At 39.7% G+C, this 72,089-nt stretch overlaps 1 protein-coding gene across 1 annotated transcript; it reads left to right on the top strand.

Moving 5' to 3' along the window:
- Positions 1-30,123: 30,123 nt before the first annotated feature.
- On the top strand, positions 30,124-30,790 carry LOC138892708 (uncharacterized). Its single transcript, XM_070176444.1, has 2 exons — positions 30,124-30,500; positions 30,604-30,790. Exons 1-2 carry the CDS (start codon positions 30,124-30,126, stop codon positions 30,788-30,790), a joined length of 564 nt encoding a protein of 187 aa, XP_070032545.1.
- Positions 30,791-72,089: the final 41,299 nt, after the last annotated feature.

Here is a 72,089-nt window from a genome sequence, read left to right as displayed (position 1 = left end):
GAGATTAAGGACATGGATGTACTACACAAGTTTTGTCACGACCCAAAATCCTAACCTGTTGTGATGGAGCCTATCGTGGTACTAGTCAAGCCGACATTTATGAAATAACTCAAACACTTAACATAGAAACAGATTTAAATAGTTTAAATAATAATAACTTCTCATAAACAGGATATAAAATCCAAAGAAAAACACAATGCGGAAATTCCCAACATCGGGGTGTCACTGAGTACATGAGCATCTATATATCACAAGTCTGGAAAACACTGTCTAATACAGTCTGAAACTAAATACAATAAGATGAAATATAGGGAAGGAGAGACAAGGTCTGCAAAATGCCGACAACTACCTCGAAATCTTCAGAAGATCAATTGCGCACGAAAATCAACACCCATTGTGTCCCGAATTACCTGGATCTGCACACGAAGTGCAGGGTGTAGCGTGAGTACAACCAACTTAGTAAGTAATAGACTAAATAAAGAACTGAAAGTATTGACGAGCTTCACAGTCATAGTTCAATTACAATGATTTTTACATAGGAAGGTAGGCATGCTTTCAAGTTTTACAATTAAGGCCAAAACAGTAAATTCATGTCAAGTTCAACTGAAACTGAGTGTAATATCTTTCAGAAATTTCAAGACAGTGATACATGGCAGCTAAGTGAAATAATAATGAAATCAAATACATTCTCTAATGGCCACAGTCACTCAGCCCTCCCATTCGCTCAGCACTCGACACTCGCACTCAGTAGGTACATGCGCTCACTGGGGGTGTGTGCAGACTCCGGAGGGGCTCCTTCAACCCAAGCGCTATAATCTGTACGGACAATTCACGTGCTGCACGGACAAATCACGTGCTATAGTATAATATATGGACTCGCACGGACAACTCACATGCTATAGTGTAATATCTGGATCCGCACGGACAACTCATGCGGTGCACGGATAACTCGCATGCTATAGTATAACTATCTCACAATCAGTCCCTGGGCCTCACTCAGTCTTTAATCTCTCCAGTCTCTCGGGCTCTCAGCAATCATGAAAGTCAGCCCCAACAGAAAAGATATAATATATCTATAAGGAATAATAGAGACTGAGATATAATAACAAGTAAAACTGCGACTAAGTATAAAATAGCAATTTAGCAGATAATTCAGCATGTACACGACCTCTATGGGTCCCTACAGTGCCAACACATAGTCTAAACATGATTTCTAACATGATTTGTAGTTTAATTTCTCTACTACATGGAGAATGTACAGATAACAATAAATTTTTCAACTACACGGTTCCACAGAATTTGACCAAATTACAATTTCTACGGTGCACGCCTACACGTCCGTCTCCTAGCATGTGCGTCACCTTAAAATCAAATACATGACACGTAATACGGGGTTTCGTACCCTCAGAACCAAATTTAGAAATGTTACTACCTTAGTCCGAGCAAATCTCTACTCCAACACACCCTTGCCTCGCGAAACGGTCTCCAAATCACAATCCAGACATGCTCCTAAGTCCAAAATCACCCAACGGAGCTAACTGAACCATTAAAACTCCCTTCTGGAGTCGTTTACTCATAGATCAAGATCCGGTCAATCATTTCAACTTAAGATTTCAACCTAGAGACTAAATGTCTCATTTTATTCTAAAATCTCACTGGACCCGAACCGACTACCCCGATAAGTCACATAACAACTATAAAGTACAAATGAGCAGTAAATGGGGGAACGAGGCTACAACTCTCAAAACGACCGTCCGGGTCGTTACATCCTCCCCCTCTTAAAAAAATATTCGTCCTCGAACGTGTCTAGAAACGTACCTAGAGTCTTTAATAGGTGTGGATATCTACTCCATATCTCCCGCTCAGTTTCCCAAGTAGCCTCCTCAACTGGCTGACCTCTCAACTACACCTTCACTGAAGCTATGTATTTTGACCTCAACTTTCGAACCTGCTGATCCAAAATGGCCACCGGCTCCACATAATAAGTCAGATCGCCATCCAAGTGAACGGTGTTGAAATCCAAAACATGAGACAGATCGCCGACATATTTTCGGAGCATAGAAACATGAAATACTGGATTCATACTCGACAAACTAGGTGGAAAGGCAAGTTTGTAAGCCACCTCCCCAATCCTCTGAAGTACCTCAAATGACCCAATATTCCGAGGGCTCAACTTGCCCTTCTTTCCAAACCTCATAACACCCTTCATGGGTGAAACCTTGAGCATTACCTTCTCTCCGACCATGTAAGCAAAATCACGGACCTTCTTGTCGTCATAACTCTAATGTCTACATTGCGTCGTGCAAAGCCGCTCATGAATCATCTTAACCTTGTCCAAAGCATCCCGGACCAAGTCAATAGCCAATAGCCTAGACTTACCAGGCTCAAACCAACCCATCGGAGATCTACACCATCTCCCATACAAAGCCTCATACAGAGCCATCTAAATGCTCGATTGGTAGCTGTTGTTGTAGGAAAACTCTGTGGGAGGTAGAAACTGATCCCAAGAACCCCCAAAATCAATGACACAAGCACGTAGCATATCCTCCAATATCTGAATAGTGCGTTCAAACTGTCCGTCCGTCTGAGGGTGAAATGATGTGCTCAACTCAACCTGGGTACCCAACTCTCGCTCCACGACTCTCCAAAACTATGATGTGAACTGCGTGCCCCGATTTGAAATGATAGATACTGGCACACCATGGAGACGAACAATATCTCAGATGTAAATCTCAACCAACCGCTTCGAAGTATAAGTAGTCCCAACTGGAATGAAGTGAGCGGACTTGGTCAGTCGATCCACAATCACCCAAATAGCATCGAACTTCCTCGAAGTTCGTGGGAGCCCGACTACAAAATCCATGGTGATCCGCTCCCATTTTCACTCTGGAATCTCTAACCTCTGAAGCAATTAGCCCGGTCTCTGATGCTCATACTTTACCTGCTGACAGTTGAGGCAACGAGCTACAAACCCCACTATATCCTTCTTCATTATTCTCTACTAATAATGCTGCCTCAAGTCCTGGTACATCTTCGCAGCACCCGGATGAATGGAATACCGTGAACTGTGGGCCTCCTCAAGAATCAACTCGCGTAGCCTATCAACATTAGGCACACAAATCCGACCCTCCATCCGCAATACTCCATCAACCCCAATAGTAACATCTCTGGCATCACCGTGCTGAACCATGTCCTTAAGGACAAGCAAATAAGGGTCATCAAATTGATGATCTCTGATGCGATCATATAAAGAAGACCGAGAAACCACACAAGCAAAAACTCTGCTCGGCTCAGAAATATCCAATCTGACAAACTGGTTGGCCAAGGCCTGAACATCTAAGGCTAAAGGCCTCTCTGCTACAGGTAGATATGATAAACTCCCCAAACTCTCTGCCTTGTTACTCAATGCATCGACCACGACATTGGCCTTTCCGGGATGATAGAGGATGGTGATATCATAATCCTTAAGCAGCTTCAACCATCTCCACTGCCGCAAGTTAAGATCCTTCTGTTTAAAAAAATGCCGTAGACTCCGGTGATCGGTGAAAACCTCACAAGGGACACCATACAAATAGTGCCACCAGATCTTCAAGGCATGAATAATCGCTGCTAACTCGAGGTCGTGGACATGCTAGTTCTTCTCATGCACCTTCAGTTGTCTAGACGCATAGGCAATCACCCTACCGTCCAGCATCAACACCGTACCGAGACCAATGCGGGAGGCATAACAATATACCATATAGGACCCTGAACCAGTAGGCAACACCAACACTGGGGATGTAGTCAAAGCAGTCTTGAACTTTTGAAATATCTCCTCACAATCCTCTGTCCACCTGAACGGAGCACCCTTCTGGGTCAATCTGGTCATAGGTTCTGCAACAGAATAGAAACCCTACAAATCGACAGTATTACCCCGCCAAGCCAAGAAAACTCTGGATTTCTGTAGATGAGGATGGTCTGGGCCAACTCTGCACTGCTTGAATCTTCTTTGGATCTACCTTGATCCCCTCACTCGATACCACATGGCCCAAAAAGCCACTGAATCTAGGCAAAATTCACACTTCAAAAATTGTGCATACCACTTCTCTTCTCTTAAGGTCTGGAGCACAGTCCTCAGGTTCTGCTCATGATCCTCCTGGCTCCGAGAGTACACAAGAGTGTCTTCAATAAATACATTGTTCATCAAGTGCATGAATCTGCTAGGGCGTTGGTCATCCCAAAAGACATCACAAGGAACTCGTAATGACCATACCGAGTCTTGAAAGTAGTCTTCGGGATAGTTGGCTCCCGAATCTTCAACTGATGATAGCTTGAATGCAAGTCAATCTTAAAGAACACCCTGGCACCCTGGAGCTGATCAAATAGGTCATCAATACGTGGCAATGGATACATGTTCTTCACTGTAACCTTGTTCAACTGGCGATAATCAATACACATTCTCTTCTCTCAAGCTCTAGAGCACAGTCCTCATGTTCTGCTCATGATCCTCCCGGCTCCGGGAGTACACCAAAATGTCTTCAATAAATACATTATTCATCAAGTGCATGAATACTGCTAGGGCATAGGTCAGCCCAAAAGAATCACAAGGAACTCATAATGACCATACCGAGTCTTGAAAGTGGTCTTCGGGATATTTGGCTCCAGAATCTTCAACTGATGATAGCCTGAATGCAAGTCAATATTAGGGAACACCCTGGCACCTTAGAGCTGATCAAATAGGTCATCAATTCGTGGCAATGGATATATGTTCTTCACTGTAACCTTGTTCAACTGGTAATAATCAATACACATTCGCATAGAACCATCCTACTTCTTTACAAACAAGACAGGAGCACCCCAAGGCGACACACTAGGACTAATAAACCCCTTATCAAGGAGTTCCTGAAGCTGCTCCTTCAATTCCTTCAACTCAGCCGGTGCCATACGATATGGTGGAATAGAAATGGGCTGAGTGCCCGGCGCCAAGTGAATACCAAAATCAATATCCCTGTCGGGCGGCATGCCCGACAGGTCTATAGGAAAGACATCAGGAAAATCTCGCATTACCGGAACAGAATCAATAGCAGGAGTATCAGCTCCAACATCCCTCACAAAGGACAAATAAGATAAACAACCCTTATTAACCATCCACTGGGCCTTCAAATATGAAATGACTCTGCTAGGAACATAGTCTAGAGAACCTCTCCACTCATCCTTGGCAACCCCGGCATCGCCAACATCACGGTCTTAGCGTGACAATCCAAAACAGCATGACATGGAGATAACCAATCCATACCCAAGATCACATCGAAGTCCACCATACTAAGTAATAAGAGATCAGCTCTAGTCTCCAATCTCCCAATAGCCACTACACACAACCAATATACACGGTCCATAAAAATAGTATCGCCCACTGACGTAGATACATGAACAGATGAAGCTAAAGACTCACGAGGCATATCCAGATAATGAGAAAAATATGATGATACATACGAATAAGTGGAACTATTGTAAAATAATGTAGAGGCATCCCTGTGGCATACTGAGACAATACCTGTGATCACTGTATCGAAGGCAACAATATCTGGTCTGGTAGGGATAGCATAAAATCGGGCCTGACCGCCCCCCGATTGGCCTTCCCCTCTAGGGATACCAAAGAAAAACATAATGCGAAAATTCCCAACATCAGGGTGTCACTGAGTATATGAGCATCTATACATCACAAGTCTGGAAAACACTATCTAATATAGTCTGAAACTAAATACAATAAGTGGAAAGATAGGGAAAGAGAGACAAGGTCTGCGAAAAACCGACAGCTACCTCAAAATTTCCAGAAAATCAACTGTGCCCGGAAATCAATACCCTCCATGTCCGGAAACACCTGGATCTCCACACAAAGTAAGGGTGTAGCATGAGTACAACCAACTTAGTAAGTAACAAAATAAAGAATTGAAAGTAGTGATGAGCTTCAGAATCATAGTTCAATTACAGTGATTTATACATAGGAAGGTAGGCATGCTTTCAAGTTCGACAATTAAGGCCAAAACAGTAATTTCATGTCAAGTTTAACTGAAACAGAGTGTAATATATTTCAGAAATTTCAAGACACTGATACATGGCAGCTAAGTGCAACAATAATGAAATCAAATGCATCCTCTCAGGGCCACAGTCACTCAGCCCTCCTATTCACTCAGCACTCGGCACTCGCACTCAGTAGGTACCTGCGCTCACCGGGGGTATGTGCAGACTCCACTATAATCCGTACAGATAACTCACGTGCTGCACGGAAAACTCACGTGCTATAGTATAATATTTAGACCCGCACGGACAACTCATGTGCTGCACGGACAACTCACGTGCTATAGTATAACTATCTCACAATCAGGCCCTCGGCCTCACTCAGTCATCAATCTCTCTAGTCTCTCGGGCTCTCAGTAATCATGAAAGTTAGCCCAACAGAAATGATATAATGTATCAATAAGGAATAATAGTGACTGAGATATTATAACAAGTAAAACTGCGACTGAGTACAAAACAACAATTTAGAAGAATTCAGCATATACACGACCTTTGTGGGTCCCTACAGTGCTAACACATAGTCTAAACATGATTTCTAACATGATTTGTGGTTTAATTTCTCTACTACATGGAGAATGTACAGATAACAAACACATGTATGTGAGGATCTCAACTGATCATGGGACAAACCAACTTAATTATGCACCAATCACCGGTTGGCTTTATCCAAACAAGATCATAACTACACCATGAGAAGGAAGATAGCTTATCCTTAACAGAATGTATATACAACAAAGATTCATGAGAAGAAGACAATCTGATGCAAATAAGATAATTTCCTACAAATGTAAAGAACATTTGAGTATTATCATGAGAAGGTCATAGTGACAACACGAAAATTACCCTCAGAGTTAGTAGATACAGATATAGAGAAGAAGAGCATCTAAACACTTAGATTCTTTCAACTTAGTTAAATGATATGGACTTATTGAACTTTCAGGAGTATATCAGTTAAGATTACCAAATAATGAACTCGGTCATAAAATAAATAGGCTGCAGAGAATAAAATGTAGAAGTGAAGATCACAACAGTATCATTAGTGAAGGGAAAACATGAACAAGATTTAGTTTAACAATGATAATAACTAAACAAAGTAAAAACTATAGTGGTAACTCTGAAACAGTTTAACATACACAAGCGAAGAGGAAAGTACTTTTTTTGTTGCTCAAAATCCCAGAACCCTCAAGTTTAACCAGTGATATTACTCAGCACAAGAAAAGGAAAACAGTAAAAAAGCTAAGCCTAGAAACCCTAAATTTCTCAGTGTCTTTGCATGCTTAGTGTGTTCGTATTTGTATGTGTGTATTAGGTGAGAGCATTGAATACCTCTTTTATAGTGGCATGCAATGCCTCTAGGGTTCAACAAGATTCAAAATCACAGTGGAAGATGACTATGAGCTGATGATATGAGCAAGATTAGGGAAAATCTAAAGAAACATAGGGAGAAATTATGAAACTTTACCTGAGAGAGAGGAGGACTGCCCGTTGAGAGCAAAATCCGCTTGGTAAAGGCCCAATGTCCATAGGTCTCTGCGATTGACATCTGGACCAAGAATAATGATAATCAATGATGCGAGAAGGCCGTGCATGCCACTAATTTTGACAGAGCATAATGGATTATGAGGATTTGACCTTGCATTGATTAGTCTAGGGTTTTAGATTAGGATTTTAAAATCCAATATGTTAGAAAAATGAAATAAAGCCTCAAACTTCATAGACTAGGGACGAAGCAATTCGATTCTGCTAGTTGGATTTGAGAAGCAAAACGAAAATTGTGCTTTGATTTTCCTGGTCATTTGTATCAACGGTCCAGATGTAGTGTGTTTCTTGTATGAGTGTTTGAGAGAGATGACGTGGCACACTATAATTGGTTCAAACATGATGACATGGATTGCCATGGTGGAAAGATAGGGGTGGACTTGGGCTGGGTATTTCCAGATTGGGCTGTATATTTGGGCTAAAATAATTTAAGAAATGACCATCTTGTGTTTAATGAGGAATTGCAATTGTAGCCTCTTTGCCTTTCTACCCTTTAGAGATTTATTTAAATAACTTAATTATTTTTAATAAAATGTAGTAGAAATTATAATTATTAAATACAACAAATTATTGTGATTAATTATTTGTAAAAATACTTTGTTTCTAAATTGTACTAATTTCGAATTTTCATATAGTAATCTAATTAATTAGAAATTAAAGGGTAATTTAGTAAATTAATTATGGAACCTATGTATGGAAATTATTTTAATAATCCAAAAATTGCAAATATATTAGTAATTACAGAATCTCAATACTATGTGATTAATTTTAAAACTAATGCTTGGTTAATTTGTGAAAAATAGATATTCATTATTGAAAAATACTTTAAGAACATTTATTATAAATTATTAAGTATAAATAAATTAACTTCAAAGGGGAGGGTCAAAATTGGCCGTCAAAAGCTGCCTTTCTTTGACCGGAGACAATGAAAGAATTTTCGGGCAAAGAAATTAAACCAAAGCCAATTTTGTCCTGGCTTTAGGCATTCATTGCAAGAATGATATGAAAATTATGAGTTACAGAATTGAGTTGAGGAAGAATCTAGGAAAGTTTGGGAATATTGGGCCGAATTCTGGTTTTGAATTGCTTACATACATCGGGCTTAACGAGGATTAGGCCTCATGTAGTTCTGGAGTAGGAATTTTGGTAAAACGGTACTTGCAGGAATTGCCCCAGTATCGTACTGTGGTATTACGGCGAGGCGGAAGAATGGTCACTCATGATAGCTTGAAGTTTGCGGCCTGATTTGAATGATTCAAAATTTTGAGCTCGCTGATCATCTTGAGCTGGGATCTTGGGCCCGCTACTAGGTTGGCTGTCCCTATTGCGTTGTAGTTCGGTCTGCTGCTAAGAAACAATTCCACGTGACGGTATTTGTTCCTGCAAAACAAAATGAAATAAACACATACTAATATATTGTAATGCAGAATATATTAAGATGCGATGAAAATGATGCATGAATGATGATGTCTTTCTGCCAGCGAGCCGTTATGTAGGATTGGGATGATGGGATACTTGATCCTGACTCAATTTGTTAGCAGGGCTGTGTATCGTTCTGCAGCTGTCGGAGCATTTGAAAATTGTCTCCGCTTGTTGGGAGAGCTTGATTGGTAAAGTACGTCTCCGTTTGCTGGGAGAGCTTTGCACTGAGAGATGTCCCCATTTGTTGGGAGAGCTTGATTTGTAGAGTGCGTCTCCGCTTCTTGGGAGAGCTTTGTATTGAAATTAAAGTATTCTCCGCTTGGGGGTGATTGATTAAAATCATAATCATGCCTAAAGTTGCACGAACAAAATGTTAAAACATTCAAAGTAATAGCGAAATGAAATATAAGCATGCCCAAGAGATACTCTTGACTGCGAAGCTAGGTTGCGGCCATTAATGGCAGAACGTTGGTGATGAGGTTTGCGATTGTCTATTCCGGCATCCGTGATTGATGAAGCGGTGCTGCAAATTGCCTTTTGTTGGCGATGTTTCAAGTTTGCTATATATAAGGCTCCAATTGGCAAAGCCGATATTCGATTTGTACAAGGCGCTCCGATTGACTGAGCTGGCGGTTTGCTATATACAGGACTTCGATTGGTAAAGTCGATGTGCGATTTGTATAGGGTGCTCCGATTGGTTGAGCCAACCTTTTTCTATTTACAAAACTTCGATCGGTGAAGACGACACGCGATTTGTATAGGGTGCTCCGATTGATTGAGCAGGCAGTTTTCTATATACAGATTTCTGTTGTCGAAGCTGACATGTGATTTGTACAGGTTGCTCCGATTGATTGAGCAGACCGTTTGCCATATACAGATTTCTGTGTCAGCTGTCTGATTCCGAAGCACTACAAAGGATTCAAGAGTTAGCCTTAGCTATACTAGAAAATTTAATGTAAAACGAGGAGAGATAATCTTAGGCAAGTGGCGGGTCCGTCATTTGCCCCAGTGTGGTCCCAAATGGAAATTAAAACATATGCAAAATGATGATATTAAGAAACTAAAATGTCCGAGTTTAACTCAGACAGCTTACGTATCCAAATGGAATCAGACTAAAACATAGTTCAATTACAAAAGACGAGTGAATCCTAGGAGGATTGCCTACGTATTCCTTTATGAGGAAATCAATTCGGCATAGTTCCTAAACAATATACAAAAATGATATTTGGTTTTTATATTATAAAAGAAAGGGAGAGAGACACTGATCCCTATGTGGGTTGCCTACGTATCCCTCCGTGGGAAGTCAGGTTGAACGTAGTTCTGCTACATCAAAAACACTAATTTTGTCTGTCTTCAGGCGTAATATCTCTTGATTGCGTCCGAGTTGATTGGCTTCGTGCTGACTCTTCCATTCATTTATGCTAAGATTAGAGCTCCACCAGACAACTCTCTATGGACTACATAAGGACCTTGCCAGTTTGGTGCAAACTTCCATTTAACTTCTTCTTGATGGGGAAAGATTTTCTTCAAAACCAACTTCCCCGGTGTGAATTGGCGAGGCTTCACTCTTTTGTTAAATGCACTGGCCATCCTGTTCTGGTATAACTGGCCATGACATACTGCATCCATTCTTTTCTCATCAATGAGCATGAGCTATTCTTGCCTGTCCCGTATCCACTCTGCATCTTCCAATTTTTCTTCTTGAATGACTCTTTAGGACGGTATTTCGACTTTTGCAGGTATCACTGATTCGGTGCCATATACCAACATGTACGGCGTTGCCCCAACAGATGCTCTCATGATAGTCCGGTAACCTAATATAGCAAAAGGTAACTTCCTAAGCCATTGTCTGTGATTGTCCACTATCTTTCACAGAATCCTCTTGATATTCTTGTTAGCAGCCTCGACTGCTCTATTCATTTGTGGTCTGTAGGCTGTGGAATTATGGTGGACAATTCTGAACTTCTCACAGATTTCTCTCATGAGGTCACTATTGAGGTTAGCGACATTGTTAGTGTTGATAGATTCTGGTATCCCAAATCTGCAAACAATGTTGTTCCAGACAAAATTGCCACCACATGCTTTGTGACGACCTTGTAAGTAGATGCTTCAACCCATTTGGTGAAATAGTCGATGGCTACCAGAATGAAACGATGTCCATTTGATGCTGCAGGCTCTATGGTCCTCTCACATCTATGCCCCAAGCGGCGAAAGGCCAGGGTGAACCCATTACATTTAATTCATTTGGTGGAACCCTGATAAAATTCTGTGAATCAGGCACTGGTGACACTTATGCACATAGCGGATACTGTCACTTTCCATAGTCATCCAAAAGTATCCAGCTCTCAAAATTTTCTTGGCTAGCGTGAACCCGTTCATGTGGGGTCCGCACGTCTCTGTGTGCATTTCTTCTAATAGTCTAGTTGCTTTGGCGGCGTCTACACACCTTAGTAAACCTAAGTCTGGTGTATTTCCGTACAAGACTTCCCCGTTGAGAAAAATATTGTTTGCTAACCTCCCGAGGGCTAGCTTTTGACCATTAGTAGCATTTTCTAAGTACTCATGGGTCGCAAGGAACTTCTTGATGTCGTGATACCAAGGTTTACTATCTGGTTCTTCATTCACATGGATGCAATAAGCATGTTGATCCTTGATTTCTATCTTGATGGGATCGATGTAGTTCTTGTCTAGATGCTGAATCATAGATGAAAAGGTCGCAAGGGCGTCTGCGAACTCGTTATGAATTTTGGGGACATGCCTGAACTCTATCTTCGTGAACCTTTTGCATAGTTATTTCACGCAGTGCAAGTACGACAGTATCTTGACATTCTTAGTTGACCATTCTCCTTGGACTTGATGGATCAGCAAATTGGAATCTCCTATGACCAAAATTTCTTTGATGTTCATGTCGACTGCCATTCTGATTCCAAGGATGCATGCCTCATACTCTGCCATATTATTGGTATAAGAAAATCTTATCTTTGTCGATGCTGGATAGTGTTGTCCAGATTCCGAAAACAGAACTGCCCCAATCCCGACTCCTTTGAAGTTTCCTGCTCCATCGAAAAACATCCTCCATCTAGGGTATAATTCTGCAATATCTTCCCTGACAAATAGTACTTCTTCATTAGGGAAATATGTGGTAAGCGGTTTGTAATCCCCATCCACTGGATTTTCAGCGACGTGGTCGGCTAAAACATGTCCTTTGATAGCCCTTTGAGTTATGTACAGAATGTCAAATTCGCTGAGGAGATTTTTCCATTTAGCTAGCTTCTCGGTAGGCATTGGCTTCTTAAAAATGTACTTGAGTGGGTCGAGCTGAGATATCAAATGCGTAGTGTATGCCAATATGTAATGCCTTAGCTTCTGAGTAATCAAAGTCAGAGCACAACAAGTGCGCTCTATCAAAGTATACTTGGCCTCGCATGGTGTGAACTTCTTGCTTAAGTAGTACATGGCCTGCTCCTTTCTCCCAGTTTCGTCATACTGCCCCTAATACACAGCCGAAGGCATTATCCGAGATTGACAAATAGAGAAACAATGGTTTCCCTGGTTCAGGGGGAACCAGCACTGGCAGGTTTGAAAGATACTCTTTGATTCTGTGGAAAGCTTTCTGGCACTCCTCCGTCCATTTCTTGGCAGCATCCTTCTTTAGCAGCTTAAAAATGGGTTCGCAGATTACCGTGGACTGGGCTATGAAACGACTGATATGATTCAATCTTCCCAATAAACTTATGACATCTTTCTTGCTCTTTGGTGGCAATAATTCCTAGATGGCCTTGATTTTTGATGGTCAAGTTTTATCCCTTTCCTGCTTATGATAAAACCCAATAGTTTTCCAGCGAGGACTCCGAACATGCACTTTACGAGGTTAAACTTCAAATTGTACCTTCGTAGGCTTTCAAAAAAATTTCTCAAGTCATCCTAGTGCTCTGAACTCTTTCGAGAGTTTAGGATGACATCATCCATATACACTTAGATCTCCTTATGAATCATGTCATGAAAGAGGGTCATCATGGCCCTCATGTAGGTGGCGCCGGCGTTCTTGAGACCGAATGACATAACCCTATAATAGTAGACTCCCTAAGGTGTGGTAAAACAATCCACAAATGCCTGCAGTTCATGCTTCGCACAACTGTCGATGAGAATGTGGATATTTGGCAAGGGGAAATCGTCTTTTGGACTAGCTTTGTTGAGATCTCGGTAATCCACACATATTCTGATCTTCCCGTCCTTCTTGGGCATTAGGACGATGTTTGCCAACCAGCTTGGGTAGTTGGTGACCCTTACCACATTTGCTTCTATTTGTTTGGTCACCTCTTCTTTTATCCTCAGACTTAAATCAGGTTTGAACTTCCTGGGCTTCTGCTTGACCGGCGGTCTGGTAGGGCCAATGGGGTGTCAATGCGAGACAATGTCAGTGCTTAATCCTGGCATGTCATCATAGGACCAGCGAACACGTTGACGTATTGTTGGAGGAGCTCAATTATGTTTTCCTTTTGCTCGACTTCTAGGTGAATGTTGATTCTGGTTTCTTTTACGTCTTCTTCGCTTCCAAGATTGACTACTTTCGTTTCTTCAAAGTTGGGCTTCTTTTGACTCTCCAGCTGTTCGATCACATGTGGGAGATTGTCTGGCATCATACTCTCATCATATTACTCGTAATCCGGGTAGTTGTGCTCAGTGGTTTCGTTACATGTTGTAATTACGGAACACAATTTTTTATCGATTTGATTACTGAAAAGAAAGGCTAGGTATAAATAAAGCAATACAATAGAGTTTCGATATTTAGGAAAATGATTCTTTTTATTTCATAAAAAGGGAACGTCTTAAGCGTTCACAAGAGGCAAATGATAAAAAGGTACCGACACGGTACATGCCTCAATTGACCGTGCTATTTCAAAACAAAACTTTTACAGTTCCATACTACCAAGACTCCCGGCGAACCAAAGATGGACTGGCTATCATATTCTACAGCTATTCCCCTTGTTCGGCATCAGTGATAGTTGATATCTTGATGTCAGTTCTTTCACAACATTCTTTAATTATATTCACGGACACCTTTCCCATCCCATCGATGATGTCATCCTTGGGTGTTGAACTCTGTCCCGGACTTGCAACATGCTATGGCATAATTATTTTTTTCTCGGAGCTAATGGTGCGAGTTTTCCCTTCTAGAAGCTGATATCCTATGCCAGCCCTTCCTTTCTGCCCGTTGTGTTCAATTAGCTCTATGATTCCATCTGATTTGGCTCCCAACCATATTCCTGGCCTGTATCTGTATTTAATCATCTCCTTAATGGCCATCTTGGATGGTGGTGAGTGGTTGTTTGGGGAATAAGAGGTGCTTCCATGAGATGGGTTCGTTTGGTAGTAGGGGACGACTGATGAGACATCTTCTTTCTTTTTCTTCCGCTACCGATTGATCTTGACTGGATGGATTTGCTGTCTGCTTGCAATGCTTCTATAGATTGCACCTTACTAGATTTTATGCCCTATTCTAAGAAATCTCCCATCTTAACCAGCTCGGGGAACTTTTGACCCATCATCGCCATCATCTTTTCAAAGTATATTCCTTCTTGGGCTCAGATGAAGTACTTGGTTAGTTCACTGTCATCCAACGGCGGTTGTGCCCTGGCAGCCTCTGTCCACCACCGTCATGCATATTCTTGAAATGACTCAGATGGTTTTTTCTGCAGGTTCACCAACGCGAACCGATCAGGAGTGATCTCTGTATTGAATCAAAAACGGTTCATAAAGTCCTCCTCCATATCTTGCCAAGTTCTTCAATTTCGCGGGTCCTGTCAGGTATACCAGGTGAGTGCTTCTCCGGTCAGACTCCTTATATACAATTTTATCCTTAGTTTCTCATTCCTTCCTACTCCAACCAACTTGTCAACATAAGCCCTTAAATGTGTATGAGGGTCCCCTGTCCCATCGAAGACATCGAACTTTGGAGGTTTGTACCCTACTGGCATATCTACATCTGCGTGAATGCACAGGTCCTCATAGTCCAGGATTTCACTTCTTCGGGCAACTTGGAGACACTTCACTTGCCTTCTCAACATTTGCAACTACTCAGATACCAACTTTTCTTCCTTACGCCTGGCCTCTCTCTCCATCTTGACGTACTGATCGATCTCACATGGCACGCTGACCGTAATGGGTACTGTAAAGGTAGGTTTGATAACGACATATATAGAGGGAACGTACCGCTCATGAGTAGCGGCATGTTCCAAAGATATGTGCTGGTTGGTGGTGAAAGTGACTCCGTCATGAGGAGAGGTAGTTGCATTAGCGGTAATAGGCGGGTTCTGTGATGTCTGAGAGTATTGTGGTGCATAGGGAGTGTGAATAGGGGGATTTGGTGGGTTAGCGGGGGGTACTACAGGTATGACTTGAGTGGTGGGGGTTGAGGTTGGAATGTTGTTATTTTCGCGTGATGTTGAAGGAAAATGATTTGGGAGTGAATCCAAAGAAGGCAATGTGGGTGGTTGAGGAAGTGTTGTCATGGCTAGGTGCACCAATTATCTTATATGTTGTACCTCCTCTCTTAAGGACTCCATTTCATGAGCCATTCTAGCCACATGTCCATTATTCTTAGTACTGTCCTTTCCCCCGATCACTCCGGGTTGTCGGCTATGACCAGAGCATGTTTAGTTGGGTCTTCTGCGGCTGACATCTTTTCCTTAGACCTTAGATTGTATTGTGGCTCCGCCAGTTTTAGTCGAAGCAAACCAACCTTCTTTTCTTTTTGAGGGGTAATAATAAAGCAAAAGAAAAATAGAAGAAATAAAAAAAAAAAGAGAAAGAGTCAGTTTCTTCATTTATGGGAGCAGGAAATCACGTAGAGTAGATAATCCGTGCATTACCGCTAACGCTTTCATAAAATTTGCAGGGATCTCTCAATGCCGGAGGTAGGCCTAATTCTCGGATGTTTGACAGACATTTAGACTTGACACATTTAGATTTGAAGCAATTCTGTTTTCATTGATAATTTGGACTGATACAAGTGGTAACAAGGGTTACATCATAAAGTTTCATGGTCTTAGACAGTTTTCCCTTTTGGAAAGTAAAAGAGAGAACTAGGGATAAAGGTACAAAGTAGGTAAAGGAGGGGAAATCAATCAATTCTAATAACCATCCCCTGAGTCACTTCATGTACCCTTCTTTTCTTCTAGATCCTCTTCCGGATCCTCCTCCGGGTCTTCCTAAAACTCTTCCTTATCATCGTTGAATTCAGACTCCTCCTTCGAATGTTCTTCTAGTTTCGTGCTTGACTCTATCTGGATGCATTCCACTACCCGATCATCCTCTTCAGCCGGTGGTAACATATGGTCAATGGATCCTGGGACCACCTGACGATGCATTGATGTGGTCACAAGATAATGAGGCAGGATCTCATGGTAAATCTACAAAGCAACCACCACGTCCTCTAACCAGGATATACCCTCTATGTTTGGGCGGGCTAGTTATGCTTCTTCGTTAATCCAAACGTAGTACTCGGGAGTGCACTATGATATTTGAACCATATGCATTGTTACCAGGTCATTCCACTCTTCTTGCAGTCTCTTTATCATTAGAATTGGAATCTAGCCATTGTAGTCATCCTCGTATAATGCCGTCCTTGTCAACAACGGTACATCTTGGATCATCCCAAATTTTCTGAGGACCCGCAAAGGTGAGTATTGTTGAATGCCTTCTAATCCGATCAACTCAATGAATTACTTTTGGGGAGTCCTCAAGATTTCGCTTCCACCTAACCAAGAGAGTTTCCAGTTGATCCATTCTCCCGTCAGTTTGGTCAGTGTTTCCCTCCATTCTTCTTGCCCATGTGGGGAAAACCAATGTCTCGTTCTTTGATTATGGCTGCGGATTATACTGCTGACACCCACAAAGTAGTCGATAGTTGCCTCCCGTTGGAAGAAGTGTTCAGTAGCCCAAATCAGAAGTAGCAAGTTGCATCCTTTGAATAAATTGTATCCTCGTGCACATGTGGATAAAGTTCTTAGCATCTCGTCTAACACCATCAGCATCAAAGTAGCTTGAAGATTGCCGCCGAAGGTTGCCAAGACCATTGGTAACAGGTTGATGTTGATACGACCTTTCGTTGTCGGAAGACCAATAATCCTAACAATGCCATTGTGAAAGTGATAGGCTAGAGACTTTTCCACGTCGCTTGGTCACATTGAAACTCCCTTGAATACCATTCGTAACTTTCACGGTGCCCAAACCTGTCGAACATTTGGTCAAGGCTCACCCATCCATCCTCGATACTGCTGAGACTTCTGTTATTGGTAAGACCTAGAGCATCCAAGAACCGATAACCAAGCATAGTAACTGGTAGCACTGGCTTTCTTCTTTTGAATGTCAGCTTCATAAAACTTGTGACTTCCTCCAATGTCGGTACCAGCTCACAGCCGACAAATTTGAACACCACTTTAGCTGGGTCTCAAAATTCTATCAACAGGCGAGTGAGCACCTCGTCTGCTCGGATGTTTATCAGTGGAATTAATGCCCATAGGTGCGTCCAAACTTCGTCTCCATATTCCTGGCCAATATTCTTCCACCACTGTTTCAGCTTATGTGGTGCTCCCATTACCATGCTAATTTCGGGGATGTTCTGGTTGATTTACATTTTCTGAGGTGGGTAGAAGAAAAATATTTGGGTAAGTATTTGCTTCGGATCTGTAAGTGCCTTGTCATGTTTGTTTGTCTTTCCACATAAATTATGCCGTTGGGTGCATGACCCGTTGACACTAGGATGGCTTCCCTAATTGTGTGTTGGTTCCAGGGACCAACTCACCTAAGGTTTATGCAGTATGGCCTATTTTACTAGAGTAGAGTGTTTCCTACTTTTGAATTGGACTGAGAACTGCGAGAAGTTATGTCAGTTGACCTGACAAAGCCATTTGCTGAAACTTGAGAGTTTTGAGAAGAAGGTTCAGAGGAGTGTAAAAGACAATCCTCGCATGCCATTGTGTGTGATAGTGTACGACCAAGACTCGATTGTAGGAGATATGATGACAATATATATAAAGTAGTAACCAACAAGGGTATAGTAGCAATACGCAGGGTGGTCATATTGTAAGGAGAAAATAAGGCGTGTAAGCATGTGATTGCAATTTCGGATATAATCAAAGCAAAGTACAAATAAATCCAAAATCCAAATTGGTCTAAATCTTCTAAGGTCAGAAACTAAGTGTGTATCCCCAGCAGAGTCGCCATATTATTGCACCCTCTTTTGCACTAGTTAAGATATGATTCAACTTGGGGTTCTCTATTGTTGAGGAAAGAGAGTCGCCACCTAATAGTTTAAGGTATACTATGGTACCTATTTAATTACTAAGTCATATTCTTCATTAGTCTACTAACCGCCGAGATTATGGGTAAGGTTTCTTGTTCTTCTAAGGAGAAGGTGTTAGACACCCCTTAAAATCTACCCGAGGTAGCTCCATGGGACTTAGACTAAGCTTGGCATCAATTATTTGTACTATTCTTAATTACTATTAAAGAGTATGTCTTACTATATATCGAAGAGAGAGTATAAAAAGGGTGTGAGACTTAAGAGGAGTGTGAGTTTGTAAAGGGGTTTAAAGATATGTTGAGAGAGTTTTGAAATATATATATATAAGTGGTCCATTTTAAAATAGAGCTGTTGTTTTGCTAAGTGTTTTGTGACCTTGCACTGATTTGTGCAAGGTTCCATGACTGCTGTTGCTCGAAGAGGTGAGAGAAAAGAGAGGGTGTTGGGAAAGTGGGCGGCTGGTCTTGTGCGAGAATGATTAGGGCTGGGGTTGTCTCCGGGTTTAAAACGGGAGATGGAAGAGGAGCCGTTCGATCAATTGTGATCAACGGCTCCAATATTTCGAAGATAAAATATTTATTGGAAAAAAGGCGACCGTTGGATCTCTTTTAATCCAACGACACAGATAAATCACTACTGGAAAATTAGTTTAATTGTGAACCGTTGATCATTTGTATCAACGGTCCAGATGTAATGTGTTTCTTGTGTGAGTGTTTGAGAGTGATGATGTGGCACACTGTAACTGGTTCAAACATGATGGCATGGATTGCCATGGTGGAAAGAGAGGGGTGGACTTGGGCTGGGTATTTCCGGATTAAGCTGTATATTTGGGCTAAAATAATTTAAGAAATGACCATCTTGTGTTTAATTGAGGAATTTCAATTGTAGCCTCTTTGTCTTTTTACCTTTTGGAGATTAATTTAAATAACTTAATTATTTTCAATAAAACGTAGTAGAAATTATAATTGTTAAATACTACTAATTATTGTGATTAATTATTTGTAAAAATACTTTGTTTCTAAATTGTACTAATTTCGAATTTTCGTATAGTAATCTAATTAATCAAAAATTAAAGGGTAATTTACTAAATTAATTATAGAACCTATATATGAAAATTATTTTGATAATCCAAAAATAGTAAATATATTTGTAATTACAGAATGTCAATACTATGTGATTAATTTTAAAACTAATACTTGGTTAATTTGTGAAAAATAGGTATTCATTACCGGAAAATATTTTGAAAAATTTATTATAAATTATTAAGTATAAATAAATTAACTTAAAAGGGGAGGGTCCAAATTGGTTGTCAACACTGTCAATGAACTTCATTTACCATAATTTAGATAAATGACAAATGCCTTCTTGATGATTGATACACTGCAGAACAAATCCTGTTGAACCTCTTGATAATGAGTTGAATTAGGCCTTAATCTAATATTATGTATGCTCTATCAGTTGGATAACAACTGCATTTCCATGTTTAGTTAACTTAGTTGAACTATGCTTTAGACCTTTCCTAATATCCTGTTAAGAGTTAATATTTGTTACATTGTGATGTACTCATCCTTCCATTAGTGAAGTTATACCATACTGTTTTTGATCCAATGAATTTAATTCTCACCATAGTTCATGACTTACATTTGACTATATGATCTTAGCTGAATAGTTTAAAGCCATACCTATTATGTGAACTCTCTAGCAGTGACCGCTTGGAACCTTATTGTATGCTAGTTAAATAACTCTTATCGACCTCCATGTTGGTGTTCATTACACTTATGCTTGTCCAATGATTCTCATGAACCTTTACCTGCTTGTTATTTGAGAAAGTTTCATGCTTAAATTACTACATTCTTCATTTGAAAACTTCTTTGAAAGTTGAACCAAGTTTGCCTTAATAACTTAACAACTTGAGTAACATAGGATCTTAAATAGAAGTCTACTGGTGTAATCTGATCACTCATAGGTTTAAGTAAACTCATTTATACCAGTTAGTCCTATTAAAATGAACATCCTTATCCAATGTTCCATATCAGGTTTATATCCTTGTCTGTGTGAATATTGATTATGAAGCTGAAATTGTTTGATAACCTGATAGACTAGATATCATGCTATTACGTTTGAACTAGGCTAAAACTGACCCTCCTGCCTACTTTGATGTCTCTGCTAGTTGTTATTATCTTTAGGAAGCCTGAACAAGGCTGTTAATACGGGTGTTTAGCAGAATAAGGTCTCAATCACGTATATGCTTACTTTGATTGTTCTGAAGATTACTGAAATACATGTTGAAGTATTCTGAACCTAGTTAAAGATTCTGGAAATGTTGAGCCCCGGTAGGACTAATGAAACTAATGTATAGGTCTTTCCCTGTCACTTACCTATGCTTAGATCATTCAACTAAGCATTTCTGAAATTGAAATGGTTTATTGATAGTTTGTCACTAACTCTCTTGGTCCTTATATCTGTGTGACAGCCTGCCTAGTTGTTTTTATACATGATATAAATAATTTTAAGGTCATTGATATTGCTATACCACATAAGCCCATGTGCAAGTAGTCTCCCTTCATGTTTTGGGTTCTGAAATTCTGAACTACTCATATTCTTGCACTCTAAGAAAAGTGTTCTCTCTAGCTTCTGTAAGAACTCTATGTATCTGCATCTTTGTGTCTATTGTTGCTCTCATGTTAATTACTAAGTGAACACCTCATTTGTGTTTAAACCTTTAAAGAAGAGTAAGTGTAAGTGATTAAGAGTATTTGGGGTGAAACCCGATTTGTGGTTAAGATGCCCTTCCCTAACACAAGCACTGCTCAGGGTCTATGAGACCCTTGTAAAATCTGAAGTGCTAGGGATCCAAAGGGTATCTTGTCCATGAACAAGGTTTTACTCTAAGCCTTTAGTCATTGACTCTTATTAATCCTCCTTGGATTAACACAAATTTATTATACAGTATTCTTTAATTTTGTTTACTTGTTGAGATTTATTTTGTTGTGCCTCATATTGATTTCACTAATTATCTTTTATTTCTTTTGCATGCATGTTTAAACTGGGCCTATCGAGTCCTTTGAAACTTAGGCCCAAGGTCCAGTTTGGGATGACTTTCCCTCTCTATGGAGTCTGCTTCTTCTTGTAGATTTGCTGGGCTAGGTCCACCGGCCTAATATTGAGAGTCCAGTTCCTTTTTCCCTCCCCATTTTTAGACGATGAAGTTAGTTGTTTATTCTGTGTATAGGTCTGACACTAACATTATTATTGAATACTTTTGGTATTTTTGAATGTATTAGGAACATAGGCAAACCAAGGCCCATAGGTAAACAAAAAAAAGAATCCAAATTTAAAATCATGTTCACTATGACACTTCAATGCTTTGATCACGTACTTTCTTGAAAAATAAAAGACTCCATATTATTATCACTAACCATTTTAAATAAAGTTTTGATTTTGAACAGATTTGAAAATAAAAATGGTGTCTCTTTGAAAAGATCAGAATTGAAAGGATGTTTATAAGGCTGATTTCAAGAAAACAAGATCACACATAACTTGAGATTGTGAACTAAACAAACCTCAATGAGATTCAAAAATACAACTTCAATTGAAATCGACTTTTAAGAAAAGGTATATCCATCCCAAACTACGATATATTCTCTAGTGGTCTATTATTCCACTAAGTTATATGAATAACCACACTTTTTTCAAAAGATAAAGCATTCAAACTCTTTTCAAAATGTAGAAATCCCTTCATGAAATTCTGCTTCCCAATTTTGAAAACATAAAAATCTTGAAAGATTTTTCATAGATAATAAAATCTTAAAATCTATAAATCCTCTTTTCTAAAAGTACATACACAACCCTCTTTTCAAAATAGTAGATTTTTAATAAGACTTTGAATAATTTATAGATTTTAGGCACCTGACTAAGCAGAGTATGGATATTCTTTTCCCCGAACCTAGCCTAAGTTTAAGGATCTACCTCCGGTAAATTTTAGGGGATGCCTAACACATTTCTCTTAGAATAACTAGAACCCTTATCCAAATCTCACCAGTTAGCAGACCATTAGAATAATAATCTAATAAACACATAGGTACCTTAATATATCTTAAACATTAGGCGGCGACTCTCTTTTATCAACATCAGAAGAATCACTAGTTGATCTTGTTTTGACCTGCACAAAATAGGATACAACAACATGGCGACTCTGCTGGGGATTTTACAATTAGGTCTGACCTTAGCAGACTTAGGCTAGACTTGAAATTTGAGATGGTTGTTTACATTCTTCTTTAATTCTGCGCGATTTTGCAAATATGTGTTTACTTGTCTTACTTGTTTATATTTGTACAACCAGTCAAATATGTACAATTGCTTGCTTTTAATATTATTACCGCTATAATGATTATTTGTTACTGCTTTATATACTGTCATTTTTCCTATATCTTTCAAAACTCTCTAGTTTCAGAGAACGATTTTGTCCACTAACATAACGTCTCGCAGTTATTCTGTCCAACTCAAAAATTAGGATACACTCTACTCTAGCAAACATATGTCATACTGCATAAACCTTAGGTGAGTCAGTCCTTGGTATTGACTCATAATTAGGAAAGCCACCTTAATGTCAACAGGTCATGCACTCAATAACATGCCTTTTGTGGAACGACGAACCAATCCTGATAAGACGCTAAAGATCCGGAGCAAATACTTACCAAACCTTTTCACCCTCTTAGATGCAAATTAGCCGCAACATCCTCGAGATTAACATGGTCATGGGTGCACCAAACAAGCTAAAGTAGTGGTGGAAAAATATTCAACGGGAGCATGGGGTTGAGATCAGAACACACCTGGGAGCACTGAACGCCTTGATGAACATCTGAGATGACAAAGCCCTTACTAGATTGTTGATAGAGTTTTGGGACCCTTCTAAGGTGGTTTTCAAGTTCGTCGACTGTGAGTTGTCGCCAACACTAGAGGAAATCACTAGCTTCATGGAGTTACCATTTTCCGGGCGAAAACCAATACTTCCAGTTGTCATGCCCGAACACAGGCTCATTCATGCATTGGGTCAGAAAAACAACAGAAATTTGAGAAATATTGAAGATGGATGGGTAAGTTTAGACTAGATGTTCGATACATTCGAACACCGGGAAAGTCTCCACCCCCAACCGTTTCTCTGGAATTGTTGGGATTATTGGTCTTCCCTCATAGAAAGGGACAAATCAACATCAACCTGCTTCCCCTGGTCTTGGCAAACTTTTGGGAAAATCTGCAAGTCACCCTTGATCCCATGATATTAGCAGAGACATTCTGAGCACCGTCAGCATATTCCAGAGGATATTATTTTTTCAAAGGCTGCAACATGCTACTTGAGATATGGGCCAAAGAACATTTCTTTCAGTGGGAAGTAACCATCAACTATTTCGTTGGCATCATAACATGATCAGGATCCATAACGAAAGGATAAGGCACTGGGTTACACAAACAAAGGCAAGAGGAGTGGAGAGACATGTTGACCCATTTGAGTGGAGAATGGGTGAATCGAAAGCTTTCATGGTTAAGTGGCAGGGCAATTCTGAGGGGCTCAGGAAAGTACTTCATCGAGTTAATAGGACTTGATGGAATTTAGTCGTATGCACCTTTGAGGGATCTAAGGCAATTTGGTCTGATTCAAGACGTGCCTCTATGGTCAAGGACAACTTTGTATGAATATGACTACAGCAGACAAATTCAAATCCCTAGGGTGAGAAGGCTTCAAGATGAATGAAACGACTTGATCATGATGCCAATGGTGCATAATTCTTGGTGCACGCCTGAGTGCTTCATATGGATCAATGAGGAGGATGATTTGGCCCGACCTAGCAGAGAGGGATTGACTGGACTGGAGGATGCAACAATAATTTTGAAAATATATCACAAGATTATTCCCCACTATCTTGTAACTATCATCATGCATAGACAAGTGGTTCTAGGGTCGGTCGACCATATACTGCCACTACCGGGAGATGATGATCAGGTGATTGAGCACATACAAATTGAGTCAGAAACAGAGCCAGATGAGGATCCCGAGGAAGAACCAGAGTACGATAATGACGAGGAGGAAGAAGAAGTCAAAGATGATCATGCGGAGGAGCCTGAAGAAGAAAGCTTGGGAGGTGACACTAGGGACGATTATTAGGAGGTTGGTTGATTACCTTATCTCTTGTACCCCCTTTTCATTTCCCTAAGGATGAGCCTATAAGCCCATGCATCTTTTGTGAACATTGAAAACAATGTCGTAACCACTGCTTCTATCTTGTTGTAATCCAAAGCCTATCAATGAAAATTAAAGTCTGCTTCGCGTCTAAGTATGTCAAAATCTGATTGTTCATCAAACATGCGCGACATAGGCCTACCTCCAGCAAATAGAGGTCCTTCATATCTTAGGAAACACGCTTACCTGAATACATGAATTAGTTGCTCTATGTGCTTATATTTGTGCAATATCTCAATCTACCTTCTACTTTTCCTTATTTTTATGCTTTATTGCTTTATATTATCCCAAAAATAGAGGTTGGTTTGTGTTGATATGTAAAACTAGCCGAGCCACCGTACAACCTAAGATCCTAGGGTAAGATGTCTGCAACCGATGATCTGGCCCAAACACTGTAGTAATAGCCGATAACCCAGGGCAATCGGGGGAAAACGACGATACCCGAAATGATGGACACATTGCCAGAATGGCACAGGAAATGGAGTCACTAGGAGAAGAAGTACAAAATATTCAGGAGCTGGCACATTTGGCCGTGACGACGCTTCCACAACCACCCTGCTTCCTTTCCCTAGATTCAATCCCTTATCATTTTCCTTCAGTAACCCGACAAACAACCAGTACCCCAACCACTATCACTACAAATCCCACAACCCAAGTTATACCACCAGTAACCCCTACAAATCAGCCAAATCCCTCTATACATACACCTTATGTCCCAAATTATTTCCAAACACCACAAATCCACTAGCCATCACCAATTTAGCTTACACCCCTCCTCGTGACAACATCACTTTTGCCAACAACCAGACACAACACATACCTGTGGCACTCACCACCTCACATGAGCGGTATGTTCCGCCTATATATTCCACCTCTAAGCCTACCTTTACTGCACCCATCATGATCATAGTGCCCTATGATATCGATCAATATGTTGAGATAGAGAAAGAAGCAAAGTACAACGAAGAGGAGTCAGTGCCAGAACAGTTTGAGCGTTGAGAAAGCAGATGAAGAATCTCTAGGTTGCTCGAGGGAGAGAAAGCCTGGATTATGACGACTTGTGTATACATCCTGATGTTGACATACCCGCAGGGTATAAGCCTCCAAAGTTTGACATCTTTGATGGAACGGGTGATCTCCACACTCATTTGAAGGCCTACTGCAACAAGTTGGTTTGGGGTAGGAAGAAATGAAAAGCTAAGATAAAGTTGTGTATAAGAAGTCTGCCGGGAGAAACGCTTACTTGGTATACATGCCAAGACCCTAGAATTGGAGAGAGTGGCAAGATATGGCAGAGGATTTTATGAATCACTAAAGATTTAATATCAAGATCACTCCAAACAGGTTCACTTTGGTGAATTTGTAGAAGAAACCCTCAAGAGTACGCTCGTCGCTGGAGATCGGAAGCTACCAGGACCCAGCCTCTATTGGATGATAATGAGATAACCAAGTATTTTATCCGGGACCAAGAGGGGATTTATTTCGAAAAGATGATGGGTTAGAAATTTCCCGAGTTGGTTAAAATGGGTGACTTCTTGGAAGAAGGTATCAAATCAGAAAAAATATAGTCAGTGACTGCGCTGCAAGCTGCCAACAAGGCTATACAATCTGGTTCCATAGGCGGTGGGAAGAAGAAGAAAGAAGAAGTAACGGTTGTTGTCCCCTACTATCAGTCAAGTCCTCCTCCCAGAACCAACTATTGCCCCATAAAAACCCATCCATCATATCAACCCACCTACCCCCAATATATAACACCCAACCATATCTACAATGCTCAACCACAATACAACCCGCCTCGAGCCAATGTGCATCCAAACCCACCATGACCATATGCCCCAGTTCGATCCCCCACCCACCAAAATAAACTCGCATATGCACCACGGCCATGCCCAAACATTGAAGAAAGAAATCCCAAAAACTTCACTACAATCGCTGAACCCTTAGCCCAGTTGTTTGAAAGGTTGAGGAGAGCCCGATTAATATACACAGTTGAAGGAAGAATTTCGGACCAACCCTCCAAATATTTTGACGCAACCAAGCATTATGTCTACCATTCAGGTGTTCATGGGCATGATACTGAGGACTGATATAGATTGATAATGTACCCCAACTCCACCGAATGTAAACCTTAACCCATTGCCAAACAATCAAAACCAATGAGCAAACATGATTGCATTGGATGAGGATTATGATCTGAAGGGGACCACCGTCACTGTTAGGAATGCCAAAGCTGCTAGAGTGCCACCTCAAGCGACTCCATTGATTACTATGCAGTTGCAACCTCCTGTGATGGTTCAAACATACCAACAATGGTCCACCACCGCCGTCAAAAATAAGGAGAGTCGAGAATAAAATATAGCGCCATGGATTTACCAATCAAACGTATAAGGCAAAATGACAGACTCTGTAGCTGCTCACGTGATGACCATATCAGGAAGGTGTTAGGCTTCAAATGAGGTAAAGCGAAGAAACTCGAGTAGAGAACAAAATTAAATAAGAAACATAACAGACGCTAAGGCGGCGGAGTTTTGGAGGAAGATGCCAGTTAAAGAGTATTCTGTGGAGAAAGACCCCTACTCATATATCGATCATGGATTTGTTAATGAGCTCTGGTGGTCATAGGGATGCTTTGGTGAAGGTGCTAAGGGGAGTAAGTGTTCCAAGAAATACTACCAGTGAGGCATTAGCAAGAATCATTGGAAATATGGTTGAAGCAAACATGATTTCCTTTCGGAGGAATGAACTTCCTGTGGAGGGTATGGATCATGATAGAGCTTTGCACATCGTAGTCAAGTGTGGGGATAAAGTCGTGTCTTGAGTGCTTGTCACCAGAGAATCCGGAGTAAATATTTTCTTGTTTTCTACTCTGCGAGAATTGGGTATTCATTTGAGGGAAGTGAAAGAAAGCCATGTAAGAGTGAGGCTTTCGATAGGTCGTGGAAGGATGTCATCAGAGAGATCTACTCAGCCTTACAGATTGGACCAATTGAGTTCTAAAATATTGTTTCATGTGATGGACATTTTGCCTTAGTACAACTTGTTGTTGTGAAGGTCCTGGATACATATGGCAAGGGTAGTTCCTTTCACTCTCCATCAGTGTATGAAATTCGAGTGTGATTGCCAGGAGATTGTGATACATGGGGAGTGGAGCCGGTGAGCATATCTGGAGCATGCGGTCCCTTTCATAGAAGGATTAGATATGGTCACCTTTCATGCGGTCGAGATCATATAAGTAACATAAATGGAGAAGAATGAGCAAAACCATGGTATGCAGTCACCGTACATGTCGAAGATGGCGATGCAAGAGATGATGAGGTATGGGTACTGACCTGGGACTGGGCTCGGAGCCCGATCAGAAGGGATAACAAATACAATTGAACCATAAGGATAGAAGGGTACCGCTGGCTTGGGGTATCAACCTACAATTAGAAATACCTATATCGGTAACCTCAGGAATAAGGCTTTTGTACCAGAGCGTATTCCGTGTCGGCGTCAGAGATCACCACCAGAGGAGGACATCATTGGCAGAATGGGAAGATTGTTCATGACCATGATCAAGGAATGTTGCGACAAAGCTGATACCAAGACACCAACCATTCGGGATGCCGAACCAGTAGAGACTTTGTAGAATTTGAACGCTAGTCCATCTCTGGTTCGCTAAGAGTCTTGGTAGTGAGGAGTTGTATTAATTTTGAAAAACGTACAGTCAATTGAAGCCTGAACCGTGCCTGTACTTTTTTGTTAATTGCCTCTTTGAGCACGGCGACGTTCCTTTTGATGAAATAAAAAGAATTATTTTCCTGAAATCATTGCAAATTCATTTTAGGATCTTGTTTATACTTAGTTTTCCTTTTATGTAATCAAATTGATAAAAACATGTGTTCCGCGATTATGACATGTAACGAAACCCTTGAGCAAAACTATCCAGCTTATGAAGAGTACGAAAAGAGCATGATGCCTGAGAACCTACCGAGAGAGATCGAGCAGCTAAAGAGCTAGAAGAAGACGTGATAGAAACTCAAATCAGCATCCATATGAAGACAAAACATATTGAAGAATTGGTAGAGCTCCTCTGATTACATGCCCTGACTAAGTACATACATCATCTTCCACTAATTGCCCACCGATCCTGCCAGACCGCCAGTCAAGCAGAAGCCCAGAAAATTCAAGCCAGATTTGAGTCTAAGTATAAAAGAAGAATACACCAAGCAGATAGAAGCGGATGTGGTGAGAGTCACCGGTTATCCTACATGGTTGGTAAACATCGGACTGGTACCGAAGAAGGACGGGAAGATGTGTGGACAATCGAGATCTCAACATAGCTAGTGCAAAGGATGATTTTCATCTACCAAATATTCATATCCTTATGGACAGCTGCGCAAAGAACGAGTTGCAGTCGTTGTGGATTTTTTCGCCGGGTACCACCAGATTCTAATGCACAAAGAAGACATGTAGAAAATAACGTTCACCATGCCATGGGGAGTTTTTTGTTACAGGGTCATGCCATTTGGTATCAAGAACGTTGGTGTTACCTGCATGAGAGCCATGACGACCCTCTTTCACGACATAATCTACAAGGAAATTGAGGTATATGTGGACGATGTCATCATCAAGTATCGGAAGAGTGTAGAGTTTGAAGTTGAATCCCGCAAATTGTGCATTTGGAGTTCCCGCAGGAAAACTGTTAGGTTTCATCGTCAACAGGAAAGGGATAGAGTTGGATCCCTCAAAGATCAAGGCAATTCAAGACTTGCCTCCACCCAAAAGAAAGAAGGACGTGATGAGTTTCCTTGGCAGATTAAATTACATCAGCATGGTCATAGCCCAATCAACAGTAATATGCGAGCCTATTTTCAAATTGTTGAAGAAAGATGCGCTACAAAGTGGACGGAATAATGTCAGAAAGCTTTCGACAAGATCAAGGAGTATTTGTCGAATCCGCCTGTGTTAGTCCCTCCCGATCCCGGGAAGCCGCTGCTATTATACTTGTCCATTTTGGATAATGTATTCGGATGCGTGTTGGGACAACACAATGAGATTGGAAAGAGGGAGCAAGCTATCTATTACCCAAGCAAGAAATTCACACCATATGAGGCCAGATACACCTTGTTAGAACAGACCTGCTGTGCTCTGACCTGGATCACTCAGAAGTTAAGGCACTACCTGTCGGCATCTACCACGCATATGATATCCCGACTCGACCCACTCAAGTACATCTTCCAGAAGCCAATGCCTACATAAAAAATTGGCCAAATGAAAGATTCTTCTCAGTGAATTTGATATTGTGTATGTGACGCAGAAAGCTATCAAGGGACAAGCATTGGCCAATTATCTAGCAAAGACCCCAGTGGACAAGGATTACGAGCCACTCACCACACACTTCCTGGATGAATAAGTGTTGTTCATAGGGGATGACATTACAGAGCCATACTCAGGGTGGAAAATGTTTTTTGACGGAGCGACAAATTTCAAAGGTGTAGGGATTGGAGCAGTCCTAAATTTTGAATCAGGAAAACATTAACTGGCTTCTTCCAAGATAAGGTTCCCTTGCATAAATAATATGGCGAAATATGAATCATGTATCCTTGGAATCAGGATGACAGTCAACATGAACATCAAGGAACTTTTGGTCATAGGAGATTCTAATTTGCTGATACACCAAGTTCAGGGTGAATGGACCACCAAGAACATCAAGATCCTTCCATACGTGCATTATGTAAAAGATTTGTGTACGAAGTTCACCAAGATCGAGTTCAAACATGTTCCTAGAATCCATAATGAGTTCGCCGATGCTCTCGCAACCTTGTCCTCTATGATCAAACATCCATACAAAAATTACATCGACCCCATCAAGATAGAGTTTCGAGATCACCATCCATACTATTTCCATGTAGATGAAGATCCAGATGATAAGCCTTGTCACTACGACATCACAAGGTTCCTTGAAGTAAGAGACTACCCCGGACTTGGGTTTGTTAAGATGTGTAGATGCCGCTGAAGCAACAAGATTACTGAAAGAGATATATGCAGGAACATGCAGACATCACATGAATGCTTTCACTTTGGCCAAGAAGATTTTAAGAGATGGGTACTTTTGGATAACCATGCAAAGTGATAGTATCCGTTACATGCAGAAGTTTCACCAATGCCAAATTCACGGGGATTTCATTCGGGTTCCACCTAATGAGCTGAACGTAATGGGTTCTCCTTGGATATTTGATGCTTGAGGCATAGTATGATTGGATCTATAGAGCCCACCGCATCAAACGGACATCGTTTCATCCTGGTAGGTATTGACTACTTCACGAAATGGGTCAAAGCTTCAACATACAAGGCTGTCACGAAGAAAGTAGTGACAGATTTGTTTGTAATAACATATCTATAGATTTGAGATCCTAGAGTTAATCATAACTGAAAAGGCATCCAATCTCAATAGCGATCTCAGGAGTGAGATTTGCGAGAAGTTCAAAATCGTTTAACGTAATACCACATCCTACAAGCCACAAATGAATGGAGAAGTTGAAGCAACTAACAAAAAATCAAGAAGATCTTACGAAAAATAGTGGACAATCACAGGTAGTTGCACGAGAAGCTATCCTTCTCCTTACTGGGTTACCGCACAAATATAAGAATGTCTACTGGGGCAACGCCATGCACGTTGGTATATGACACAGAAGATATGATACATGCAGAGGTCGAGATACCATATTTCAGAGTCATTCAGGAAGCCAAACTAGATGACGTAGAATGGATATGTGTCAAGTAAGAACAACTCCTGCTCATCGACGAAAAGAGAATGGATGCAGTATGTCATGGTCAGCTATATCAAAATAGGATGGCTAACGCGTTCAACAAAAAGGTGAAACCTCAGCAATTTACACAGGGGCAGCTGGTTTTGAAAAAGATATTCCCTAATCAAGAAGAGGCCAAAGGAAAATTCACACTAAATTGCCAAGGTCCTTACCTGTTCCATCAACTATTATCTGGAGGAGCATTGATCCTAACAGAAATGGATGGTAGAGTCAGCACGAATCCCATCAACTCGGACTCAATCAAGAGATACTATATTTGAGGACAACAGAATTAGGGTTTGGATATATTAGAACTATGCCTTACCTGACTTCCCACGGTGGGAAACGTAGGAAACCCGCATAGGGTCCGGTTACTTTTTTATAATAGAAAATCCAAATATCATTTTTCATGAATTCGAAACTACGCCACGACTTGATATCCTTCGGTAGGAATACTTAGGCAATCCATGTCGGATTCAATCATCTATTGTAATTGAACTACATTTTGGCATGATTTCATTTGGATACGTAGGTAGCCTGAGTCAGACTCGGCCACTTTATTTCAACTCGTTATCATTTTGTATCTATTCTAATCGAACTAGGTTTTGACCTGATTCCATTTGGATGTGTAGGCTGCCTGAGTCAAGTTTAGTTATTCCATTCATTCCATCATCATTCATTTTATCATCCTCGAACTAAGTTCATACTTGATTCCGTTCGGATACGTAGGCAACCTGAAAAGGTTTGGTCATAACCCTAGGAAAGACTTCATAATGCATTTGTTTAGATTAGGACACGATCACGATGGCAAGAAGCTACATCATCAGGGACATCTCCAGAAATCGTCATCAACGGGACAGAATCACTCAAAAATGATACTCGCATCAAAGGGAATTTCTAAACATGTCATAATCTGGAACAACGACATTTGCCATAAAAATAAATGATTTTCAAAATATTTTTTGAAAACTCTATCCTTCCACCTACCAAACTTCGCGGCATAATCCACTAGATTCGGGGCAAGGCCAGGCCTACAATCAACACCAAACCAATTCCCACCTACTAAGATTTTTTCTTTGAACAAAGGATTGACAGGAATAGAAGGATACCAGAACACACTAGGAGCGATGGCTGGCCAACTACCATCTCATGAGCCCTTATCTCTCCTTCATTATTCAATTTATTTTCTCATATGGTTAAGGACTAACTTCAAATTCTTTGCAGGTATTCTGGGACCAAGCCTTCGATGCATTTAGAGTATTCTATATATAGCAAACCATCTGCTCAACCAATCAGAGCACCTTGTACATAACAGATAACCCACTTCACCAAGCGGAGCCCTGTGTATAATAAATCGTTTGCTCAACCAATCAGAGTGCTTTGTATATATCGAGCCATTGGTTTCGCCAATCAGAGTCCTGTATGTAGCAAACAATTGGCTTTGTCAACTGGAGCATTTCACACATATCGCATCGTCACTCCGCCATATCGGAGATTCCAAGTAGATAGTTGCAAACATCGTTGCCAACTTCGCCAATTAAAGGATGGACCATCTAATTCCGCCATACTTTCCGCCGATCGACGACCACAAGTTAGTTAGGCAGTCAAGCGTATCTCTAGGGCATTCTTATTTATTTATCTGCTCTATGTAGAATGTTTTGACATTTTATTTTTGCAGCTTACAAGCATTTTTACACTCAAAGTCATCTACTCCAATCGCGTGGAGATATTCCCATCATGTAGAGGTTTTTACATTATTAAAGTCAACTACTCCTAGCACGTGGAGATACTCCCATCACGAGGAGAATTAATGCTTTGACAGTTATGGAACGGTACACAACCCGGATAACAATCAAGTCAAATTCAAATTCCCATCCCTGACATCCCAGATAATTCTCTAGATCTTAGAGACTTCAGAGTCAAACGTCCCATCGCCCCAAGATCCCAAATAACGGCTGGCCGGCAGCCAGACATCATCATTCCTGCATTATTTACATCATATCTTAACGTATTTGCAATATGATATATAGGTATATGTGTATCTTCTTTTGCGGGTTCAAACACTATAATGCAGAACTTCTTCTAAGCAGCAAACCAAGTTACACCGCTATGAGGGACAACAAACTCATAAGCGAGCTAATGTATCCAAACTCTAGCTCAGTCCGATCAACAGAACTCCAAAAGTGTCAAGTCTGTCAAGTCTCATAATCGAGCTACAAATCATAGAGTCACTCCGGGTTCCAAAATCTATCCATCTCGTAGTATTGTCATAACACGATACTTGGGCAATTCCTGCAAGTACTACTCTCTACAAACCATCATCCCAGTACTACATAAGGCCTGATGCTCGTTAAGTGCGAGATATGTTGGCAATTCAAAGCCATAATTCGGGCCCTAATCTTTACCTAATCTTACAACTCTTAATCTTTCCCACATTCATATGCCATTCCTGCAATACATACCTAAAGTCGGGACAAAATTGGTCTTGAATCAATTTCTTTGCCCGCAAATTCTTTCATTGTCTCCAGTCAAAGAGGGGCAGCTGTTGACGACCAATTTTGAACCTCCCTTTTAAAATTAAAATATTTATGCTTAATAATTCGAAAGAAATGTGGTAAAATATTTTCTAATCAATAATACCTATTTTTATATAAATATAATAGGAAATAGTAATTAATAGTGTTAAATTAATAATTTGGTATTAAATATTTATGAATTATATTTCCCTTACTATTTTAGAATTATAAAAATGACCTTTATATTTTAATAAACAAGTATTACAATTAATTTAATCAATTAATCTTTGACTTTAATTACATCGCTTATTATTTTATATTAATCCGTACTTAGTTTCAAATTTAGTGAATATGGACCGTTGATCACGCGTCCCCTTCACTCACGAGAAAACACAAAGGATATGGACCGTTGATCCAAGCCATCAACGGTCCATGATAATTCCTACTTTTCCCTTTATTTTAAACGTCTCATCAGATCCTAACCCAACCATTGGATCTCACAGATCCAACGGTCCCCTTTTTTTCCCTACTAACTAATTTATCGAATATTATATCTTGAATTATCAGGGATATTGATCAAATTATCCAACGGTCCACAATATATCTCCCACTTTAAACCTTAAAGACCAATCAGTCGACTCCTAACCCTAATCATTTTACACTTTGAACGGAGCCTCCCTTTCCTCTTTCTCTCCCTTTTCTCTCAACCACTATAATCCATCAATCCTAAAAACCTTGTATAAATTAGTGCAAGGTTATCTCAATCGAGCCTAAATCATCTTCTCTGGCCCTATTAGCCGTGAATCCCTCCTGATTCTTTTCCCCTTTCGTCGTTAGAATTCAAAACCCTAGACCTAAAAGGATGACTCCGGATTTCATCAGTTTTGTCCCTGGCATGCATGGCTGTTATCTTCAGATCATCATCGTTATTCTTTATCTAGAGGTCAAGCGTAGTGATCTTTAGACATTAAGATTTGACCTCTGGGTTGAACAATTCAAGGGTCGATCTTTCTCATGCTCAAGTAAAAATTCATCATTGATTTAGACCTTTCCTAATATCCTATTAAAAGTTCATATTTGTTACATTGTGTTGTACTGATCCTTGCATTAGTGAAGTTATACCGTACTATTTTTTATCCAAGGAAAGTAATTCTCACCATAGTTCATGGCTTACATTTGACTTAATGATCTTAGCTAAATAGTTTAAAGCCTTACCTATTATGTGAACTCTATAGCAGTGACTGTCTGGAACCTCAATGCATGCTAGTTAAATAACTCTTATTGACCTCCATGCTGGTGTTCATTACACTTCTGCTTGTCTATTGATGCTCATGAACCTTTACTTATTTGTCATTTGAGAAAGTTTCATGCCTAAATTACTATATTCTTCATTTTAAAATAGCTCTGAAAGTTGAACCCTGTCTGCCTTAATAACTTAACCACTTGAGTAACATAGGATCTGAAATGGAAGTCTACTGGTGTAACCTGATCACTCATAGGCTTAAGTAAACTCATTAATACTTGTTAGTCCTGTTAAATGAACATCCTTATCCACTGTTCCATATCTGGTTGATATCCTTGTCTGTATGAATATTGATTATGAATCTAAAATTGTTTGAGAACCTCATAGACTAGATATCATGCTATTATGAATGAACTAGGCTAAAACTGAACCTCCTGCCTACTTTGATGTCTTTGCCGGTCGTTATTATATTTAGGAAGCCTGAACAAGGTTGTTAGTACATGTTTTTAGTAGAATAAGGTCTCAATTATGTATATGCTTACTTTGATTGTTCTGGAGATTACTTAAACGTATGTTGAAGTATTCTGAACCTAGGTAAAGATTCTGGAAAAGTTGAACCCCAGTAGGACTAATGCAACTAATGTATAGGTCTTTCCCTGTAACTTCCCAATGCTTAGATCCTTCAACTAAGCACTTCTAAACTTGAAATGGTTCACTGATAGTTTGTCACTAACTATGTGTCCTTACATCTGTGTGATAGGGTTCCTAGTTGTTTTGATACATGTTATAAATAAATTTAAGGTCATTGATATTATTGGACCACATAAGCCCATGTGCAAGTATTCTCCCTTCATGTTTTGGGGTCTAAAATTCCGAACTGCTCATATTCTTACACTCTAAGGATAATGATCTCTATAGCTTCTAGCAGAACTCTGTGTATTTGCACCTTTGTGTCTAATGCTGCTCTCATATTAATTACTAAGTGAACACCTCATTTGTCTTTAAAACTTTAAGGAAGAGTAAGTGTAAATGATTGAGGGTATTGAGGATGAAACCTAGTTTGTGGTTAAGATGTCCTTCCTTGACACAAGCACTGCTCACGGTCCACGAGACCCTTATGAACTCCGAAGTGCCAGAGATCCAAAGGGTATCTTGTCGATGATTAAGGTTTTACTCTAAGACTTTAGTCATTGACTCTTATTAATCCTTTTAGGATTAACACCAATGAAATTGATTACACTGTATTCTTTAATCTTGTTTACTTGTTGAGATTTATTTTGTTGTGCCTCATAGTTATTTCACTAACTGTCTTTTATTTGTTTTGTGTGCATGTTTGAACTGGTCCTGTCATGTCACGACCCAAAATCTACCTATTCGTAATGGCACCTAACCCAACCCATCAGGTAAGCCAATTAACAACTATCCAATTCAATTAATATTTAACTGACTCTAATACACTCTGCAAGAACTAGTAGTACAAATCATGAGCTTCTTAGATTAGAATTTACAAAGCTGGTATGAAATAAATACATCATATGTTCGAAATATACATAAACAAATTTTTATAAATCTAAGGCTACCATGAACAAAAGGAAGCTATGACCGGAACAGAGGTAGATCTTCAAATCCAGCTCTCGCCGATCACAACAACATCAATATTCAATATATGCACGCAAGGTACAGAAGTGTAGTATGAGTACAACCGACCCTATGTACTCAATAAGTAACAAACCTAACCTTAGGTTGAAAGTAGTGACGAGCTGGAACAAAGGTCAGGGTCCAACATCAATAGCCAATAACAATTCATAACAACATAATAGAAGTAATAAAAGAAGTAACTCAGAGATAAAATGCTCAGCTCATTCACAGTTCCATAAAAATAGGCATGCTTTTTAAGTATATCAGTAAAAACCCAAATCTTTTACCGAAATCACCACAATATGAGTATGTTTTGTTAAATTGTGATTTCCCCAAAAACTTTTCAACAACACAAAGGATGTATCATTTTCAAATGGCATGAGGAAAGTACATCTCTATGCCTACATGCCAATGAGTATGTGAAGTCATGAATGACGCAATATCGTACAACATGAGGAAAAATGCATCTCTATGCCTATATGTCAAGTGTGCATGTCAATGCGATGCCACTCAGTAATAAAACCATATGCATACTATCCGAGTATCAATTCACTCAGTCCTCCTAGTCACTCAGTCCTTACAATCACTCATTCCTCATAGTCACTCAATCCTCCCAATCTCTCGGCACTCGGACTTGCACTCAGTAGGTACCTGCATTCACTTGAGTGTGTACAGACTCTAGAGGGGGTCCTTCAGCCCAAGCGCTATAAACTGCACGGACAACTCACGTGTTGTACGGACAACTCACGTGCTATAGTATCAATATCTGGATCCGCACGGACAACTCACGAGCTGCACAGACAACTCATGTGATATATTATCAATATCTGGATCCGCACGGACAACTCACATGCTGCACGGATAACTCACGTGCTATAGTATCAATATATCAAAAATCAGGCCCTCGGCCTCACTCAGTCATCAATCTCTCCAGTCTCTCGGGCTCACAGTGTCATGAAACTAGCCCAAAATGATGATATGATGTATCAATAAATAACAATAGAGATTGAGATATGATATGCAATGAATGTATATGACTGAGTATGAAATTACAATTTAAACATATATTTCGACAGCAGAACTGACCTCAGTGGGTCCCAATAATACCAACATTTTCTTACGCATGATTTCTAACATGATTCACAACTCAGCTTCTTTAACACATAAAAATACATAGAAAAATACAAGTTAATTGATTATGCAGCTTTATTGAATCAACTGAGTCTAAATTTCTACGGTGCACGCCCATATGCCCGTCACCTAGCATGTGCGTCACCTCTAAAAAATTCACATAAGAGGTATAATCAGGGTTCATACCCTTAGCTCCAAGTTTAGAAGAGTTACTTACCTCGAACAAGCCGAATCCAATGTCGAGCAAGCTAAACAATGCTCCAGAAATTCCATTATGCGTGTATCAACTTCCGAACAGCTCGAATCTAGTCACAATTAATTCGATTCAGACAACACAAATTATAGGAATTAGTTCCATATCAAAATACTAATTTTCCCTAAAAATTCCAAAATTACACTCAAAAATCGCCCGTGGGGCCCACATCTTGGAACCCGATAAAAGTTACACAATATGAACGTTCATTCAACAACGAGTCCAACCATACCAATTTTACCAAATTCCGACATCAACTCAACCCTCAAGTCCTCAAATTAAACCAAGAGGATTTTATAAGTTTTCCTACTTAATTCACTAATTAAATGTTAAAAACAATCATGGATTTGGGTAATTTGACCAATATGGAGTTAAGAACACTTACCCCGTTGTTTTTCTTGAAAATCTCCCTTAAATCTCCTATTCCCGAGCTCCAATTCGTCAAAAATAGAAAATAAATAAACCCTCGATTATAAATATTTTTTTGCCCAGCTGTTCTACCTCGTTTCGTGTGCCAAACAATCACGAAACTCTTTGTTGATGTCTCCAATGGATTCCTTGTGAAATGTTAGTCAAGTTAGGCTTTTGAGTCATTCAATTTGGCCTTAAAATGATGGACATATGATGTTTTGAAGATTTAAATGAAGTGTGGAAATTTAAGAGATAAACAAATGACATTTTCGTAATTATTTTACACCAGAAAATCAGAAACGAAAGAATGTTCGCTTTAGCACCCAAAACTCATTCGGAACATCTTGGACACAAATCATATATGTGTTTCAATCATAAAACACGCTATGAACCTGCTCGCGCACTAAAAACACCGAACAGAGGCCATCTTAACCCGATATTGACCATGGTCAAACTCCAAATCCTTAACTTAACTAGTTTCTCAACCAGTGATCCAAAACACACCCGAGCCCCTCGGGACCCCATTCAATCATACCAACAAGTATTACAACACGATACGAACTTAGTCGAAACCTCAAATTACATCAAACAACGCTAAAACCATGAATCATACCCCAATTCAAGCTTAACGAAACTAAGAAATTCTAACATTTACATTCGATGCCAAAACCTATCAAATCAAGTCCGATTGATCTCAAATTTTGCACACAAGTGATAAATAACATAACAGACCTATGAAAATTTTCAGAACTGGATCCGACCTCGATATCAAAAAGTCAACTCCCCGGTCAAACTTCCAAACTTAATTTTCTATTTTAGCCATTTCAAGCCTAATTTAATTACGGGCTTCCAAATAATTTTTCAAACATACTCCAAAGTCTAAAAATCACCATATGAAGCTATTGGAATCATCAAAACTCTATTTTGGGGTCATTTACACATAAGCTAATATCCGGTCAACCTTTTCAACTTAAGCTTTTACCCTTGAGACTAAGTATATCAATTCATTCTGAAACCTCACCGGATCCGAACCAATTACCCCGGCATGTCACATAACAGTTTTAAAGTACAAGTTTAGCAGTAAATGGGGGAACGAGGCTGTAATACTCAAAACGATCAGCCGGGTCGCTACATATCAAGTCTTTTGGAACTTAGGCCCATGTTCCAATCTGGGATGCCTTTCCCGCTCTATGGAGTCTGCTGCTACTTGTAGATCTGTTGGGCCTGGTCCACTAGCCCAATATGGAGAGTCCAATTGCTTTTTCCCTTCTCATTTTTAGACAATGAAGTTAGCTGTTTATTTTGTGTATATGTCTGACATTAACATTATTATTGAATACTTTTGGTGTTTTTGATTGTTTTAGGAACATAGGCAAACAAGGCCCATAAGTAAACAAAAAAGAGAATCCAAATTTAAAATCATGTTCACTGTAACACTTCAATGCTTCGATCATGCACTTTCTTGATAAATAAAAGACTTTATTTTGTTATCACTTACCATTTTCAATAAAGCTTTGAGTTTTAACAGATTTGAAAAGCGAAACGACCTCTCTTTGAAAGATTAGAATCGAAAGGATGTTTATAAGGTTGATTTTCAAGATAACAAAACCAAACATAGCTTGAGATTGCGAACTAAACAAACCTCAATGAGATTCAAAAGTACAGCTTCAATTGAAATCGACTTTAAAGAAAAGGTATAACCATCCCAACCAGTGATATATTCTCTAGTAGTTTTTTATTCCACTAAGTTACATGAATAGCCACATTTATTTCTAATGATAAAGCATTCAAACTCCTTTCAAAATGTAGAAATTCCTTCACGAAATTTTGTTTCCCAATTTTGAAAACATAAACATCTCCAATGGATTTTTCATAGATAATAAAACCTTAAATTCTGTAACTCCTTTTCCTAAAAGTACATACACAACCTTCTTTTTAAAATAGTAGATATTTAACAAGACTTAGAATAATTTGCAGACTTTAGGCACCTAACTAAGTAGAGTATGTATATTTCTTTACTCGAACATAGCTTAAGATTAAGGAGCTACCTCAGGTAGATTTTAAGTGAAGCCTAATACCTTCCGCTTATAAAAACTAGAACCCTTAACCAAATCTCACCGGTTAGCAGACCATTAGGATAATAATCTAATAAACATATAGGTACCCTAATATGCCTTATATATTAGGTGGCGACTCTCTTTTATAAATATTAAAAGAACCACTAGTTGAATCTTATTTTGACCTATGCAAAATACCGTGCAACAGGCATATGAGTGATAATTGATTCTGGAGCCTCGAGTCGGCAGATAATATGATCTCGGACTAAATTCACTACAACCTTCTTTGTTATGGCTTTGTAGGAGGCGACTTCGACCCATTTGGTGAAGTAATCAATGGTTACCAGGATAAATCTATGTTCGTTGGAGGCAATATGCTCGATTATGCCAATGACATCCATGCCCTAAGCGGCAAAAGGTTAAGGAGAACTTGGCACATTGAGTTCATTGGGTTGAACTCATATCATGTAGGCATGTACGTGACACTGGTGGAATTTCTGTACATACCTAATGCAGTCAATCTCCATAGTCATCCAGAAGTATCCCGCCCTTACTATCTTTTTGGCTAGAATGAATCCTTTCATGTGAGGTCCACATGTTCCGGCATGTACCTGCTCAAGATATTTGGATGCTTCCTTGGCATCCACACATCTTAACAAACCCAAGATCAGGAGTCCTTCTGTATAAAAGTCCTCCACTCCAAAAGAAATAGTTTTCTAGTCTCTGTAATATGCGCTTTGGAGTATGCGTGGCATTTTTCGGGTATTCACCCTTTTCCAGATACTCCCTGACATCGTGAAACCATGGCTTCCCATCAAATTATTCTTCAACATAGGCACAGTAGGCGGGCTGCTTGTGGATCTGTATCGGGATGGGGTCGATATAATTCTTATCTGTATATTGTACCATGGAAGACAATGTGGCCAATGCATTTACGAACTCGTTCTGAATTCGGAGAACATGCTTGAATTCTATCTTTGCAAATATCTTGATCAATCTTTGCACACAATGTAAGTACGGTAGTATCTTGGTATTCTTGGTGGCCCATTACCTGAGTACCTGATGTATCAACAAGTCTGAATCTCCTAAGTTCTAGAATGCAAGCCTTATATTTTGCCATATTGTTGGTCCATGGGAACCTGAGCTTGGTAGAAACCAGAGAGTGTTAGCCGGTTTCTGATACCAGGATAGCTCCGATGCCTACGCCTTTGAAATTTATGGCCCCATCGAAGAATAATCTCCAACAATCATAAGCTTCGGTGATATCCTCCCCTATGAATGACACCTCTTCTTCGGGAATATATGTCTTCAATGGTTCGTATTATCCACCCACAGGATTCTCTATCAGGTGATCGGCCAATGCTTTCCCATTGACTGCCTTTTGAGTCACATAGACGATATTGAACTCAGTTAGCAATATTGGCCACTTTGCCAACTTGCCAGAAGGCATCAGTTTCTGAAAAATATACTTTAAGGGGTCCATTCTTGATATGAGATTTGTGGTGTTTGCACAGAAATAGTGCCTCAACTTCCGGGCTATCCATGTTAGGGCACAACAAGTACGCTCCAACAAAGAATACCGAGCTTCATAGGGTATGAACTTCTTACTCAGATAGTATATGACTTGCTCTTTCCTCCTGATCTCGTTATGTTGTCCCAAGACAAATCCAAATGCTCCGTCCAACAGGGATAGGTACAATAGTAGAGGTCTCCCGGTCTCCGGTGGGTCCAGCACAGGAGGTTTGGACAGATACTCCTTGATTTTATCAAAATCTTTTTGACATTCCTCAGTCCATCTTATTGCAACATCGTTTCTCAACGTATTGAAGATTGGTTCACATATTACCGTCAACTGCACTGTGTAATGGCTGATGTGGTTGAAACGGCCCAAGAAGCTCATCATATCCTTTTTCTTTTTTGGCGGCGATAGATCTTGGATGGCTTTGATATTTGATGGATCTAGGCTCTATTCCTGGACGGGTAACCATGAAACCTAGTTGTTTCCCAGCAAGGACCCCGAAGGCATATTTTCCAGGGTTCAGCTTCAAGTGGTACTTTCGCAGACTATCGAAAACTTTCTCAGATCTGCTATGTGATTTGCACTCTTCTTGGATTTGATGATGACGTCATCCACATAAACCTCTATCTCCTTATGGATCATATCATGAAAGAGGGTAGTCATGACCCTCATGTAGGTATCTCCGGCATTCTTTAAACCAAAAGACATCATATTATAGCAATACACATGCCATGACATGATGAAGGTCGTTTTCTTTGCGTCTCTTTCATCCATCCAGATTTGGTGATATCTAGCGAAACAATCAACAAAGGATTAGAGCTCATGCTTGGTACAGTTGTCGATCAAGATATGTATACGTGGCAGCATAAAATCATCCTCGGGACTTGCTCGGTTCATATCTCTATAGTCAACACATACCCTAACCTTTCCATATTTCTTCGGTACGAGTACAATTTTAGCTAACCAAGTAGGATACTCAACCACTAGAAGAACCTTGGCTTTGATCTGTTTGGTAACCTTCTCTTCTATTTTTAAACTCATGTCTGGCTTGAATTTCCTGAGAGTCTGCTTCACCGGTAGACACATTGGGTTGGTAGGTAGCTTATTGGACACTATGGATATTCTCAACACTTTCATGTCATCATAGGGCCAGGCAAAGTCGTTCTCATACTCTTTCAAAAATCTAATGTACTTTTCTCTGTCGAACTATGTGAATGCTAATACGAGTCTCTTTGACTATTTCAGAATCCTCCAAGTTAACCGTTTCGATTTCCTCTAAATTCTACTTGGGTTTGTTCTCAAAATCATCTACTTCCCTGATTATTTCCTCATGTATTACATCATTCTCCCATTCCACTAAATCACTTACATTGTATTGCATTGTCTCATTACATGTCATAGTTGTTGAGTCAACATGATAGGAAATAATTATGCCAAAAAATCAAAGATAATAACATAAATAAACAAAGGGAAACAATGCATTAATTTAAAACTTAAATTGTGTCAAAACAAGCATAACTCAACGTTTCGAGTACTTATTTCAAAATAGAAATACTGCCAAAGCTACCCAGGTGCTCGACGAGCCTGGGATGGTATAACAATCAGGTTCTATATGACATCTCCATCACCCGCCATCTAGATGGTGAGATCCTCATATTTCTCTCCCAAAATCACGTTATAATCCATGTCTTCTTTGGCCAGGAACAGACTTCTCTTGCTAGCTAGAATCTCATCTTCTTCAAAACCCTAAATCATATAGGCCTTGTAGAATGTCTAGTACAACGGTGGTATGGGTTTAGGCAATGTATAGTAGAAATCATTCCATGGAGGTGACCAGTCCGGATATTCTTGCACGGTGTATTCATACTTGAGACCAAATGTGGTATTCTGAGTTCGTGGCCATATTGGTTCTGTTATCCCCTAAATCTTAGGGTCAAAACCTCGGCCTGGCTCGTATCCTAGCAAAAGCAACATGCTCAACACTTTGTCACTCCACTATCATCCCTTATCAACTGTGTTAACCCATTCAATGCTGTGAAATGTCTCTCCTCCTACCTTCATCTTGCCTTCAACTACTGGTACAGTTTGGCTGGTGTAAAATAGGGTTGTTACTATCTCTATGAAGGGTTGTTACTATTTCCATAAACGACCACCTCCTGGTGATTCCATTCAAATTTCACAACCTCGTGCAAAGTAGAAGCAACTTCCCCAGCCATGTGTATCCATGGTTATCCTAGCAGCAGGTTGTAAGTCATTTAAATGTCTAATACCTAGAACACAACATTGAACACAGTCGGACCTATCTTCAAACTCAAATCAATTTCTTCGATTATTGCTCTATGTGATCCGTCAAATTCCTTCACGTTCAGGCTCCCTTGCCTTATTTCGGGTATGCCTATACCCACACTCCTCAAAGTGGTTAGAGGGCATATGTTCTGACTTGAATCTCCATCGATCAGGACCCGAGCGATGAAGTTGTCTTTATATTGCATAGTAATATGCAATGCCCGGTTGTGACTCAAACCTTTTGGTGACAACTCATCTTTATGGAAAGTGATCTTGTGTGTTATAGTATTTGTTCCACTATATTCGCCATTACTCCACTGGTGATGCTAACAGGCACATAAGCATCACTTAATACCTTCACCAAAGCATTTTTGTGCGCGTCTGAATTCTTTAGTAGCGATAAGATGGATATCTAATCAGGGGTTTTATTCAAGTGATCAACAACAAAATATTCCTTGGCTTGTACTTCCCTCCATAGGTCATCAATACTTGTTTCCAGAACAGGTGGTTTTGGTGCAGTTTCCTTATAATCCCTCCTTGGGCAAGATTCTCTGGTGTGTACACTCTTCATATTCTAGTCACTCCTTGAGAGACTCCTGGTAATTCTGCCTTAGCCTTTCACTTTCTTCTAGCTTCAGCCACCTAGTCCCATGGAACAACATTGGGGTGATAAGCTGGTGATGAATCTACCATCACAGTGATTGGTGGCCTAGGTATAGCCACTTCGACTTCAACCAGTGCCTTCGTTTTCACCACAACTAGTGAGGGCATTAAAGGGATGCCACAATAGTGTCTCCCTCCCGAATAAGACTAATGGACCCTTCTTGGTCCCATCCCTCATTAGTCTCAATCATGTTTACTTTATCACCCCGTATGGTCAGGAAGGGGATTATTGTGGACATTGGGTGTAGGTTTTTTAAACTGTATCACCTTGGTATCGATCATCGTTTGAATCGTATCCTTCAATATACTATATTCCTCAATGGTGTGCCCTTTCAAGCCAGAGTGATAGGCACATATTTTGTTGGGGTTGATCCACTGAGCTGTATTTTCGGTTGTGACTGTGGGGATAAGGCTGATGTAACTAAAATTAGGCTATCAGTTCAGCGAGAGGTATGTATTTCATGGGTGGTCTGCGGTCAATGTTGGATCAGGGTTTAGGGTAATCCTATCAGGCACGTGGGGGTGAGTTGTAGTATACTGGCTGGGCATTATAAGTATGGTAGGTGGTGGCAGTATAATGGTATTTTAGGGATTATATACTTGTGGGGGTGTTTGATAGGTGAGTGGAGATTTTGGACCTTGGGCTACCATCACGGCGCCCACTTCTTTCTTCTTTGAGATTCCTCTCGACTGCAAAGCTTTATTAGTAGCCAGTAAAGCTTTAAAATTGGTGAATATACCATTCTTGATACCTTTTTCAATTCTTTCTCCTATCTTAATGATGTGAGAGAATTTGTGATTTTCGATGACCATCAACCTTTCATAGTACTGCGGGTCCTGAGCTCGCACGAAGAACCTATTCATCTTTTCTTCCTCTAGTGTGGCCTTACCTTAGCGGTTTTGGATCTCCAACGGGTAGCATACTCATGGAAGATTTCTGTGGGTTTCTTCTTGAGGTTTTGACTACAGAACACATCCAAAGCATTTTCTGTATTGAATCTAAACATGTCTATAAAATCTGATGTCGTACTCACCCAACTAGACCACTTCTTCGGATTTTGACTGATATACCATGACAAGGCAACTTCGATAAGACTTCGCATAAATAACTTCATGCGAATTTGCCCATTTTTCCCACACCCACGAGCTTGTTGCAATACGTTCTCAAGTGTGCTTTGGGATCACCAGTACCATCAAACATTTCGTACTTTGGAGGTATGTTACCCCCAACAAGTTCTACACTAGGTTAAAATCATAAATCTTCATAGATCAAGCCTTTAATACCTTTTCCTCCCTCGACATTTTGTACCCTTCCAGATAGCTTCTTCAACTATTTGACCATGTTCTTAATAAGCAGGTCCTTTTTAAGGGGTTCAAGTGTATATAGGGTTTGTTGTGGTGTGTATGGAATTAGGGTTTCCATGCATATAGTGTTTTTTTTGTGTGTACCATGGACTTGGGTATATGGGCAAACATCGATGGAAGCTTGGGTTGGATCATGGGTAGTTTGTGGTGCATTTTGAGAGGAAGGGCAATGTAATGACCCGACCATTCATTTTGATCATTTGTATTTTTGTTCTGTGGTTTGAGGTTTAGAAGCTTTACGATGAAAGAGTTGACCAAGTTTGACTTTTTTTGCATTTGATCTCAGATCAAAGTTTTGATAGTTCTGTTAGGCTCGAATGATAATTTTGAACTTAGGCGTATGCTTGGATATGGATTTGGAGGCTCCTAGGTACTTTTGGCTTGAATTGGTTAAAGTTGAATCGTTGAAGGTTTGGAAGGTTGATAGGTTTGTTTGAGAGTTGACTTTGTTGATATCAGGTTCAGATTGTAGTTTCGATAATTTGTATAGGTTTGTTGTGTCATTTTAGATTTGCATGCAAAATTTGAGGTCATTCCGAGTTGATTTGATATGGTTCGGCGTGAGTTTTAGAAGTTGAAAGTTCATTAGTTCATTAGGCTTGAATTGAGGTGTAATTTGTAGTTTTGATGTTTTTTTTGTGTGATTTGAGGCCTCAAGTAGGTCCGCGTTATGTTTTGGGATTAGTTGGTGTGTTTGGACGTGATCTCGAGGGCCTAGGGTGTGTTTCGAATGGGCTACGGGCCATTTCTTAATGTTTTGGAGTTGCTGGTTTTTTTGATGTTCTACAGTTCATCGCGATCGCGAAGAGTATTTTGCGTGGCTGGGAAATTGCACATCGCGGTCGCGAGATGTTTGTCGCGTTCGTGGAGCCTCAGAGGAGATGTTCACCACGTTCGCGTCCCTTGGGTCGTGATCGCGTAGATGCAGGGTTGGATGGGCGCCAGAGGTTGTCTTTCGCCTTCGCATACATGGTGTCGCATTCGCGTAGGATAAATTAGCTGGGGGGTCACATTCACGGGCTTCATACCGCTTTCGCATAGTATGATTTTTCACATCTTTTGATTTTTTCTTCGCAATCGCGAAGTAGGTCCCATAATCGCGAAGAGGACCCCAGGGCAAACTTATATAGTACTCTATTTCGAGGGCTTTTGTTATTTTATCACATTTTGAGCTAGAGAGCTCGATTTTAGGTGATTTTGGAGGGGATTTTCACGATTTGGATTGGCTAAGTACTTTTGTCTCGGCTTTATTTATATTTCATGATTTCAACCTTGAGTTTAGTGTTTGATTGATGATTTGAATTGGAAAAATTGGGGATATTAGTTAGAAAAAATTTCTAAAATATAAAATGATGATTTGAAGGCCGATTTGAGGTCGGAATTGGATAATTTTGGTATGGTTGGACTCATATCAGAATAGGTATTTAGAATTTGTAAGTTTTGTTAGGCTCTGAGTGCGTGCGCGTGCCAGGGTTGACTTTTTGATTGTAGTTAAAGAATGAATTTTTATTATTTTGAATTATTTTATAGTGCTTCTTCGAGTATTGGTTTAGCTTATTTGAGGTAAGTATCATGCCTAACTTTGTGGGGGGGGGGGGGGGAACTTTCCCATAGGATTTGGTCTGATTGCACTATTTGAAATGTGTGAAAGACGTATACATGAGGTGACGAGCGTGAACACTATCTTATATGTGGCATTTGACCGGTTTAGACTCTTAGGTTATTTATATGCACTTAATTAAAGTTTTTATTCCATGGAATATCCTTAATTGTTGAGTTTATTCATTCTGTTCTATTGTGTTGTAGTTGAGATTCTTGAACACCTTGTTGTTGAGCCGTGGGGTATGTATTATATGTGTTGATGTGGGCTATGTATTGTTGTTTTGGAAATATTGTGGCATATGCGGACTTGTTATGTGGATTGATTATTGTTATGCAGAGCATAAGGGTGGTATTTAACTATTATCGATTGAGCGGAGCGATACAAGTGGCTATTGATATATTATTAGGGTAGCTACTGTGGCCGGAGGTGTTGCTATGGGCATATGAGCGATGTGTTACATTCTGTGGTTATACCTTGTGGATGCATGCATGAGCTATTGCAGCTGGTTGAGGCTGATTCAATGTGTTTATGTAGGAATCAAGTCTTTAGAAGATTATCAGATGTTGAAATTTGGTTCTAAGGATTATCGGCATGGGCGAAAGGAATAATCTTCGTCCAAGATGGTGTTGTCGGGCCTATGTGGATTGGGGTGATGTGAGGTCACCAGTGTTTATGTGTATGGTAAGTTTATGCAGTGATTTGATGGGTTTAGAGCGACTATTTATACATTCGAGAATGAACGTCTGTATAAGAGGGGAAGGATGTAACGACCTGACTGATCATTTTGATTATTTACATTTCCGTTCGGTAGTATGAGGCCACGAGTAGCTTCATATGATGTATTACGATTTGCATGCATGATTGACTTTTTCATATTTGATCTAGGATTAGAGTTTTGATGGTTCCTTTAGCTCCGGATGGTGATTTCGGACTTAGGCGTAACTCGGTTGTGGATTTGGAGGCTCCTAGGTTGTTTTGGCTTAAATTGGTGAAAGTTGAATAATTGAACGTTTGGAAGGTTGATAGGTTTGACCGAGAGTTGACTTTATTGATATCGGATTCAAATTGTGGTTCCGGGAGTTGGAATAGGTTAAGTGTGCCATTTGGGACTTGCATGCAAAATTTAGGTCATTACGAGTTGATTTAATATGGTTCGGCGTGAGTTTTAAAAGTTGAAAATTCTTTAGCTCATTAGGCTTGAATTGAGGTGTGATTCATAGTTTTGATGTTGTTTGGAATGATTTAAGGACTCGAGTAGGTCCGCAATATGTTTTGGGATTGGTTGGTGTGTTTGGATGGGTTCCAGGGGCCTCAAATGTGTTTCGGATGGGCTACGAGCCATTTTATCATGTTTTTGAGTTACTGGTTTTTCTGATGTTTTGCAGTTCATCGCGGTCGAGGAGGACATTCACGATCGCGAAGAGTATTTTGGGTGGCTGGGAAATTTCACATCGGGTTTGTGATATGGTTGCGTCATTCGCCTTGCCTCGGGGGAGATGTTCACCGCGTTCTTGTCCCTTGTGTCGCGATTGCGTAGAGGCACAGCTGGAAAGGTGCCAGAGGTTAGCTTTCGCGTTCGCATACGTGACGTCGCATTGGCGTAGGCTCGATTAGATTGGGGGGGGGGTCGCGTTTGCGGGCTTCAGACCGCGTTTCTGCAGTAGGATTTTTAACAGTTTTTGATTTGTTCTTTGGGATTGCAAAGTAGGACCCGCGATCGCAAAAAGGACCTCTGGGCAGACTTATATAGTACTCTATATCGAGGGCTTTTGTTACTTTATCACATTTTAAGTTACAGATCTCGGTTTTGGGCGATTTTGGAGGGAATTTTCATGATTTGTATTGGGGTATGTATTTTTGGCTCATATTTTGTTGCACCCTATTTTGCACTAGTCAAACCAAGATTTAACTTGTGATTTTTCTGTTGTTGATGAAAGAGTATCGCCACCTAATATTTAAGGGTATACTAGGGTACCTATTTAATTATTAAAGTCATGTTCTTTATTAATCTGCTAACCGGTGAGATTATGGGTAAGGGTTCCTGTTCTTCTAAGGGGAAGGTGTTAGGCACCCCTTAAAATCTACCTGAGGTAGCTCGATATGACTTAAACTAAATTCAAAGGATTAGCTATTTGTATTCTGCTTAACTAGTGTTTAAAGTGGTACTACTTGCTATATATTAGGACATAATATTTACAATGAGAGTGTTTAGTTTTAAAAGGATATGAGTTTATAAGGGAATCTTAGAAAATAATGTAGGTTTATATATGTTTGAAGGAGCTTTTAAAAAATGTGCATGTAATGTTTGTATTTATGAAAACATGTGATAAGGGAAGCTGAATCATAAAACACCCCTTTTAAAGGATAGATGTTCATGTTACTCTAATAAGATGGAGATATTATAAAAGAGAGCCTAAGATGTACCTTTTCCTTTTTAACCTTAGACTTGAGGAAATTGTTTGAAAATCTTTGTTGAGCGGCATCACTTTGATTTTTCGAAAAGATGATCGATTTTCTTTTAGAAGGTCAATCTTGCATTTCAAATATGGTTTTTCTTTTGAAAGAGGGACTGTCGTCTCTTGCTAAGCCATTTTTTGGGCTTCAAAATCTTGAAGAAAGGTTAGAAAAAACATAGTAGATTAATGATGTGAATAACTTATGATTAGTGAATGGAGGATTAGCTACCCACTAGATTTCTTTTAATCCTATGTTTTTTAGGGCTTGCCTAAGTTGTTTACATAATTTAAGATATAAGTAAAAGCATTCAATTCAATTCAATTCAATTCAATTCAATATGAGGCAGTGAATCTAAGGTAAAGAAGCAGTAAACAGTAAAGGAGTAAAGGAGAGGATGGACGCTGGTTTTTTAGGCCTCAAACAGGTAGGCCCAGCAATAGCAAGAATGGGCAACAACTGACTTCGAACTTCCAGAATGCAGCAATGCTAGACTTGGGCCTGAGTTCCTTAGAACTCAGTAGGTGCAAAAGTTGTACACGTCAAAAATGAGAAGGTCATAAGAGAATAATACTCTATACATGTTTCTATAAGTGTATAGCTTTGAATAAAACTCCTAAGGTTTCATAACAGAACCTCAAGCCACTAGTCTTTCCTATCTTTGAAATTACTGACATGCTCATCTCTCTCAGAATGTTAATCTTACACTAATTTTATTTCATAGAATGAAAGTAATTGTATCCAAACAGTAACAACAAGAAGTTTCCATAGGGTTCACAGACTAGGTTCAATTCAGATTAAATGGGAAAGAGAGAACTTGATGTAATTTCAAGATAATGCACTGAAGCATGAAATCATGAAGGACAAACAGAGATGCTTACAGAACTTTCATTCAAATACACACGTAGATGTTTCAGCCAAGGTTATGATTTTACAAAAAAAACAGGATGAGTTTCAATCATTATAAAGTCAGGTCAACAATGTCTTTAAGGAGGTTAAAGAGAGGGGAGATCTTATACTAAGCATGCTTAATTGAGTTGTACAGATTAAAGGTTAACATCTAGCATGATGGAGTTCTACCCAACTTAAAAATTAGTTAACACTTAGCTACAATAGACATGACTATAGCCTAATTCATAAGAGATAACCCGATCATAACAGAATGCATGCAGAATGGTTTAGCAGTTAAACATAAATATAAGGCTTTCATAATAATGATTCAAAGGTTGCTTTATGGTTAAAAACACTTATATGAAGAAATAAAGCACCTTGAACACTTAAACTTCACATATTTCAACTAAATCATAAAAGATTAAACCATGAACATTCATGTATGTTCTGGTTAGATTCATCAAACAACAACCTCAATTATAGAGTATCAGAATACAGAAACGGTGAGATAGATATAAATACCACAACGGAACATTTAAAAAGATCTGAAGTCTAGATAAATATAAGAAGCCATTAAGGCACATTAAGGAACTTAATCGTACAAACTATTTTATTCAAAATAGAAGTCATCAAGGTCACATAATAACTCAATTAATATTGATTAGACATATTTAAAAAGCATAAGAGATGACCATAGATCAATAACAAATCATTATGAACTGGAATAAATAACTATAAATGTCACGCCCCAAACTCAGGGAGCGCGACCGGCGCTCAACCGAGAGAACCCGGCCGAGCAAGCCTATTAGACTTACTTCTACCCAAACTCATCCATGAATAAAGAGGAGATATACTTCATTAATCAATCACTGAAAAGATTTTATTAACAACTTCCTTTTCATTCCCATTAGTAGCTTCATTCATAATTTCCAAAACATTACGAGTTTATAGCATTAATGAAAAACATAATTTCCAAGTACCAACATTTCTAGTTCAATTCCCAACATAAACCATAACCCACGGCCTGTCTACGGAGCCTTTAAATACAATAGAAGAGTAATATGGAAATGCCGGCAACAAGGCCCCGGCTATACCTCAAAACATTGTACATGAGAAGCAAAAGATACATGACCCCGGAATGAAGTGGGGCACACCAAATCAGTTGAAAAGAGTGTACTGCTATTACTGATCAATTCCGCCTGCTGAAGAACCACCTTCATCCATTAAAGATGCAGCGCCCCTGACAAAAGGGACGTTAGTACTGTTGAATAGCACTAGTATGTATAGCTAAAAATCCTCTTTCAAAATAGAATGTCCATATAAGAAAAGGCAACACATAAAAATAGCAAGTCACAATCAACAATATCCAAACGTCCAGTTAAAACATAATAATTTCCAAATTACATACTTCATATATAATTTTGGTTGGGAGATTATTAGCACCGATATACCACCGTCTTTGTTAACACAGAGTCCGATCACGCCCGATCGGATAGGCCATCTCCCCCCCGAATAATGTGGTTTGACATGTGATGTGAAAGAAAGTTGTTACCAAGAGTAGTACCACCATATGCGCAATATAGCGTCTTATCTCTACTCAATCAACTAGGCCGCCTTCCCATATATGCCGTGCGGGTTGACTTTTCCAATTCACAAAGGTTTCGGTTTCATCCCAATTAAGGGGAATAATATCACAATTCACCCCTACACCGGCACGTGTAGTTTCAGGTGTGGGCCTTATGACCCACCCTTCCTCGGTATTGCTAATGATGCTCCCAAAAATAGTTTTGATTTGATTTGCAAATAGAAATATCATAAATACAATTGTACTCACCTCAACAACTTTCACATTGTATGAATTCTCATTAGTATTTCCAATCATTCACAACGACAATATTTCCTTGGCTCATTAGGCCATTCACAAGATTCTTTATTCATGGCACGATGGCCGTATTTCATATTCCACACTTTCACCTCTTTCAATTTTAAAGATTACCATCAAGTATCAACATATAGGATATTTTAGAAATCATATACTTCAAATTCATTTGAAATGGAAACTTCAATCACAAATGGTTTCTTCCCAAAGAATGAAGCATACCAACCAAAAATAGAAACACACATGAAAAATCATAAACAGTCAATACACCATTTACTCTTGCAATACTCTCCCCCAGAAATGATAATGTACAATTTCAACACATGAGTATATAGAACTCGAATCACACTGGATATTTTTATAAATCAAAGCATTAGTTAAAGCAGCCACTAATGGGCATGAATTTAGTACAAAAGCTTTTAGACAATTTTATCTTTCATTGAAACACGACTTAAAGCCATAACCTTTTAATACGCAACCCACACTTTAAAACTTATAGAAACATTATGGAATTCAATTCCAAGAGAGAAAGTTTAGCCAACATACCTCAATTGCGCTTCTTTAGACTCTACAATTTTCAGAACCCTTAGCAACCTCAATCTATTTTAGCAATATACAAATTGAACCCAAAATTAGGAAAACGTCCATGGTTCTAGTTCACTTCTTATTTTTTTCACACTCTTTATCACATGCATTCAAGATAAACAACCCTCACACCCATGGACCATCTTATTAATCCCCATTATATCTATGTTTGAAATTAAGATCTGGGGTGATGAAGTCTTACTTTTTTGGATGAAGAATTTGGTACTCTACTTGAATATTTCCAAGGCTTTGAGTGATGATTGAAGATCAATTAGATGAAAACTTAGACCCTCCCTCTTGAACCCTCTCTCTCACTCTAGAAACATCTGAAAATGAGCTCAAAATAGACCTAAGGGGTATTTTAACGAAATGGGGGTCGGGTTTTAAATTATGAAAAATGGTGCCCCGACACAGGTCTGCGGTCGCATATGCGACCACATAATGGTTATGCGGTCTACAAAGTGACCGCAGAAATAGCCCTCAGGGGCCTGAACTTACGGCCCAGGTATGCGACCAGTATGCAGTCCGCATACTGGTTCTACGGTCGTATAATGCACCGCAGAACTCTCTTCGCAAAAACTCAAGAGGGATTATGCGATCGATATGCGATCCACATATCGATTATGCGGTCGCATAATCGACTGCAAAACTGACCTCAAGTTAGCCAAACTTACTGCTTCACTCTGCGGCCATTATACGGTCCGCAGAGTGATTATGCGGCCGCATAATGGGCCGCATAAACGCGCTATTTCGCCAAAAAGTTTCCTTTACTTTCCGGTGCATTGTTCAACCCAAACACGTAAGCCTACTCCGACACCACGAAAACTTGTATTCACTTTCAAAAATTATTTATATACTTCAAATCCATTTGAAATGGAAACTTTAAACACAAATGGTTTCTTCCCAAAGAATGAAGCATACCAATTAACAATAGAAACACACATGAAAAATCATAAACAGTCAATACACCATTGACTCTTGCAATACTCATCCCCAGAAATGATAATGTACAATTTCAACACATGGGTATATAGAAATCGAATCACACTAGATATTTTTATAAATCAAGGCATTAGTTAAAGCAGCCACTAATGGGCATGAATTTAGTACAAAATCTTTTAGACAATTTTATCTTTCATTAAAACACGACTCAAAGCCATAACCTTTTTAATACACAACCCACACCTTAAAATTTACTAAAACATTATGAAATTCAATTCCAAGAGAGAAAGTTTAGCCAAGATACCTCAATATCGCTTCTTTAGACTCTACAATTTTTCGGAACCCTTAGCAACCTCAATCTATTTTAGCAATATACAAATTTAACACAAAATTAGGAAAATGTTCATGGTTCTAGTTTACTTCTTATTTTTCCCACTCTTTATCACATGCATGCAAGATAAATAACCCTCACACCCATGGACCATCTTATTAATACCCCATTATAGCTATGTTTGAAATGAAGAGCTGGGGTGATGAAGTCTTACCTTTTTGGATGAAGAATTAGGTACTCTACTTGAATATTTCCAAGGCTTTGAGTGATGATTGAAGATCAATGTGATGAAAACTTAGACCCTCCCTCTTGAACCCTCTCTATCTCACTCTAGAAACATCTGAAAATGAGCTCAAAATAGACCTATGGGGTATTTTAACGGAATGGGGGTCGGGTTTTAAATTAAGAAAAATACTGCCCCGACACAGGTCTGCGGTCGCATATGCGACCGCATAATGGTTATGCGGTCCACAAAGTGACCGCAGAAATGGCCCTCAGGGGCCTGAACGTACGGCCCAGGTATGCGACCAGTATGCGGTCCGCATACTCGTTCTGCGGTCGCATAATGCACCGCAGAACTCCCTCTGCAAAAACTCAAGAGGGATTATGCGATCGATATACGGTCGCATAATCGACCGCAAAACTGACCTCAAGTTGGCCAAACTTACTGCTATTCTGCCTAAAATACTGCTAAATGCGCTATTCCACCAAAAAAGTTTCTTTACTTTCCGGTGCATTGTTCAACCCAAAAAGTCCGAACCGCTGCGAGCTTGCGAGGCTTGAATTCACTTGCAAAAATTACTCTGGCACCACGAAAACTTGAATTCACTTGCAAAAATTACGGGGCTTTACACTGAAATACTTCAAAAAATTTCCGAGGTGTTACAATAAACTAATAACAAACATCTTAAGCAAAAACAGTTAATTTGAAGATAGCGGCATATCCATGATTTTCGAACGGGACAATCAAAAGAGAAAAGGGTGGAGGTATACTGACCTCCTTTTGGTGCAATAGACCAAACAAGATTTAACTTTGTCGTGTAAGAACCAAAGCTTCAAGATTTTGAATAGTGAAAGAACTTGGAAAAAAAAAAGAAACAGAAATTGATGAGAAACAGAAAGCTTCAAGAATGTGACCTCTGGATATCGAATATCCATGATGAAGCCAACTAAGGTCTTCATGCTTGCTTCAATTTGAAATCACAGAGCCAAAAGCGTATGAAATCCCAAGTCACCGTTTTAGACCTAGGGTTTTGATTTGGGGTTTTGAATCATGACAACGAAAGAGGAAAGATCTGAGCGAGAATCGCGGCTAGCAGGGATAGAGAGACCAATTTCATGGCTGATTCTTTGACCTTGCACGAATTTGTGCAAGGTCTTGAAGATTGATGTAGCTTACATGTCTGAGAGAATATGGAGGAAAAGGTAAAGGGGGCGACTTAGGCGGAAGTGAAAATGATTAGGGTTTCTAGGGTGAGACCAATTGGTCTTTGGGTTAAAGTGGGAGGAAGAGATCTGCGCCGTTAGATCATTTGATCATCGACCCTGATAATTTGGGCATTAACAGATTTTAATCGACAAAGTATGTGGATCGTTGATCGGATGAATCAAAGGCTCAGATGTGTGTGCGTTTCTAATATGAGTATGGGAGATGGGTGACGTGACACGAGCAGATTGGTCCAGAAAGGTGGTCGTGGATCGCCAAGGTGGCAAATGAGGGGTTATTGGACTGGGTATTTTCCGGATTGGGCTTGGTATTGGGTCAAAATTAATTTAAATGGTGGTCATTTTGTATTTTGATAATAATTTGCAATTATAGTCTTTTAGTCTTTTAACCCTTTTCAAATTAATTTAAATAAACTTAATTATTTTCAATAAAATGTGTTAGGAATTGTAATCATCAAATATGCCACTAATTATTGTAATTGATTATTTATAATATACTTTATTTTCTAAATTATAACACTAATTTTGAATTATTAACATAGTAATCTAATTAATCAAAATTTTAAGAAGTGATATATTAAATTAATTATAAATCCTATGTGGTCTATTTTAGAAATTATTATGATAGTGTTAAAATAATATGTATATTTGTAATTACATAATATTAATATTGGGTGATTAATTTTAAAACTAATGCTTGGCAACTTTCAAAACATTCATTGTGCATTATTAAGTATAAATAAATTAACGAAACAATGGTTACAAATAACCCTATCGTTTGGTAAATGGTTTACTTTTACGCTCCGTCCACCCATTGGTCCGAATATACATACAACGTTATCTTTTGGTCTAAAATTACCCTCGCGACTAACGAAAATTTATGTGGTCCCTTTTAAATGTGTTGTCAACACGTAATTGGGCAACGTGGCTTATTGGGTCAGACAAGACATATGGGTATAATATATCTGCCCAATTATCTGACCCAACCCAAATATTTTATAACATAAAAAACAACTTGCATCTTCTTTCCATACCATCCTCAATTCCCTATTTTCAGCCATAACCACCGGATTTCGACGACGACCACCACTATCTCCTTCTGTACATGTTCACACTATTTGTTCCTCTAATAGTCCTGAGGTCAAAAACATGAAAATTCTAAGCCATGGATTCTTTGATTAATTTCTCAATGGAAGAAGGAAAATTCAAGTTCATACACAGAATCAATCAAAACCCAATACTTGTTGACGGAGAAAGAACGAATAACTTCTAAAAGAAAATACAATAGATCTATCAACAAAATAAAAATATTTTATCGGTATCAAATTTATTTATCGATTCCTCAAAAAGAAAAACAAATTGGGGTTTTTCATAATTCCACTGTATAGCTTCACTACTAGAGCCTTTTGTTATCCCAAAGTAGATATGATGAACAAAATAGAGTTATGAAGAGGAGAAAATATTTTAGCGGTGTCGGAAATTTTTGGATCGTCAAAGAAGAATGAAACTTTCGCCGGAGATATTGTTCGTGTTGTTAACTCCGGGCCTATTATTCCAGATTCGCGGTCGTGAAAAAGTAATTGAGTTCGAAAACATGCAAACTAGCGGCGCCTCCATTTTGCTCCCTACCATTATTTACATTGATCTCATCACTATGTTTCTCCTTGCCATTGGCATTCATGTCTATATCGGCTAAGTAATTTTACTTCACTAGTTGTAACTTTTAACAAATTCTTTTTAAATTTTTATTTATTTTCTAATATGCTATCCGATTGTGTCAATTGGATTTGGGTGGGAAAAAAGCAGGGGTTTTGTGCTAAGAAAGGTTTGGCTATGGAGGGCATCAATTTTTGTTAGAAGAAAGAATAAGAGAGCTAAACTTTTAATGGGGTGGGTATATAAGATTTTTAAAGTGGGTCGATCCGACAAATAGGGGCGGATCTCTTTTTGGGGCAAGTTAAATTTGATCAAGACAAGGAAGCCACATGGCCTAATTACATGTTGCCAACACATTAAAAAGGGGACCACAGAAATTTCCGTTAGTCGCGGGGGTAATTTTAGACTATAAGATAACATTATATGTATTTTTGGACCAATAGATGGATGGAGCGTAAAAGTAAATTATTTACCAAATGATAGGGATATTTTTAGCCCTTTTTAGATAAATTAATTTTAAAAGGGATGGTCAAATTTGGCCGTAAACAGCTGCCCCTCTTTGACCGGAGACAATAAAAAAATTTTCGGGCATAGAAGTTGAACCAAAACTAATTCTTTCCCGACATTAGGCATGCATTGCAGGAATGGCACGAAGATTAAGGAAGATTATAAGTTGTAGAACTTAGAAGTTAAGGAAGATTCCGGGAGGAATTTTCGGGAAGTTGGGGCCGAATTCTCGCTTTGAGTTGCTTATATACCTCGGGCTTAACGAGGATCACACCTTATGTAGTTCTGGAGTGAGGACTTTGAGAAAGAGATGCCCGCAGAAATTACCCCAGTATTGTACTATGACGATACTGTAAGACGAATGATTTGGCGCTCACGCTAATTTTGAAGTTGGGGCTTGACTCGAATGATTTGAAAAATTAGCGTCCTACTAATCATTTCCAACTTGATCTCGGATCCTTCGCCCGCTAATGAGTTTGTTGTCCCTCATAGCATAATAGTTTGGTTTGCTTCTTAGAAGGAGTTCCACTTTGCGATATTTGTTCCTACAAAAATGAAATACACATATACCTATATATTGCAATGAACAATATATTAAGATATGATGTAAATGATGCATGAATGATGATGTCTGGCTTCCGACGAGCCGTTATTTGGGATCGGAATGATGGGATACTTGAACTTGACTCGATTTGTTATTCGGATTGTGTACCGTTTCGCAGTTGTCAAAGCATTGAGTCTCTCTCGTGTTGGGAGTATTTGTAGAATGCATCTCCTCTTGTTGGGAGAGTTTTGTATTGAAAAGTATCTCAGCTTGTCAGGAGAGCTTGACTTGTGGAGTGTGTCTCCGCTTGTTGGGAGAGCTTTGCACTAAAAATGTAAAGTAATCTCTGTCTGGGAGCGATTTGACTAAAAACCTAATCATGCCTGAAACTGCACGTGCAAAACATCAAAACATTCAAGATAATAACAAAGGAAAAGAAAAGCATTCCCGAGAGATGCTCTTGACTGCGAAGCTAAGTTGCGGCCATCGATTGGCATAACATTGGTGATAAGGTTTGTGAATATCTATTCTAGCCTCCACTGTGACGGTGCGGCAGTGCGGATTGTTCCATCAACAGTAGTGAATAGTTTGCTATATACAAGGATTCGATTGGCAAAATCGACGTTTAATTTGTACATAACGCTCTGATTGATTAAGCTGACGATTTGTTGTATACAGGGCTCCAATTGGTGTAGCGGGCAGCTCGTTTTGTACAAGGTGCTCTGATTGGTTGAGCAGGAGGTTCTCTATATATAGGGCTTCAATTGGTGCAGCCAACGGTTCGCTTTGTACAAGGTGCTCTGATTGGTTGAGTAGACGGTTTGCTATGTACAATGTGCCTCTTCCGCATCAGCGGTCTGACTCCAAGATACCTGCAAAGGATTCAAGAATTAGTTTCAGTTGTACTAGAAAATTAAAATAAGGGAAGAGGCGTGATAATCCTGAGAAAGTGGCAGATTCGTCATTTGCCCCAGTGTATTCCCAATATTTCCTTGTGTCATGTTAACCTTGCACTCAAAGAAAAATTCGTAGTGGGAGTGGGGGGTTGGTTTGTGTCGACCACAGTATTTGTTTTGCCCTAGCCCTTGATATGGTTATGTCACGAAGTTCAGTAGGTGGAACAAATTACTGTATTTTGGTTTATTTTTTTTAAAATCTTAGTTTTTATGACATATGCCATCGTTCGGGATTATGACATGCTACGAAAGGTTCTCCAAACGCGAGCGTTGCTTCTTGAAAACTCTACCCCGTTGATGTAGATCTTCCACGATGTTTCTAACAATGTGACTGCTTGCCGTTTTGACTGCGTCCTAATTCAAACTAATGCATTACAAGGGTTTTCTTAAGGTTATGATCGAACCCTTTCAGGTTGCCTATTTATCCAAAACGGAATTAGGCCAGAACGTAGTTCATGGATGATGAAAACTAATATGATGAATATGACCGAGCCTGACTCAGGTAGCAAAATGATAGATGCAAAATGATGAGATTAGAATAAAATGGCCGAATTTCACTCAGACTACCTACGTATCCAAATGGAATCAGGCCAGAACGTAGTTCAGTTACAAAGACGACTGAATTCGATGAGGATTGCCTGTATATTCCTTCAAAAGGAAATCAAGTCAGCATAATTCCAAAGCAAAATACAAAATGATATTTGGATTTTCTATTCCAAAAGAAAGGAGGGAGAGAAACCGAACCCTAGGTGGGTTGCCTATGTATCCCTCTGTGAGATGTGAGGTTGAACGTAGTTCTGTTATACTAAAACCTAAGTCTATTGGCCTTCAAACATAGTATCTCTTGATTGCATCTGAGTTGATGGGCTTTGTGTTGACTCTTCCATCACTTTTTGCCAAGATTAGAGATCTACCCGACAACACTCAGTGAACCATGTAAGGACTTTGCTAATTTGGTGCGAACTTCCCTTTGGCTTCTTCTTAGTGGGGCAAGATTTTCTTCAGAACCAACTACCCCGGTGTGAACTGGTGAAGCTTTACCCTTTTGTTAAATGCACTGGCCATCCCATTCTGATATAGTTGACCATGGCATACCGTATCCATTCTCTTCTTGTAAACGAGCATGAGTTGCTCCTGTCTGACCCGTATCCACTCTGCATCATCCTACTTGGCCTCTTCGATGACTCTGAAAGATGGTATCTCGACCTCCGCAGGTATCACAGCTTCGGTGCTGTATACTAATATGTACAACGTTGCCCTAGTGGATGTTCTCATGGTGGTCCGATAACCCAGTAAGGCAAAGGATAGTTTCTCGTGCCATTGCATGTGATTGTCTACTATCTTTCACTGAATTCTCTTGATGTTCTTGTTGGCTTTCTCAACTGCCCCATTCATTTGTGGTCTATAGGCTGTGGAGTTACGGTAGACGATTCTGCACTTCTCATAGATCTCCCTCATGAGATCTCTATTGAGGTTAGCGACATTGTCAGTGATGATTGACTCAGGTATTCCAAATCGACAGACTATGTTATTTCGGATGAAATCTGCCACTGCCTTCTTTGTGACGGCCTTGTAGGTAGATTCTTTGACCCATTTGGTGAAGTAGTCGATGGTTACCAAGATGAAGCAATGCTCATTTGATTTAGCGAGCTCTATAGGTCCAATCACGTCCATGCCCCAAGCAGTGAATGGCCAAGGCAAACCCATCACATTCAACTCATTAGGCGGAACCCAGATGAAATCCCCATGGATCTGGCACTGATGACACTTCTGTACGTAGTGGATGCTATCACTTTCCATAGTCATTCGAAAGTATCCAACTCTCAAGATCTTCTTGGCTAATGTGACCCCATTCATGTGAGGTCCGCACGTTCCTGCATGTATTTCTTCCAATAATCTGGTTGCCTCAGCGGCATCTACACCTCTCAACAAACCCAAGTATGGGGTCCTCCTATACAGGACTTCCCCATTAAGGAAAAAGTGATTCGCCAACCTCCTCAGAGCTCGCTTCTGACTATTATTAACATTTTTCGGGTACTCTCTTGTTTCGAGGAATATCTTGATGTCATGGTACTACGTTTTACTGTCTGGCTCTTCATTTACATGGAAGTAATAGTCATCTTGATCCTTGATCTCTACCTCTATAGGGTCGATGTAGTTCTTGTCTGGATGCTAAATCATGGATGATAGAGTTGCAGGGGCATCGGTGAACTCATTCTGGATCCTGGGAACGTGCTTGAACTCAATATTCGTGAACTTCTTGCAAAACTCTTTTACACAGTGCAGGTACAGAAGGATCTTGACATTTTTGGTAGACCACTCCCCTTGGACTTGGTGTATCAATAGATCGGAATCTCCTATGACAAAAATTTCTTTGATGTTCAAGTCGACTGCAATTCTGATCCCAAGGATGCATGCTTCATATTCAGCCATATTATTGGTACAAGGGAATCTTATCTTTCCTCATGCTGGATATTGATGTCCGGATTTCGAAATTAGGACTGCCCCAATTTCTACTCCTTTGAAGTTTTCTACTCCGTCGAATAACATTCTCCATCCAGGGTATGACTCTGCAAAATCTTCTCTGGCGAACAATACCTCTTCGTTGGGAAAATAAGTAGTGAACAACTCGTAATCCCTATCCACTGGATTCTCTGCGAGGTGGTTGGCTAAATCTTGTCCCTTGATAGCCTTTTGGGTTATGCACACAATGTAAAATTCGCTGAGGAGAATCTTCCATTTATCTAGATTTCTGGTAGGCATCGTCTTTTGAAAGATATACTTAAGCAGGTTGAGCCGAGATATCAAATGCTTAGTGTATGCTGACATGTAGTGCCTTAATTTCTGGGCAATCAAAGTCAGAGCACAGCAAGTGCGTTCTATCAAGGTGTATTTGGCCTCGCATAGTGTGAACTTCTTACTTAAGTAGTAGATGGCCTGTTCCTTTCTCCCAGTTTCGTCATGCTGTCCCAACACACATCCAAAGGCGTTATCCAAAACTGATAGATATAGTAGCAATGGTTTCCCGGGCTTGGGGGAACCATCACTTATGAATTTGACAAGTATTCCTTAATTCGGTTGAAGGCTTTCTGACACTATTTTGCCCATTTTGTGGCAGCGTCCTTTTTCAGCAACTTGAAAATGGGTTCATAATTACTGTAGACTAGGCTATGAAACTACTGCTGTAATTCAATCTGGCCATGAAATTCGTCACATCTTTATTACTCTTGGGCGGTGGTAACTCATGAATGGCTTTGATCTTCGATGAATTCAATTTTATCCCTTTTCTGCTTATAACGAAATCTAACAATTTTCCAGCAGGGACTCCGAACGCGTATTTTTTCGGGTTTAATTTTGAGTTGTACCTCCGCAGGCGCTTGACAAATTTCTTCAAATCGTCCTAATGTTCTAAACTTTTCCGAGCTTTGATGATGATATCATCCACATATACCTCGATCTCCTTGTGATTCATGTCATGAAAGAGGGTCGTCATGGCTAGCTGAAAGAGGCACTCCAACACCCGCAGGGCATGGTACAGCTAGGGGTGGAGCACAGAGTTCGGGAGGATCCGGCCGTTTCTATGCTATGAGGGGTCGCCAGAATTAAGAGGCTTCTTCAGATGTTGTCACGGGTATATTGACTGTCCAATATCATGATGTATATGCTCTTATTGATCCCGGTTCTACTTTGTCATATGTCCCACCTTATGTTGCTATGGAATTTGGGATAGAACTAGAACAACTTTATGAGCCGTTCTCTATATCTACTCTGGTTCGTGAGTCTATTTTGGCTGCACGGGTTTATAGGGATTATGTTGTCACGTTGCGTGGTCGAGACACCGTGGCCGATCTTATTGAATTGAGAATGGTCGATTTTGACGTTATAATGGGGATGGATTGGCTTTATTAATGTTTTGCCAAGATTGATTGTCGAACCAGAACTGTTAGGTTCGAATTTCCAAATGAGCCAGTTATTGAGTAGAAGGTTGATGATGTAGTTCTGAAGGGTAGGTTTATTTCCTACCTTAAGGCCACAAAGATGATCAACAAGGGATGTATTTACCATTTTGTCCGGGTTACGGACACCGATGCTGAAGCACCTACACTTGAGTCCGTGCCTATTGTGAATGAATTTCTGGGAGTCTTTCCGGATGAACTCCCTGGGATACCACCAGACAGGAAGATTGATTTTGGGATTGATGTGATGGCAGACACACATCCTATATCTATTCCACCCTACAGAATGGCACCGGTAGAATTGAAGGAGCTAAAGGTACAATTGAGAGATTTGTTAGAAAAGGGTTTTACCCGGCCAAGTGTGTCGCCTTGGGGTGCACCGGTCCTTTTTGTAAGAAAGAAAGATGGATCACTGAGAATGTGTATTGACTATCGGCAGCTTAATAAGGTACCCACTGCCAAGGATAGATGACTTGTTTGATCAATTGCAAGGTGCCAGGTACTTCTCCAAGATTGATTTAAGATCCGGGTATCACCAACTGAAGATCAGGGAGAGGGATATTCTGAAAATAGCTTTTAGGACCCGGTATGGGCATTTTGAGTTTCTAGTGATGTCTTTTGTGACTAACAAATGCCCCAGCAGCCTTCATGGATCTTATGAATCTCATTTTCAAGCCATTCCTCGATTCTTTTGTGATAATCTTTATTGACGATATTCTTGTATATTCACGAAGTCGAGAAGACCATGCTGATCATCTTAGGGTAGTTCTGCAAACCATACATCAGCACAAATTATATGCAAAGTTTTCAAAGTGTGAATTTTGGCTTGAATCGGTCATATTCTTAGGTCATGTAGTCTCTAGTGAGGGAACTAAGGTTGATCCTCAGAAAATTTCAGCTTTGAAGAATTGGCCGAGGCCTACAACTCCGAAGGAGATTCGCAGTTTCTTAGGCTTAGTTGGATATTACAGAAAGTTTGTGGAGGGGTTTTCTACTCTTGCCTCTCCATTGACTAAATTGACGCAGAAGACAATTAAGTTCCAATGGTCAGATGCTTGTGAAAAGAGTTTCCAGGAGTTGAAAGCAAGATTGACTATGACACCGGTGTTGACACTACCAGAGGGTATAGATGGATTCGTGGTATATTGTAATGCTTCAAGAATCAATCTTTTATGTGTATTAATACAACATGTCAAGGTGATAGCTTACGCTTCTAGGTAACTCAAAAATCATGAGAAGAACTATCTAACACATGATTTAGAACTTGCGGCGGTGGTGTTTGCATTGAAAATTTGGCGTCATTATTTTTATGGGGTCCATGTTGATATATTCACGGACCATAAGAGCCTTCAATATATTTTCAAATAGAAGAAATTGAATCTGAGGCAGAGAAGATGGCTTGAGTTACTCAAGGACTACGACATTTATATTCTATATCATCCGAGAAAGGCCAGTGTTGTGGCAGATGCTCTAGCCGAAACTCTATGGGTAGTTTAGCACTCTTGGAGGCATATCAAAGCCCATTGGCCAAGGAAGTCCATCGATTGGCTAGTTTGGGATTTCACATTATAGACTCTAGTGAAGGAGGGATGATTGTACAACATACGGCCGAATCATCACTTGTTGTGGAGGTGAACAAGAAATAGTACAACGATCTATTTTTGGTGCAATTGAAAGAGGGGATTCATAAACATAAGACCATGGCCTTTCTCTTGGCATGAATGGTGGTACACTAAGGTACCAAAGGCAACTATGTGTTCCGATCCGTGAAAGAATTTTGACTGAAGCTCACACTTCTAGGTATTCCGTGCATCCAGGTTCTACGAAAATGTATCATGATCTTAAGGAAGTCTATTGGTGGAACGATATGAAGAGGACTGTAGCAGAGTTTGTGGCGAAGTGTCCAAATTGTCAGCAAGTGAAGGCCCAACACCAAAGGCCCTGTGGGTTGGCACAGAACATAGAAATTCCAATGAGGAAATGGGAAATGATTAATATGGACTATCTGGTAGGATTACCTCGTACCCCTCATAAGTTTGACTCGATTTGGGTGATTGTGGATCGGCTCATGAAATAAGAACACTTTTTTCCGGTTAAGGCTATTGATACATCGGAACAATATGCTCAGTTGTATATCAAAGAAACAGTCAGGTTGCATGGCACCCCAGTTTCCATCATTTCTGATCGGGGAGCACAATTCACTGCTAAATTTTGGAAGACATTTCAACAAGGTTTGGGGTACTCAAGTGAATCTTAGTATAACCTTTCCCCCGCAGACTGACGGCCAGGCAGAGCGGACTATTGAAACGCTTGAGGATATGTTGTGCGCTTGTGTTCTAAACTTCAAAGGTAGCTGGGATGATCATTTACCACTCATAGAATTTGCATACAACAATAGCTATCATGCCAGCATTCAAATGACACCGTTGGAGGCTTTATATGGTAGGAGATGTAGATCTCTCATTGGGTGGTTCGAAATTGGGGAAGCAGAGTTGATAGGGCCAGACCTCATGCATCAGGCTATGGAAAAAGTTAAAATCATTAAGGAGCAGTTGAAGACTGCTCAGAGTCGTCAGAAATCCTATTCGGATGTTCGTCGTAGGGATTTGTAGTTCAAAGAAGATGATTGGGTATTCTTGAAAGGTTCCCCCATGAAAGGTGAAAAGCGATTTGGTAACAAAGGGAAATTGATTTCGAGCAAATTTCGAGGTATGTCGGACCGTACAAAATCATTTAGAGGATCGGTAAGGTGGCGTACAAGCTTGAGCTACCACCTGAGATGTCATTAGTACACCCGGTGTTTCATGTGTCTATGTTGAAGAAAGTAGTTGGAGATCCGACACTCATTGTTCCGGTTCAAACTATTGAGGTAAATGAGAAATTGACTTACGAAGAGATTCCAGTTTCTATTATTGATCGGCAAGTCCGAAAGTTGAGAAACAAGGAAATTGCATCCATGAAAGTGCTATGGCGAAACCAACAGGTTGAAGAAGCTACTTGCGAGGCCAAGGAAGAAATGAAGAATAAGTATCCTTATTTGTTTGAATGACCATGTATTTATAAAGTTGTGATCTAGGAAAATTATAAGACTTACTTTATATGAATTTTGTATCATTTGAACAATTGGCGTTAAGGGTGTTCCTTTCTGGAAATATATTGCTTATGAGGCCACAGTTGGTGTTGTTTTGTATTATGTTACGTCATTGGATTATGTATATATTGTTAGGATGTGTTTTGGAGCTCTATGATAGGTGGATAGGCCTAGTTACAAGGGAAACTATCGCGAAAGTTTTGGAAATTTAGGGAGTTAGTCGAATTTGGGGCTACTGGTGTGTGATATGAAACACTGAGTTGCATAAGATGTTAATAATAGATTTTGACCCTCATTTGAAGATGCATGATCCTAAGTGGGGGAGAATGTAAGGCCCCATAAAACTTTTGCAAAAGAAAATAATATTTCATGGTGCCGGACTCGGACCTTTTGGGTTGAACAATGCACCGGAAAGTAAAGGAAAATATTTGGAAGAAAATGCATTTCTGCGGTCCATTATGCGATCGCAGAATCACTCTGCGGGCCGCATAATGGCCGCAGAGTGAGGCAGTTAATTGGTCCAATTTGGATGTTAATTTCGCGGCCATTATGCGAATGCATAACCGTTATGCGGTGCATTATGCGACCGTAGAATAGGTGTGCTGGCCGTATAGTGACCGCAGACACAGACAGATGTTTGCCAGTATTGGACACCGATTATGAGACCGATATGCGGTCCGCATATCGATTATGCGATCGCAGACCTTGTTCTGGTGCTCCATTTTTTGTTTTTTAAAACCCGTCCCTGCTTCGTTAAATACACACTTTGGGCCATTTTTGAGCTATAATCTGACCTTTTAAAGTGAGAGAGAGTTTCCTAGAGTGAGAATGTGTTCTTCAATAATTATTCTTCAATTCTTGCTCAAGATTTGGAAGATTAAGAAGGGAAACTCACTAGGTCTTTCTCCTAGAGGTAAGATTCTACATCCTAACCCTCAATTTTGAATTTTGTCTAGAAATGAGTAATTAGCAAGATACTTTTTGGGCATGAGAGTTGTTTATTTTATATGCATGTGTTATCAAAGGGTGTAGGAAGATTGTTGAGCTAACAATGGTAAAGATTGGGTTGTGGGGTGATGGAATCCTCCATAAAAGGACCTTGAAACCTTAATGCACACCTAGTGTTTGATAAAATGCTCAAATGAGCTAGAACCATTAGCATCTTCCTAATTTTGATTCAATTTGTTATATTTCTAAAATAGATTGAAGTTGCTAAGAATTCCGGAACATTTAGAGTGTAAGGAAGCCCAATTGAGGTATGTTGGCTAAACTCTTCTCCTAGAATTGGATCCCACGATATTTATGTGAATGACGTAAGTCCCAAGTGGTTCATTATAAAATTGGCTATTCCAAGTAATATTGTGTTGAAAGATATATGTTCAACAAGTATTTCAACTGCTTAATTTATGTTATGTTATCAATTGAGGATGTGTTAAAAATATGGGCTGTGCATTAGAAATGTTCGACTCCAAGTTAATTTCAAATGAAGGCTATTATGCCAAATTTTGTGAAGAATATCTATGTGCCTTAAACTCTTAATTGCTCACATGTGAACTACATGCCTTGATTTGAATAGTTGTTATTGTTGTTAATGATGTTTGATGTTAGAAAGTGAAAAGGTGAGCATGAAATACTAAATATGGCCAACGTGCCAAGAATGACCTTATAATTATGGCCATTAGTGCCAATGAAATGAAAAGATGTGAAAGTAATATGAAATGCGATGATTGATATAAAAAGGTTGATGTCTCGAATAAGACATACTAGCCGGTCGGGTCGTGATCGGACACCATGCCGCACACATGGTAGTAATTGTGCTGGAAATTGTAATTGAAATGGTGATTGTGGTCGATGTCCCTAATGGATAGCCTAGCCAATCGAGTCGTGATCGGACTCCGTGTTAAAGATGGTGGTATTGATATTGAGAGAAATTGTGGTTGATGTCACTCATGAGATAACCTAGCAGATCTGGTCGTGATCGGACTCCGTGCTGAGAGTACGGTGGTACTGGTATAGTGAATAATGATATTGTGGACAATGGTATATCGATACTAAAAATCTCCCAATGTGAGATATGAAAATTAATTGAAACATTGTCTTGATCCTAAATTGAGGTTCAATGTTGATGAAGGCTTCCATTAACATTATGATAATCTTGCTTTTATTATTTGTCATTCAATTGAGAGGGTGTTTAGTTATACATACTAGTGCTATTCGACAGTACTAACGTCCCTTTTGCCGGGGGAGCTGCATCTTTAAATAGATGCAGATGGTTCCACTGTAGGAGATATTCATTAGTGATAGCAGTACACCTTCTTCCCAGCTGACTTGGTGAGCACCACTTCATCCCGGGGTCATGAATCATTTGTACTTTGTGTCTTCTGTTTGAGGTATAGCCGGGGCCTTGTTGCCGGCATTATCATTATACTCTTCTTTATCTATAGAAGCTCCGTAGACATAGTGTGGGTTGTATATTGGTGTTGAGAGTACGGTAGTACTGGTATAGTTAATAATGCTATTGTGGACAATGGTATATCGATACTAAAAATCTCCCAATGTGAGATATGGAAATTAATTGAAACATTGTCTTGATCCTAAATTGAGGTTCGATGTTGATTAAGGCTTTCATTAACATTATGATAATCTTGTTTGTATTATTTGTCATTCTATTGATAGGGTGTTTAGTTATACATACTAGTGATATTCGACAATACTAACATCCTTTTTGCTGGGGGCGCTGCATCTTTAAATAGATGCAGGTGGTTCCACAGTAGGAGATACTGATCAGTGATAGCAGTATACCTTCTTCCCAGCTGACTTGGTGAGCCCCACTTCATCCTAGGGTCATGAATCTTTTGTACTTTGTGTATTCTGTTTGAGGTATAGCCGGGGCCTTGTTGCCGGAATTATCATTGTACTCTTCTTTATCTATAGAAGCTCCGTAGACATAGTGTGGGTTGTATATTGGTGCTGGAAAGTCACACTTATTATGTTGTATTTGAATTACTATGTCCACTTCATATTATGAAAAATGCGTGGAATTGAGACTTTAAAAATGACGAAAACTATTGATAATGAATTGGTATTATAGACATGATCACATTTTGTCTAATTAAAGAAAATATGTATTTTCTTCATTCGTGGATGAGTTTGGGTAGAAGAAAATCTAACAGGCTTGCTCGGTCGGGTTCACTCGGTTGAGCGCCAGTCGTGCTCTTCGCTTTGGGGGCATGACACTACATTGGCCTTTATCTGCTTGGTTACTTCTTCCTTCATCCTCAGACTCAAGCCGGACTTGAATTTTTTGTGTTTCTACTTGACTAGCTATTTGGCGAGATCGGTAGGAAGTCGGTGCGAGGCGATGTCAGTACTTAATCCAGGTATGACATCATATGACCATGTGAACATATCAAAGTATTGTCGGAGGATCTCAATCAATTCTTCCTTTTGCTCTGCTTCTAGATGGATGCTGATTCGGGTTTCTTTCATGTCTTCCCGGCTTTCGAGATTGACCACTTCCGTTTCTTCAAGGTTGGGCTTTTTCTGACTTTCCAGCTATTCGATATCTTGTGGCGAATTGTCTGGCATCATACTCTTGTCATATTCCTTGTAATCTGGGTCATTTTACTCAACGGTTTCATTACATGTCACAATCATAGAACGCGAGTTTTTATCGTCTTGATTACTAAAAAGAAAAACTAAGTATAAATAAAGCACTAAATAAAGTTGCAATATTGTAAGAAAAGGATTCTTTTTATTTCATTAAAAGAGGAACGTCTAAGCGTTCAAAAGAGGCAAATGACAAAAAGGTACAGTCACGGTGCATGCCTAAATTGACTGTGCACTTTTCAAAAGAAAACTTTTATAATTCCATACTACCAAGACTCCTGGCAAACCAAAGACGGGCTGACAGTCCAATTCCATAGTTTTTCTCCTAGTTCGGCATTCTTAATGGTTGGTGTCTTGATGTCAGTTCCTTCACAGCATTCTTGAATCATAGTCAGGTACAGCCTTCCCATCCCATGGACGATATCATCTTCTGGCACAAAATCCTTTTTCCCAGAGCTACCGGTATACGTTTTCCCTATTGGAGGTTGATATATTATGTCAACCCATCCTTTCTGCCCATTTGGCTCAATTGGTTCTGTAATCCCATCTAATTTGGCTTCTAGCCTAATTCATGATCTGAATCCATATTTCATCATCTCCTTCATGTCCATCTTTGATCTATTCGGTGACTACATTCCCAAGTTTTGCTCAGTCTCTTCTATTTTGGCGATCTGCATGATTTATAGTGCGTGGAAAGCAACTCCGTCTAGATCTTCAATGAACATGACTGTGTGTTCCAAATAAGTTGATCGGCCCTATTCACCATGGACTACGATCGCTTGACAACCCCACTCAAATTTCATGCATTGGTGCATGGTGGATAGGATGGCCCCTGCCATGTGTATCTAGGGTCTTCCCAGCAGTAAGTTGTTTGAATAGGAAATATCCATTACTTGAAACAATATGGGAAATTCAACCAGTCCGATATGCAAATCCAAATAAATTTCTCAAATGACATCCTTCTGCGAACTAGGAAAAGCCCTCACCCTCACATGGCTTTCTTTGACTTCCCTCAGGTGGATTCCCAACTCTCGTAGAGTAGAGAGCGGGCAAATGTTAACTTCTGACCCCTCATCAACTTGTACTCAGGACACCACCTTGTCCCCACATTTGGCAGTGATATGTAGAGCTTTGTTATGACTCACGCTCGACAAGAAGCTCGTTTCTTTGGAAAGTGATCATATTTCCTTCAACCATTTTCCC

This window comes from Nicotiana tomentosiformis, chromosome 5 (genome assembly GCF_000390325.3).
Source record: "Nicotiana tomentosiformis chromosome 5, ASM39032v3, whole genome shotgun sequence".
Taxonomy (NCBI): Eukaryota; Viridiplantae; Streptophyta; class Magnoliopsida; order Solanales; family Solanaceae; genus Nicotiana; species Nicotiana tomentosiformis.
This window is presented reverse-complemented; position numbering and strand designations above follow the sequence as displayed.

Coding starts and splice junctions, on each gene's coding strand:
- LOC138892708 (XM_070176444.1), top strand. CDS start 30,124: ATGGCGAAATATGAATCATGTATCCTTGGAATCAGGATGACAGTCAAC. Junction 30,501..30,603: donor TGTCACTACGACATCACAAG/GTTCCTTGAAGT, acceptor AGGAACATGCAG/ACATCACATGAATGCTTTCA.